The 61,922-nt window shown below is 39.4% G+C and overlaps 2 protein-coding genes across 3 annotated transcripts; one reads left to right on the top strand and one right to left on the bottom strand.

Moving 5' to 3' along the window:
• The first annotated feature begins 31,846 nt into the window (after nucleotides 1-31,846).
• LOC119739458 lies at nucleotides 31,847-37,420 on the top strand. 2 transcript variants are annotated; one of them, XM_038214432.1, is made up of 3 exons: nucleotides 31,847-32,028; nucleotides 32,902-32,992; nucleotides 33,759-37,420. In XM_038214432.1, the coding sequence occupies exons 2-3, from the start codon at nucleotides 32,912-32,914 to the stop codon at nucleotides 35,628-35,630; spliced, it is 1,953 nt and encodes a 650-aa protein (XP_038070360.1). In that variant the 5' UTR covers nucleotides 31,847-32,028; nucleotides 32,902-32,911; the 3' UTR covers nucleotides 35,631-37,420. The 2 variants fall into 2 exon arrangements, with proteins under 2 accessions (XP_038070360.1, XP_038070352.1); XM_038214424.1 differs by having other exon boundaries at nucleotides 31,847-32,039.
• Nucleotides 35,672-38,987, bottom strand: LOC119739472. The gene is made up of 2 exons (XM_038214445.1): nucleotides 38,130-38,987; nucleotides 35,672-38,002 (listed from the first exon to the last, which is right to left on the bottom strand). Exons 1-2 carry the CDS (start codon nucleotides 38,964-38,966, stop codon nucleotides 37,670-37,672), a joined length of 1,170 nt encoding a protein of 389 aa, XP_038070373.1. The 5' UTR covers nucleotides 38,967-38,987; the 3' UTR covers nucleotides 35,672-37,669.
• Nucleotides 38,988-61,922: the final 22,935 nt, after the last annotated feature.

Below are 61,922 nucleotides of genomic sequence, written 5' to 3'. Positions count from 1 at the left end.
AAGAAACTTCTCCGTGGTCTCCAGGCTGCTTCCTCATCCAGCATCCAGGCTTTGGAGAGCTCCTTGATGATTGTGTTGGTCTTGATCTTACCCAACCCACCAATTCTAGACGGAAACCAATCAGGAAGGAAAATTTGAATGCATTTGCTCTAAATAAATTGTGTCCAGGTCTTGAAAAAGACCAACCGTGAACGCTGCAAAAAGCCAAAAACCTGGACAAATCTTGTTTGATGATCATAATGTTTCATAAGGATAAGCTTCCATCAAATCACACGAAACCTGCGACTGTAGCAATAACTTACAATCAGCACTGCTCCTCATATGAGAAGGCTTGTGCTCTTGGTGATACGGGAGACGAAGTGAACCAGGGCAGGCCTGCATCCAGGGCGACCAGTCAATGCAATAATCTGTGGCCTGTACAGGGAATACAACCATCCACAAATTGAAAGGAAGAGGGAATAGAACCTGGGACCTCTGGATTGCCGTTCCAGTGCTCTACCAACTGAGCTACCAAGCTCCATCGTGTTTAGTCTCTCATTTTGTCAATGTCTATGTTAAGAATAGGCATTGGTCAGAGTTGTAATGACTCGAGTCGACTCGAGTCACAATTTTATGCAGAATTTATGTTCACGTTACTTTGCTAATACAGTACGGTACAGCAGCCGCTTGTAGTGTACAAACATACAACGTGTCACAGACTCCCGCCTTGTGGTTCTGAAACGCACAAAATAATATTCCGGAACCGGACTTTTAACGCATTTTCCAATCTGTGGTTTCATCATTGGCTTTGAGCGATTTCTTATTAAGCTATAGGATTCCAACGCCGTCTAAATGTGTACCCTCCTTTTAAAAATTAAATAGATACTTGCCCACTTTTAAATATTCAGAAACAGTTCTGTATAATGCAATTTGGTTTTGATGTTAATTGTCAGCAATCAGCAACACCTCATGTGCGAGCTTGTGCGGTTCAGTTTCTAAAGAATGAGTGTCATATTTGGTTGAATTCTGTATTCTATTGTACAACACTGTATTTATTCCTGGATGAATCCATACAACCATAGAGTGCTGGGGCGGTTGGGGGCGGTATAAGGAGTAACAGGCAGGGCACTTTGAGGGGCAGGGACTAATGGCTTCATTGGATTATGCTTAGTGCTTTTTTTTAATCATTTGGATAATGGCTAAGTGAACATGCTTCTATAGACGAGCTACATTCATTTATCATTGATTATCTGCTGATCCTAAATTGAAGGTTATGCGACTCTGCAAATATCACGAGAAGGAAGATTGTGTTGACTGACCAATGGCTATGCAGGCAGCTGTGATAAAGAACGCCAGGATGTGGGCTCTACGTGGCTCATCCCCCGGCCTAGAACCAACAGCACAGAACTCCATCTTGGGCACAATCTTGTCCTTGTACCAGCCTGCAGAAAAAGAAAAAAAACAGTCAATTGTTATTTAATGATCGTTAACTTGGTTATCGTTAGGATCGGAGTAAACCTGAAGTTAACACAACCTAGATATATCTCACGGTATACCAAACGTTAAATCTGACACCGTGGCATCAAGGACATTTCCACCTTTCTATGAATATGCCTTTGAATGAGCATGACGACTATTTATAAAAGATATAGACATATATCATACTCGGCAATAGGGATAGTCAGTGGAAAGAACTTGGGACAGGTGTGTACAAAGTTACGCGCAAGACTCAGACTTGTTTTAAGCGAATTACTGAGAAGACGACCATAATTATTGGTAATGAGGATACTTTTATTATGGAGTAGATTAACCATCTTGGTGAGGAGGATATTTTTTTAGAAGGGAATTATGGAGGAGACTAACCATCTTGGCTCAGAGGATATTTTTAGAAGGGAATCATGGAGGAAATTGATCATCTTGGCTGAGGATATGTTTAAGAAGGGCACTATGGAGGAGACTAACCATCTTGGCTCGGAGGTTTAAAAAAAAAAGGAATTCTGGAGAAGACTTAACCATCGTGGCTAGGAGGATATTTTTAGAAGGGAATCATGGAGGAGATTAACCATCTTGGCTAGGAGAATATTTTTTTAAGAAGGGAATTATGGAGGAGACGAAGCATCATGGTTAGGAAGATATTTGTTTTAGAAGGGATTTATTGAGATGACTAACCATCCCGGCTAAAGGACATTTTTAGAAGGAATTTATGGAAGAGGCTAACAATCTAGGCTAGAAGGACATTTTTAAGAAGGGAATTATGGAGGAGACGAACCATCATGGTTAGGAAGATATTTGTTTTAGAAAGGATTTATGGCAAGGAGGATATTTTAAGAAGGGAATTATGGAGAAAGCTACAACCATCTTGGCTAGGGGGATACTTTTTGAAAGGAATTAATGAGGATATTAACCATCTTGGCTAGGAGGATATATTGGTTTTTTTTTCCCATTTTTGTGAAATTGTTTTATAGAAGAATATTTCATCACGAAGTATTAAATATCATGACAAAGGACGAATTAGTTATAATGCAGGCTAGGGGGCTTACTTTGTTAATGAGAAAAAAGGATTTTAAAAATGTGGAGGTTAATCGAAACATTTTCCAGATCCCCCCCCCCCCAAAAAAAACTTGACATCGCACCCCCCCCCCCCCCCAGCCAAAGCTAGATCCACCCCTGTTTAGGATTTCACGCTAGTTTCTGCTATAGTGAGTAGGTTTGCGTAATTGTGAAGTAAGTGCCATTAGATTAGCCACTCATTATTTTCATGGGAATTGCCAACACTACAGCAGACATTTTTGCATGACACTTAGAAATTACAGCTTTTGCAAAAGTGTAAACAATCAGTTACCGGGGATTACTTCTGTGCTTACAGGGATAGCGCAGGATTTCTGTGCTAGTGTGCTAGATCATCAGCACAGAATTGTGTGCTTAAACCATGAAATTGAGTCTATTGAGTTAGTAGTGGCTTTGTGTACTTACATGACAATGAGCTGAGCCTCCTGGGAATGTTGGAGAAGCAATTCACGGATCCGCATCTGTCTGTTGGTCTAAAAGAAAAAGAAAGATTTCAGGCGAAAAAATGGAGTGATTTATTGATGTTTACTAAAGTCGAGTTCCATGCACTTGGCAAATCAAATGAACTGAGAGTTGTACGAAAAATGGATTGAAAGTGATCAATCTCATTATTGAAAATCAGCCTCCAGAATGTCAAAGGTTGGACACAATTAACAAATGTTGCAAGACTGGACTTAAAATCACACAAACCAGGGACTAAGTGTAAAGTGGATACTGGGAAAGCTTTAAGTGTATTGCCTCCATGCATGGACGAAAGAGGGCGCTTTATAGTAAAAACAAGCAGAAGCCGGAATGAGGGACACTTCACCTGTTCACTCATGCTGGTTATCGTGTATTTGGTACCAGCATTTATAAGCCACGATGGCGCCCAAATGGCCCTCGTTGATAGTTTTCTCTGTGGAGGGGGGGGGGGGGGGGGGGGGGGGGGTGCTTGAGCGCAAGGAGGAGATTCTACCTTCTCGTTGAGCGTAGTGACTTACTCCTTGCTGATCTTACAAGGAAACTTCTCTGTGGTCTCCCCTGCTTCCTCATCCAGCATCCACGGTTTAATTGGACAGCTCCTTGAACCGTCTCAGGCTCTACTCCTTGGGCTTCTTGTTCAGGTCCGGGATGACCTCCACATCCGAGCAGTTGATGCGGAACTTACTGAGCATGTTGGCCATGTTCATCTTCTCCCTGTCCATTTGCTCCTTCTTGTCCGTGGTGGCAAAGACGCGCAGCTTGCATTTCCCCAGTTGGAGTTCAAGGAGATGAGGTGAGGATGAGTAGGTCAAGCCTGGGGGGGGGGGGGGGGTCACAAACAAAAATTACTTGAAACATATATTAAAATAATAAGGCCAACCAAGAACAAAAAGTGTGGTGTTTTCTATTACATATAAAAAACAACTCTGTGGTAGGGTAGGTAAAAATCTGTTTTGGGGGATTAGACATTTCTATAGCCTACAAATATAGAGTGGGATGATAGTCATTGAAATTTACTTTTTTTCTCTATTTTGCATGCATTAGTTAACGTGAATCATTCTGCACTACTGACCAACTTGCACAAAAAATAAATATAAAGTTAATAGTTTTCACTGTGGGGGGGGGGGGGGGTGCTTGAGCGCAAGGAGGAGATTCTACCTTCTCTTTGAGCGTGGTGACTTCTTCCTTGCTGATCTTCCAAGGAAACTTCTCCGTGGTCTCCAGGCTGCTTCCTCATCCAGCATCCAGGGTTTGGAGAGCTCCTTGATGATTGTGGTGGTCTTGATCTTACCCAACCCACCAATCGAGACGGAAACCAATCAGGAAAGAAAATTTGAATGCATTTGCTCTAAATAAATCGTGTCCAGGTCTTGGAAAAGACCAACATTAGTGCTGAAAAAAAGCGAGAAACCTGGACAAATCTGGTTTAATGATCTTGTTACACATTTTGCCACTTTGACTTAATTTTTTAAAGACCTGCTTGCATTTTACTCGAACTGTTCATCAAAATTCATTCCGCAAAGTCTTCTTCAAGTACTCAACTGTGAGTACACATTTCGGTACTCAAAATACGGTACTCGAACGACAATGCCTATTGTCCTCCAACGCCAGTTTGTGCACTAAGTCTATGGGAAAGGTTTAGATCAGGGAACAAAGGAAAACACAAAGCCAATTAATCCTCGGAAGCATAGCAGAAAACGACTGTGTGCGCGTTATGGTAAGTGTGTACAGTGTTCGTATATTTTAAATGCAATTTTTGTTTTTCTTTTAATGCAAACAAATATTATACGCATTATACAGTATGTCCAAAAGAAATGTCCGTCTGACTATTTTTGAAATAACTACAAAACCATGAAGTCCAATTGGCAAAAGTTTGATTGTGCAGATACTCCCTATCTTGGCCTCAACCCCGATGAGTTTCATTTAATTTCAGTCACGCATCACTGCACACTTGTCAATTGATCACAACAACATTTTGGGACACTGTGACCAAGTTCCTTGCCTTAATCAATTTCAGTGCTGTGTTAAGTAAGCTGTGTAAAATCCTGCATGTTGTGAAAAGGGCTGCAATTGGGATTGGAATCATTTGCCTGGCTATCAGTCATCATGGCAAGACCTCGGTTTAATGCTCAAGGGCAAATGATTCCAATCCCAAACCACATCAGACTTTTTTTTCCACAGACACTTTTTGGGGGCATAATGTATGACAATTAATAATGATATAGGATGAGATTTGAAGGTTTGCATGGTGGAAAGATACTAAGACAAGATAAGTTTGGCGGTGGCACCATGTGAATAAAACTCTTTTCTGAGTATGTGTGGTTCTGAAAAGAACCGGAGGGACTCAGCGTTTCGAACAGTATGCTCTGCCCGTCGTCAGGAGAATGAAGGATTCCAACGATGATGCGATGTTATAAGGATGGGTGCGGTGAGGCGTGAGAAGGATGCAAACTGGTGAAGCTCGAAACCGGTGAAGCTGAGACAGGATGCAAGTTGACTGAAGGATGCTGGATGATCACTGGAGCGTGTCAGTACACAGTGAGGGGGCAAAGGGGAAGGAGCTCAGGGGTATAGTTGGCTTCTCTGATACGTCGGGGGTACCAGCGGTCGATGCTACTGAGTATTTCTGCTTGGCTTCAGTTGATCGGGTGATCTTCGGTGTGGGAGTGTTTGACGATGGAAGATTTCTTGAAGTCTCCCTTCCTGCCATGGGCTTTGCGTTCATTGAGTCTGGTGGGGAGGTCCCTGCCAGTCTCGCCGATATACACTTTGCCACATTGACATGGAATCTTGTACACTCCTGGTCTGCATTCTGGGTCACACCGATCCTTGTGTGAAGTCAGCAGGTTCTGCATCTTCAGAGGGGCTGTGTGGAAGACTCGAATTCCATGCTTATGGAGGATCCACTGGATGTGATGAGAAGTGGTGCCTAAGTAGGGGAGGGTGATGGAACTAGGGGCCCTAACTAGTTGGCTTTGGGTATAGGAGACCCTACGGCCGGGAATGGTTCTTGGGTCTTGTGTCTGCATGCAATTTTGACATGAAGGCAGTTGGAGGATTTTGCAGCATCATCGCAAAAATGCCCAGGGAGTTAGGGTTAAGAATGACTTTAAACACTTTTGTATTCGTTGTGTAGTTTGCTATTCATAATCACCCTTGGAGGACGACTGCATTAAGGACTGCATCAGAATTATAAAATCACAGATGTCAGATGTAACAGGGACAGGAAAAAAGTGGACCCCAAATTTATTGAATGACCCAAAGTACACAGGCATAAGTTACAACCCAAATCAACCAGTAATCGATCACTGGTCTTCTATCAATTTTTTCCAGATTGGCCACAATTTGTGCTTGAATTTCCCCGCAGGTGGCTGTGCAACACAGTCCTGCTTCTATCAAAATCAACCAAATTCTGTCAGATTCTGTAAGATGGAACTCACGTTGATCTCCTTCAGATCTTTGTTCTTGAGATGATCCAGGGGATCCAGGAAGGTCTGTCTGACGTTCAGATCGAAGGCGCCCTTGACTTCAGAAAGTTGCCTCAGTGATTCTCCCATCTCGACCATCGCCGTAGCTGTATCCAAAAAATAACCAAAACAATTTTTTTTTTTTTTTTTTTTAATGATACCTATAAAAAACAACATTTTATTGTTCTGTTGTTTCCACCAAAACTAAACAGCTGTGCTAAGTATACCCTGGGAGCTGAGATTGTCTGTGAAATGCATGGTCTATGAAATGCATTATTAGACAGAGTAAAAAAAAGAAAACGGTTTCCCGTCTGCTTTTTTTCCCCTCCACCATGAGGTGAGGTATATGTGTAAATGAGGCCCCCTCATTTATAGATCACAAACTCCCCCCCCCCCCCCCATTCTCTTTTTGTTCATTAAACAAATTTAACCAACAGGTCTCCTTCACACTTAAAGTTACATCTTTGCTCTACCCTGGTAACCCCTACTTGAAAGTGGACTGACCCCTGAGCCCAGAGGGTGCAGTGGTTTGGGGTGGTGTGGCCTAACATGCCTTAGAGCTATTTTTCCCACCAACTAAGCCGCTGTTTCTTCTGTTCCCTCTCCATTTCAGGTAGGAAAAGGTACTTTTATTTACATCTTTTCCTTAGTTTTCACATACAAACAGAAGTGGAAATTGTATAAATTAATATAGATGTTAGTTTGTTTGACTTTGATTTCAGGAAGTATTGTTTTATTGTAGTTAAACTTGGAGAAAGTTAGTGACTTTCATAGATATTTCCACTATGTGAAACAATGGTTGCACTGGTCCAAAATTGGCCTTATTCTGGATCCGAGTGGACTTTTTATTCTTTATCTTTCGTTTCACTGAAGTCAACTGTGATCAAGTAGCTAGAGTTAATGAAAGTTCATACTTCATAGATTTGATTGACATTGTAGTTTGATTTGACTTTTCCAACCTGTATAGTATATTTTAGGGAGAAAAGTCACCTTTATATTTTAGTTTTCTGAGACAGTGCCTTTTCACTGTACAGTGAAGGGTAAACTCAGACAGCATGGTCCGAGCCCTGGGTGGACATTCCTTTAGCCATATGGTAGGGTAATTAACTCCATGCCCTGGGGGATGGTCAGTAGAAGCTGAGGACTAGGCTAGCCTTTGTTTATGTCTCCCAACATAACAAACCCCTTTTATTTCTTATCAGAGGCAAGTGCCAGGCTATGAGAGGTTCTAGAGTCCAGACTTCTTGTTTCATAGGAAAGACTATTGTTTATATTAGTCTCCTGAGCTAGGCTGAAACTGTCTTGTTAGATTGTTATATTTTTCTTAATTTTGGTTTAAGTGTAGATAAAGTGGCTGGAGAGAGTGCCACATTTGCCCCCCCCCCCTCCTTCTTGTCAATATAATAGTTTGTTTTGGTTATTTGGCCAAGTTCTGACTTGATAACAGACTGTCCAGTTCTGAGTCGAAAAGAGCTAATAAATATTATCTTGTTTATAGGCCTATTTGATGTAGAGTAATGGCTTAAGCAAATGCCTTGGATTTATCCTGCTAAGTGTTTCTTTATGAATGTAAAGCTCATTTCTCACTTTTATTGAGACTGGATATTTGGTAATAGTTGTGTTTCCAATCCACACTGAGTTTTTAGTTTTTGCTTTATGTAGTCGGCTCGATCAGGATAAGTTTCAATTGTTAGGAATTTACTTCTTTTAGTTCTTCCATGACACCTAAGTTAATCCTATAGTTTTGCTTTATCATGATTATATTAACCATGTAGTTAATGTAAACTCTTTTGATTTAGATATGTTTGGTTTAATAAATTAGTGCTATTTTTCCCACCAACTAAGCCGCTGTTTCTTCTGTTCCCTCTCCATTTCAGTCGGTTATAAAGAACAAGAGTCACCATCCTTTACATATGTTTTCATCGGCTTTGGTTTGTCTGTGAACAGGATAACTCAGGATAAATGCGGAGGCACTAGGCTCACGTGAATCGCGCACTCCGGACTCCTTCAACCAAAACATTTGCGAGCCTCGTCTTTAAGAACGCGTGCACGTAGTCGTGGCGCGACCTCAAAAATGGCTTCTAATTTTGTTCGCCGGATTACGCTATATGAGAATGTAATTTCCAGTAACCCTGGTTAACCCTTCTGTTAGTGAGCATTAGCCATGTCTGAATGACATGACTACGACTAACACTAGCCCACATGGGAAGTGGCTTCATCTGCTTCCATAGGTGCAACTAATGTATTAGCCGTAGCCACTTCATTCTGACGTGGCTTTATGCTTTTCCATTTTCCCTAATTTGTGCTTGAATTTCCCCGAACATGGCTGTGCAACACAGTCCTGATTCTATCAGAATCAACCAGATAATGGGTGATGTTAGATTTTGTAAGATGGAACTCACGTTGATCTCCTTCAGATCTTTGTTCTTGAGATGATCCAGGGGATCCAGGAAGTTCTGTCTGACGTTCAGATCAAAGGCGTCCTTGACTTCAGAAAGTTGCCTCAGCAATTCGCTCGACCATCGCCGTACCTGTATCCAAAAAAACAAAAGGCAAGATTTTATTGTTCTGATGTTTCCACCAAAATGAGAACAGCTGGGCTATGTTTACCACGGGAGCTGGGATGGTCTATGAAATGCATTATTCAGCAGAAATATTTGGGAGAATTGTGCCTAAAGTTGATGATACAAGCATGGCATTTGGCACACAGTCAGAGTATGTCTTATTAAAGGGCCAGCACAGATTTGCCCTTTGAAAAAATCTAGTTAACAAGCAATATTCAAAATTTTCAAAATGGCTGCCATTGGTCATTTTACTACCTATAGTGGAATCTGGCGACCAGAATTAGCAGGTTTTTACTGCGGTGGTGTCTCGCTCACACGCATACTGAACGCGTTCTTAAAGACGAGGGGCACGCGCATTTTGGTATTCTTATTGGTTGAAGGAGCCTAGAGCACGCACCCTACCTGAGTGCGACTCGCGCAAACATTGCGCCAGCGCAGAAAATGGCTGCCATCGGATTTGTCTATATTTGTTCAAAGGACAAATCTGCGATGGCCCTATGGCCAAATATCTTTCTCATGACATACTCTGACTGTGTGCCAAATGCCATGCTTGTATCATCAAAGGCACAATCCCATCGCCTATCTGCTGTACTAGTATATGTAGCTACAATATTGTTGGAAACAAATAAACAGACAACTGACACATTTGCCAAATAAAGGGCGATTAAAAAAACCCGAAACCCAAACGGCTGGACCAACTTTTGAATGAAGTTTTTCCTGTAGCACTTTCAAAATCTAGGATATGAAAGCCCAGTTAGTAAACTTTCTTTTAGTACAAAAATCATTCAAATCACTCATGTACTTTTTAAGTTACGAAATTTTGAACACAACCACCGTTTTAAAGTTCTGTCCACACATCACAAAAAAAGGAAGTGTTCTTGCAGCAAAATGAAAACAATTCTCACAGGGATGCAATTGTTTTCATTTTACTGAAAGAACACTAACCTTTTTGTGATCCGTGGACAGAACTTTTAAAACAGTGTTTGTGTTGAAAATTCCGTAACTTGAAAAGTACATGAGTGATGTGAATGATTCTTGTGCTAAAACAAAGCCCATTGATTGGGCTTTCATATCCTAGATTTGGAAAGTGCTACAGGCAAAACTTTATTCAAAAATTGGTCCTGCCATTTGGGTTTCGTCTTTTTTGACTCACCTGAATATTGCAAATGTATGCATTTATAAATAAAAAAAAATAAAAAAATAAAAAGTGGGTGCAAAAAAGGCAGCGGGCAGCTACGAGAAACTGGTTTATTTCTTTACTTGGCCTTGCATATCTGAAGTGCTGGGCACTACATAAATTACACAATACTCATGGTACTATGTTGGTGGATTGGAACGCTGATTAGAGCACCTTTTTGAGAGCTTTTTGATCAGTCTACCACAGAAGGAAAGAGAATACATCTTGAAGTTTGCTCACTAAACGTCGAATCTTCTCCTAATTCTCTGCCGTTCTTCAGCATGACTTCTCCCAGGAATCCTACGGGTTGTTGAGGCTTGGTTCCTCCCTTGTTCTGACCACGGACTTTGCTCATGGCTCTGGAGACTGTTCAGGAAAGACAATACGATTGATTAGGGTCAGCACACAAATAGAAGATCTATCTCTATTTGGTTTGTTTGAAGTGAATACTTAGACCCGATTCAAACCGGTGTTCTATAGTCACCCCAAACGTAATTATTCCAAAGGTTACAATTAAAGGTAATATACGACATTTGCAAACATCAACAAACAAAACTAGCAAATTATTATGAAATACTTTACTTGACTGTAGGTGAATGACAGTCTCAGACATCCTGTGAAATCATGGCACCTGGTGTGCTGTCATTTTTAAGAAAAGTGGAATTTTTGTATTGATTTCAAAAGATGGTCGGCCGACCATTGTAGGAAGAAACTGATTTTTCCAAATAGTGCCCCAATTTACCAAATTTTTATTTAGACCACATTTTTTGCAAGCGGTTACACATCCGTGAATGGATGCAAGCCAGCTAGTCTGGTTCCCTGAGCTCAGGGAACATCACAAGATCCGGCCCAAGACCTTGACACAGTGCATCCTCATAAATCAGGCACACATTTTTGCCATATAGCCTCAATCCTGCAAAAGCCTACATTTTGCAAAAAAGGATTTTGGAGGATTTGGGAAGGTTAGCGTCAATGATGTTCCAATTTTGATTCTTACCTGGATTGGGCTGAAGGTATTCTATTGTCTTGTTCACCAAATCATCCACTGTGTGACCTGCCACGTCAATTTTCTAATGAAAAAAAAAAATACATTACCCAAAGACAATGAGAAGAATTCAATAAGCATAAATAATCTCAAGCAATATTTGCTAATACTAAATGTGTTAAAAAAAATTTCGCTATGGCAGGAGAGATTCATACCCTGGACTCCGTTGCGTGTACACAACAGAGTCCAACCTGGGCTAGGACTAGGGCTAAGTTACACTTACAGCAGACAGGGCTCTGGAGTACGAAAGCCCATTAGCGCCACTGCAAGTATATATGTTACAGATTGTGTAATTCGTTATTACGGATTATTAATTCGTTATTACGGATTACTAATTCGTTATAACGGATTATTTAATTCGTTATTACGGATTATTAATTCGTTATTACGGATTATTAATTCGTTATTACGGATTATTAATTCGTTATAACGGATTATTAATTCGTTATTACGGATTATTAATTCGTTATTACGAATTAGGTCTGATGTTCTCACACGTGGAGAGCACGTGACCAGGGGCCTGTGTATATAGGGCCGCTAGGCGGCGCTATCTTTGCATACAACGTTTGCACTCCTGTGCCATACTTGCCGAGTATGACTCAGAACGTATGAGTAATTCGTAATAACGAATTAAATAATCCGTAATAACGAATTAATAATCCGTTATAACGAATTAGTAATCCGTAATAACGAATTAATAATCCGTAATAACGAATTAAATAATCCGTTATAACGAATTAGTAATCCGTAATAACGAATTAAATAATCCGTAATAACGAATTAATAATCCGTTATAACGAATTAGTAATCCGTAATAACGAATTAATAATCCGTAATAACGAATTAAATAATCCGCAACATATATACTTGCAGTGGCGCTAATGGGCTTTCGTAAAAATCGCTACATCAGCGGGGAAAAAAATCAGTGTGTGTGGAAGCATTGAGCGTCTGGCCGTACTACAGAGCCTGCGATAGTACTGTACGGCCGGCCAGACGCAGTCGGGCTAGACTTTGACTTGAGTTTGCATGGACAGTCCCTAATTTTCGGGCTAGGTTCAACTAAGAATTGTTCCTTAAGTACACGCCCAGCAAATAGCAACTCACTATGGCTTTCTTTATGTAATACAAGTGCCTTTCTGTCTGTATCCTACGGTTTTTAATAGAGATTGATGACGTGCATGCCATGAGCAGCCAGTGATGCAAGACACAGAGTCAGAGGAATGCAGCATATGATGCAATTGTTGGCAGTACAGATAGCAGGTTGATCTCCAATGGGCAGCAGACATGGAAAGAATGTTGCAACCTGACGCCACTTCAGCGGTACAAAGTCTATGGTGAGTCAAGAAAATTGAAGTATTTCCCAACATTGAAATTGGGAATGTTTCTTAGTCCTAGATTCATGTCTTATCATCATTTTTGCAATGACTGTCCTTCATTGAGATGATATATGAAGAAAACAGCAACGTCAGGTTGCAAAATTCTTTCGGCAGGTGTATGATTGTCCGAAAATTTGGGACTCTCATCAATACTGTGTTTTGCATGTTTCAGAGCACTCCATGCCAGGTCCCAGTAGTGTGGGTTTATTATAGGACTGCAGGGTATGTTGGCGACACAGATTTTATATTTCGTTTCCAAACAAAATGATCAAATGAGTGGGTGCGTTCCGGGCTTTCAAGAAGCTTTTGAAGAAAAAAACTAGATACGCTTTTTTGACTGGGAGCTAGTCCAACCAAAAAGCTGACGTCTATTATTGCTCTTATTAGCAACTTGAGCATCATGCTTGTTGAAGTTGTTGGGGCTGTTTATGAAGCTCGATGGAGGTATTTTTTACTAAAACCATGGAATATATGTTACTTTCTCTGTTGAAAACCTAGTCTGAATATTAAAGCAAAGATGTCAGTGAGTTTTTTTTTGTCAAAACGAAGATTCACACTGCAAGATTAAAAGTCAGTATTAAAAATGTTTTCAGAATTAATTTTTTTTAATGATGTATTTGATCATCAGGATTCATTTGACGACTGAGCCCCTAGAGCAGGAGATCACTGACAGAACAGCAGCAGCGCTACAAGGGGTCTCAGCTGTCCGATACAGCAGAGAGGAAGACAAGCTGAGACAAAAACAAAGACAATGACACAGGATGAGTGCCTACAGTTGTGTAACAAGATGCTTAGTGCAAGTATAGGAACAGTAGTTGACTCAGCTGGGATCCGTGGAGGACATGCCGTGACTGTTTCATCATGGCAACTCATTTTCAGACAAGATTGTTGCAGGTGCTGATGCGTTACATTATGTTCAGCGAGGATGCTGCCGAGCTGTGGGGGTTGGTACGCTCCGCGCAGCTGCTGTGGTATCCAGACTGTTTCCTGCAGAAATTTGATTAGCAGGTTGGTGGAGAGAGACAGGATAAGATCATCGAGAGGGTCACCCAGCTATCACAGGTGCTGAACCTGTTAGGATACTGGATTGCAGATGCTGAACCAGTAAGGATACTGGATTGCAGATGCTGAACCAGTTAGGATACTGGATTGCAGATCCTGAACCTGTTAGGATACTGGATTGCAGGTGCTGAACCTGTTAGGATACTGGATTGCAGATGCTGAACCAGTTAGGATACTGCATGGATTGCAGATGCTGAACCAGTTAGGATACTGGATTGCAGATGCTGAACCAGTTAGGATACTGGATTGCAGATGCTGAACCTGTTAGGATACTGGATTGCAGATCCTGGACTGGATTGGACTGGTCCTGCCTTCAATAAACATCCATTTGGTTTAGATTGTTTTGCATGTTTAGTAACTCAGAGTAATGTGGTTTGGTTATTCACTCAAATATTGTGCTCCATGTAATTCCTTTTACCAAGTTTTCAGTTACTTGCTTGCAGGCAATAAACAGTCATTGAATGATGCAAGGTTGGGTATGGGTGCATCGTACCCATCGATTGAACACAGCCTCAATATCTCTCACTTGGATATAATTTTAAATTAAAGTCTGAGAACAGTTGAGAAGAGTCGTTTTCATGCCCTTTGTTGGTCCATGCGATCCTGGGTCAATGTTAGCTGTTATTTCAGTATATGTCAGTAATCCTATTTCCTTGGTAGGCGTCGACATACATGAAATTTATATTTTTTTATAACCACAGTCTGAGCAATTACTGAGACTCCGACCCCCAAGAAAAGTTCTTTATTGCTGTATATTCTAACAATACAAAATTATGCACTTTTGCATGAGAACAACAATTTTGGCCCATATTTGGTTATGTAATATACTTAGATTGTCATTATATGTAGCCCTAGAATATGTCAGTTCTTGTAGGGAAAACTGGTTCCCGATATCCCTGTCAGAAATGATAATGTAGGCAAACAGTCTCGTGTACTCAGTAGGGAAGGGGACCTGTTTGCATGGAAAAGCTACCAAATTAAATGCTACTTGTTCTGAGGGTTGTAAATGTCCCAAAACAGAACAAAAGAGTTGTTTTCTTCTGTTAAAATAAGAAATAGATAGAAAATTGGTAATTGGAAAACAATATAATTTGTTGATTTTGGACAATTAGTCATCTTAAATGCCAAAACCCAGTTACTAGTCCTTATCATTGTTTTTTTTTTAACTGTACGCATGCAGTACTGACATGCGTGAAATATTTTGGTTAAATGGAATGTACAACATTCCTTTGCTGCAATTTTCAAAAATAAATGGATTTGGAGGATTATTATGTTATAGCAAATATTGTTCAAATGACTTGTTTCACGTTTTGGGCTTGTATATGCTGGAAAACCAAGAAAACCAATCATGTTCATGTAGTCTGGTTCCCCGAACCACTTAAGATGAAGCAGAGCAATTTGTAGACTTTGGGGAATTGTAAGGTCAGAGAATAAGTCTAGAAGGCTTGTACCCTTTCACCATTGTGTAATTCAATTGCAACGATAACGCGAAATAACTAAATATGAAAAATTAGGAACTGTTTTTATAGCCATTTTTTTTTCCACTGCTGGTTGGCTAACCAGTGTTGGAAAAATACAATTTTTCTTGAAAATGTCAGCACACCAGGAGCCATGATTTTACAGGATGCTAAGCTGTTGTGTCATTCCCTAACAATCAAGTGAAGTGCTTCGTGAAAATTTGACCATGTCGTTTTTTTATGCTTGCAAATGTTATATCTACCCTTAACATATGTTTCATTTTTGCAATAAAATGCTCTTCAACTATTTCAATAATAACACAGTCAGTGACAACTATGTGTTAAGTTTCATATACGTGTAAAGTTTTAAACGCTGTTGAAAGAATTAAAATGAAAATCATTTTCAGAAAAAAAATTCCAAACTTGTCTCTTCTATAGTTTTCAATTTCTTGATCCCATCATGGATGGAGGATTAAATAATATTTTTAAAAATAAAAAAGAGAGAGAAGAATATAACTTACAATTTTAGTGTTTATATTTTTGAAGTATTTGATTCTGAAAACAAAACTTCATTTTTTTTAAAGATAAGTTCACCAAATTTATTTTTGGGGAAAAAAAGAAGAAGAAAATTAAGTAATAATATAATCATGGTGGGATTCGAACCCGAGTCGCCAGATTGGGAGTCTTACGCCGTTCCAGCAGACCATTAACGCGCTCAAATGCACTTCTAGTTCTTTTTAATTATAACTGTAAGATAGGCGGCTTTCCACGTACACGCCCATGCACGCTTAGACGTAAAACACAGTCTGACGATGTAAATCATTCGTTTGATTTTGGGTGTAGCTGTTCAAGTTGATCTAAATTTATGTGGAAAAGGATAAAGGGTGTCAACTGAACTGAAATCCAGAAATTCCATGGAATAAAACTCGACAATCCTTGGTTTCAGTACGAAACACACGTGTTCAACGGATGCAGAGAAGCCCATTTCTTTTGTTAATTTCCTTTGTTGAATCTTGCGTTAACAATAAAATGTTTCCATTGAGGGAAAAGGATTAAACGCCGCGATCTTTTTTCACGCTTGAGTGCATCTGAATGGGGAATATTGAAGCGGAAAATCACGAATTACAGCACTTCGGCAGCATTTTATCCCACATAATGATACTTTTTGGAGAGGAAATTGCATACTAAATACAACTGTAGTTTCAAAATTCAAAAATTCGCCGTATTTAAAAAGTCGAGGTAATTTTTTTGGAAAAATTTCACTGAAACTTTCCTCATCCGAACGTAGGCGGCGCTATATATATTTCATTTTCGCACGTGCACCGTATCCAGAGTTGGCTAGCGCATTATCGTGTGTGTATGGCATTGCAAGGGATGGGGGCGGGGCTGGCTGCCTATTATGTATACATGTACGGTTTATAACCCTTTTTTAAAAACATTTTTCCACTTACGACTTTTAGTAAAAATATTTCGCTTGTTCCCCCCTCCCCCCATCTCACACGACAAAACAAATAGACCGCTTGCATATGCGTTCGATAATCGACGCGCGAAGGCGCGCGACGCCATGTTGTGGGACAAGCGTATATCTATCCACGCACATTTTGTCCCACAACATGGCGTCGCGCACCTTTGCGCGTCAATTATCGATCGCGTCTGCAAGCGGTCTATTCCCGCCCCCCTCTTGCTTCATGGGTATACCGGGGCCCTTTTATTAATATCCTTATACGCGTCTCTTTTGTTCCATTAAAGTTGACTTTTATTCTGATTGCATTTTTTTTCACAGACCTTAATTGTCTATTGTTTTAGTTGTAGACCTATTCAACTTTTATTCGTGAGATAAATTGAAATTGTGATGCTAGGATAAGATTGGGTAAACGGGTGATACACAGATCGGGCGGCGGCTATCGCGCTAACAATGCGCGCACTGAGAATGAAATATATATATAGCGCCGCCTACGTTAGGATGAGGAAATTTTTAGTGAAAGTTTTCCAAAACAATTACCTCGACTTTTTAAATACGGCGAATTTTTGAATTTGGAAACTACAGTTGTATTCAGTATGCAATTTCCTCTTCAAAAAGTATCATTGTGTGGGATAAAATGCTGCCTAAGTGCTGTAAATCGTGATTTTCCGCTTCAATATTCCCCATTCAGATGCACTCAAGCGTGAAAAAAGATCGCGGCGTTTAATCCTTTTCCCTCAATGGAAACATTTTATTGTTAACGCAAGATTCAACAAAGGAATTTAACAAAAGAAATAGGCTTCTCTGCATCCGTTGAACACGTGTGTTTCGTACTGAAAGCAAGGATTGTACGAGTTTTATTTCATTGAATTTCAGGATTTTAGTTCAGTTGACACCCTTTACCCTTTTCCAATTAAATTTAGATCAATAAGAACAGCTACACCCAAAATCAAACGAATGTTTTACATCGTCAAACTGTGTTTTACGTCTAAGCGTGCATGGGCGTCAACGTGAAAAGCCACGATAAGCCTATCTTACAATTGTAATTAAGCAGAACTAGTATAACATTTGAGTGCGTTAATGGTCTTGTGGACCGGCGTAGGACTCTCAATCAGGCGACTCAGGTTCGAGTCCCGGCCCACCATAATCATTTTATTCTTTTTTTCTTACCTTCCCAACTTTTTATAGCCAAACTGAACTTATCTTTTAAATAAACTGAAGTTTTGTTTTCAGAATCCCAAACAAACTACCAAGAAAACAAACAAAACAATAACAAACAGGTATTTTTTTTCACTTTTATTTATTGTGATGATTTAATATCCCTTCATTCAAAGAACTATGCACAGCATTTCAACAATATTTTAAGTACACATTTACTTTTAAAATTCACCTACACAATATTTACACTGCAAGATAAAATTTATCGCGGGACTTAAAGGGAATGTACAACTTCAACATTTGCTTTTGCTGCAATTTTCAGAAATAAATGAATTTGGATGATTAGTATGTTATAGCAAATATCGTTAAAATGACTTTTTCACATTTGGGCTTGTAGATGCTGGAAAAGTCAAGAAAACCAATCATGTATTTGCAGTCTGGTGACCCCACTTATAAGATAAAACGGAGCAATTAATAGACTTTGGGGAATTGTAAGGTCAGAGAATCAGCCTAGCAGACTTGTACGTGTGTAATCAATTGCAAAGAAAATGCGGAATAACTAATTATAAAAAAATTGGGAGCAATTTTTGAAAAATAGCCAGTTTTCTCCAATGCTGGTTGGCCGACCAGCGTTGGAAAAGTACCATTTTTCTTAAAACTGTCAGCACATCAGGAGCCACAATTTTACAGGATGCTTTAGACTGTCATTCCCCAACAATCCAGTAAGGTATTTCGCGATAATTTGATCATTTCGTTTTGTGATGTTTGCAAATGTTGTATCTTCCCTTTAAAGAAAGGCAGTAAACATTTAATGTTTTTACAGATGAAATAAAGAAATGAAGTCAGAATATCACACAATATTGGAAAAGAATGTTGCAACCTGACACCACTTCAGCGGTTGTGTGCAAAGTCTATGGAGCGTCAAAACAAATTTCTCTTAAGTATTTCTCAGTCCCAGATTCATGTCTTATCATCATTTTTGAAATGAATGACCTTATTGAGATGATATGAAGAAAAAGCAGCATCAGGTTGCAACATTCTTTCCCAATATTGTACATGAAAAAAATATAGTATTGACAATGTGATAGATAGACGGAGAGGCTCTGCTGGCAGAAATTGTGTGCTTAGCAGCGCTATGAAATTGGGCTCAGTTCAAATCACTCATCTTCAATTTGTTTCATGCCTTCTGGACCTTACACCCTAATTACCTGACAAACGTGCTCTGAAAACTTGAACATGTATATTTATATCAATATAATTAAACCATTAATTAGTATAATTACATTACGTACAGATGACTACCCCCCTCCTTGAATAACCATTCCTGGCCCATTCTCATGCCGTTGGGTTGTCTCTAAACAGGCCCCAGAAATTCCAAGAAAAAAACATCGAGTTGTCTTTATTAGCAACAAATTTGTGACGTGAATTAGCTTCATAATTATGATGAGCATTTCAATGCTGCCTGACTTTGACTGACTGACCGAGTCACTGACCGAATCACTGACTGCGCGATGAGTCACTGACCAAGTCACTGAGTTGATGACAGCCACTGAGTCGCTCAATGAGTCACTGACTGAATCACTGAGTCGCTGATCGAGTCACTGAGCCGCTCACTGAGTCACTGACTGAGTCACTGACCGAATCTGACTGTATCATGGAGTTGCTGATCGAGTCACTGAGTTGTTGACTGAGTCACTGACTGAGTCACTGACTGAATCTGACTGAATCATGGAGTCGCTGATCGAGTCACTGAGTTGTTGACTGAGTCACTGACCAAGTCACTGACTGAGTCACAGAGTCCAGCTTAACTAGGCAAGCCTACTTTGTTTATGCCATGAGAAACTAGCCTATCTCTCCAGAACTGTTGTATTTTCCTGCATAACCATCTTGCCAAAGCTAAATAGAGAAATATTTCAAGGCAAATTTCCCATGCGTCAAGAATAATTAAATCACTCTTAATCAACAGTATCGTTCCATTATTTTATTTTTGGAAAATCCCTTTCCAAGCAGGGGTTTTTGGAATGTACAAATTTAAACAATCTCAAGACTAGGATAGGGACCACCTCAGGAAACTGGTACCCTGTTGTCCTTGGCCCACTTGTTCATGACACGGATGATGTATTCCACCTGCGGGTTACCGGTGTTGCGCAAGATTTGGAGGATGTCTTGCAGTGTTTCTCTGTAGAGGAAAAAAATGACAAATATCTGGTGGCTTGAACTTCACTGGGTTTTGTGCACATAAATATGAAAGCTTAATTAACAAGATGGACTTTGCGTCGGGGTGATGTAAATCAATGTTAGGTTTTGCCCTTCACCGATGTATAAACACTGTATACTCAGTGTGTTACCTCCCGAGTGAAAGTTGGAAAAATAATCACTTGGGTGGGATTCGAACCCACGACTCGACCATGGAGCTTACGGGGTTGGTTGGCTGGCCAGGCAACCAATTCTGTAAGCTTGATGGTCCAGTGGTTAAGACGTCTGCACTAACAAGCAGGAGGTAATGGGTTCGAGTCCCAACAGAGTGATTTTTTCCAAATTTCACTCGGGAGGTAACGCACTGAGTATACAGTGTTTATACGTCAGTGAAGGGCAAAACCTAATAGTGAAAATGAAAGCTAATTTTTAGAATATGGGGACAAAGGAAAAATCCATAAAGATCAATGAAGTTGAACTAGAGGGCTAAGAAGTTGAAAAGTATTCATGAAGATTTGTAATAAAAAGCCGTATCCTCTCTGAGTGATCCCCGTTTGATATTTGCCAGGTCTGCATCGTGACTTTGGGCGTGATCCCTGGCTGCATGGCATATGCGGGTTGAGGGCTTCTGACTAGCGCCCCTTTGACAGAGACATTGACAATTAGGGAACCGCCAACATTGGGCTGGATAGCTCAGTTGGTAGAGCACCGGAGTGATATACTAATTGAGATGTAATTGGTCAGTGCGCACTGTTTGATCGATGTATGTGGTCACCTGACCAAAGGTTGAGATCTGATTGGTCAGTGTGCACTGCTGATTGACAGAGATGACACCCACCTTGGTTCATGGCCAGCTATGATCTGCTGGAATACGCCCACGCACGCCCCTCGCTTGCCTTCCCAGTATTCAGGATTGGGGTCCAATCTTTCCAGGACATCGAAAGCCTTGGTCGCATAGTAGAACTGGCCATCTATCGACAGAAAAGTTGAGAATCGAGAAAAGGCTGTGACAATTATATTTTGAGGTTGAGCAAAAATTTATCAGAATTTCGAATGAAAAGCTTGAATTTTTCGATCATTTTGCCACCGTGTTGACAAAGTGATGAATTTGTCCAAAATCAATATTTTAAGCAGTTTGGGATTTTTGGCTATTGTAATATTTTATGATGCCCTCTACATGCTTACCAAAGTTTGTGACACAAAAGTGCATCCTTCATTATATTCAAGCTAATGACACCACTAAATGTGCAACGAATCATTTTTTCTTTCTTTTTTGACCGGAATTTGTATTCTCATTGATTTTACACATTGGAAACAATGTGGCAACCCGACACCGCTTTTGTCTTCACACATCATCTCAATAAAGATCAGTCATTGCAAAAATGTTTCACAAACATGAATCTGGGACTGAGAAACACTTCCAATTTCTTCAGAAAAAACTTGGAAAGTTTTCTTGACTCTCCATAGACTTTGTACACAACTGCTGAAGTAGCGTCTGGATACTGCATTCTTTTCTACACTTGCGTTATATTTAGATTTATGTCTCCTCTACGATTTGCGTTTGGACGAATCGGCTGCAGGTTGAGATTGAGTGACTGGATACTAATTTGGGGCTAATGCCAAAATCTTGACCAAACATACAACAGACTAAAATAGGGGATGATGTTTTACCTTGTAGCCGTCGTTGGCAATGAGCTACAGCAGGCTGAACGATTCGCCAGACGTCTCCATCTTAAGGTACAACTCCCAGGCTAGTCTGGCCTTACGATTCACGATGTCTGAACAACGAAAACAACACAAAGAAAGGTTATAAATACATAGGATACTGCTGTAAGAAAACACATTGGGGACCACAAAAGATGGTTCGGTTCAGTGGATGCTCGTTTCAGCAATTTTCGGCCAGCAATGCTCAGTGTAACTGTGTACAATATTTGGGAGCCAAGAGGGATGTTCAATGTAGCAAATTTCTGTCGTACAATCTGCTTGAAATGTGATTGAGCAAATCCAACATGGCAAATGTACGACTAAGATGTGAAGTTTACACGTTTAAACGAAAAAACTTCTCAATCCGTTTACAAATTTCTCAAAACATGTAAACAAAACCAGAATTATAGAAAAGGGAGTTCTGTTCACGCGATCTTCCTTGGAGATAACCACACATAGCACAAATAATTAACACAGATTTAAAACCTACTTAATTTACAAAACCTTAGAAGCACCGTAGTACTTGATTACATTTGGGGAACACGTAGTTACATTTTTACTTTATCAACGACTGCCTGCTATTTACTATGTCAACCATTGTTGATTTATCATGTCAATCACGCCGGTCTGCAGATCAGACATAATGGGTAGGCAAAAGCCACTGTCAATGGCTAAACGTTTAAAACGGTTCTGAAAATATTTGCTTAACGTTTACAAAATGAAACGCAAAGTCACGTCCTTAATATACGATCAGGGCGATGATTGCATGCTGGTTATGTCATTGTTAGAGACCCTTCAGTCTACCTCACACATGGGCAACATGTGCATCTCCCTAATGCCACTCTGGATTTTCCAGCAGTACATGAAATGCATGCACGCGACGTGTCGTGACTTTAGTTGGACATTTGGTTGTGCAGTCACAATTGTGAGTGGTCAATACATTATGAGTTGAGGCTTAACAGGTGGATTCATTCCCATCATTAGCAACTTGGAAGTTGGAAGAGGAAACGTCATTCACAATTGACGGTAATACTCACAGCATCTTGCCAACCAGAGACACGTGTAGTCATTCTTGATCTTCTCACTCTGAATGAGCACAAAAATCTGCAAAACAAGAGAAACGAAACCCTCTCCAATTAAATCATGGTAAAACCAAGTGCCCCACCAAAACAGTGGTCTAGGAGGCACAGAGAGATCCCCATCCGGGTTTTAGACTTGTTTTTTTTTCATGCCTATTCGCCCTGAACAAGGCTAAAAGCCACTCCAGATATACAGGGCTACAAGTCGGCGCAAAGCAGCTAAATCAACCACACCATCTCTGCCCTCATAGGCACCCACTTATAAGCCATCAGTGTGGGGGTTTGGTCAGTATCAAATGAGGGCAATAATGCTCATTGTGATTTTTGGCAAGGTATGCACCCCTCTAGTCAGAAAATATGTGACAGCATTGCAGCGGTGGCAGCTTTTTGGGTGCTATCCCTTTTTTCTTTTTTTAAATGGTGGCTAAAACATGCTTGTTACCACATATAATTGATCCGGTTCAAGCATATTGATGGCAATTTTGAAAACACAAATCAAAAGTGATAACACTGCCACCACTCACACTGCAAAGCTATCACACATTCTCCAACTCTAGATGTGCCTTTCAAAAAATCGCTATGAGCATTGCTCTTTTCGATCGTCTGCCGGTGGCCCAATTGGACCAAAGCTGATAGCCTATTACTCCTGGGTGGGGAGAAGCAATGAGTAACAAAGTGCCTTGCCCAAGGGCACACGCACCATGACCCCAGGCTGGACTCGAACCCACAACCTGCAGCTTTACCCGCAGACCATGAATCCAACGCCCTTAACCACGAGGCTACAGCACTCCACACTCCTCTTGAATCAGGACAGATCATAGGTTGGAGGGAAATAAGCACCAGGCAAGGAATTCCAAAGAGATGCAGCACGTGGGAAAATAAGCTATTGGAATATCTTTTTGTTCTACATCTAGGTATACGGCAACAGTATATGGATGAGAACAGACAGAAAGTCGGGCTTCTCTCTCAAACAGGGCCGACCATCGGTGGAAATCGATACGAAATTCCACTTGTCTTGAAAATGACAGCACACCAGGTGCCGTGATTTCACAGGATGCTTGAGACTATTATTCCCTAACAGTCAGGTATTTCATAATAACTTGGCAGTTTTGGTTTTTGATGTTTGCAAATGAAAGGCACCATGACTAGATCAGGCACCATGACTAGTCACTGCGCCATGACTGGCCAACTATTGAGGGCGCAACAACAAAAATTGGGTCCGGGAGTCCAACCTACCTCCTCTGCTTCCTTGTAGTTGCCTGCTGTGGCTTTGGCCTGCGCATAGTTGTAGTTGAACCTATCGTCGTTGTAGAAGTAACTCTAGAAACGTAAACATACAAAAATGTCATCTTAGTTTTTCTGATAATTTTCCCACCTGCACTACTTCCCCCCAACGGACAAATACAGCTAAACCATGCCACAGATACAAGTATGAGCAAGTTGGGGCGAGACTAGTGGTCGATTCCTGACGTAATTTGATGCCTGAGCACTAATATCAACATGCAAACGCCTCTAGTCAGACGATGGTCAAAATTGGTCCTGAATATTAGAGGGCGATTGGCAATAAATATTGTCAGGTTTTTGGAGAAAAGTTCAAAAACGAATAGTGAAAAAAAGTAAGACTGCTGCAAACTGCTTACTGACTGGGTGGACCTGAAATATATAAATCTAAAAATTAATGTGGCCTGACGTTGCGAACTTAGCAAGTTCTTCTTCAGAGGCTAAAACAGAAATGACAGAGGCACATACATTAACAAAGGGGTGCACACAAACATGCAGGGATGAAAGAAGAAACACAAAAGGAGGATTAGGTGGGAAAGGTGTGGAAAGATGCAGGGTGGATGAGAGAACAAAGAAACAAAGGGAGATGGCAAACCACAAGGGGTCTGGTATGAACAGGGGAGGGACCAGAAAGGGGGAGGATCAAAGGTCACAGGGAGTGGGAACGGACAAAAGAGTGTGGGAGTGAAGGGGGATTATGCGGGGGGGGGGGGGGGGGAACAGTATGGAGGTGGAAAGGGATGAAAGATGGGGGAAGATGGGTAAACACAAACAATGAGGACCAGGTGGATTATCTGTAACAGAAGACAATGGAGGAAGAAAAAGATTAATCATTTCCAAGTTGGATGTTGAGACCATGTGGTTGAATAGTTCGAAGACGATTCATCCACACTTTCTCTCTGCTGAGGCGAACTGAGTCCTTGCGATGGCCAAGAGATTCAATGCCCTGCAAAATCATATCAGAAATGGAGTGGTTAGGCAGGTTGAAGTGATGACCAACAGGGGTGTCTAGTTTCTTGGTGTTGACCGGTGGGCATAGAAACGCTTCTTGAGCATATTCTTAGTCTCACCTACATACTGCACTCCACAGACCCTGCAAGAAATGAGATATATGACATTAGGGGTGTTACAAGTGATGTTACCAATGGTTCTGTGGGTAGTGACAGAAGAGTGGCCAGAAAAGGAGTCACACTCCTGGATATGAATCTGGCAGACAACACATCTGGAACTGCACTTAAAAGTACCATGCTGGGTGGGAGGGGATGCATCTAACGAAGGGACTTCAGCTCGAACAATCAAGTCCCGTAGATTTCGAGGACGCCTGTAAGCCAATGTGGGGCCGTTGGGGATGGCGCGGGCTAGGCGATCTGAAGTATGGAGGATATGATGATTGTCATTAGTGATTTTGCGAAGGGGAGGGAGATTGGGGTGAAACGTGGTGACCAAGGGAATCATGGGTTTGGCCATGGCATCAGGGGCCTTTCCCGTGAGAGCTAGATTTCTGGGGATAGCTTTAGCTCTGGCAATGGCACGATGAACTTGGCGAGAGCTGTGACCCCTGGCCACCAAGTTGTTCCTCAGTATCTGTGTATGGCGTGAGAAATCGGAATCATTAGAACAAATTCTTCTGAGTCTGAGTGCCTGGCTAAACGCTATGCCAGTTTTGCAGTGCCTGGGGTGACAGCTGGAGGAGTGGAGGTACTGGTGGGTGTCTAGTATCTGTGGGTTTGGAATACAGGTCAGTGGTTAGTGAGTTGCCTTGTTTGCGGACGGTGACATCCAGAAAGTGGGTTTGGTGAGCCGAGAACTCCGATGTGAATTTGATGGTTCTGTGGAAGGAATTGATGTGGTTAGTGAAGGTCAAGAGACTGTCCTCATTGCTTGAGACCCCTTGTGGTTTGCCATCTCCCTTTGTTTCTTTGTTCTCTCATCCACCCTCCCCTGCATCTTTCCACACCTTTCCCACCTAATCCTCCTTTTGTGTTTCTTCTTTCATCCCTGCATGTTTGTGTGCACCCCCTTGTTAATGTATGTGCCTCTGTCATTTCTGTTTTAGCCTCTGAAGAAGAACTTGCTAAGTTCGCAACGTCAGGCCACATTAATTTTTAGATTTAAAAACGAATAGTGTCTAACATTAAATGCATTAGATAAAATGACCTGAGAGCAAATATGCAGTCCTATGCCCCCTGTCTGTCTGGCCTCAACTCCATTTTCAAAGCTGTTAATGAAATAAAATGAATCAATAAACATTACTGCAACTTTCCTAAAAAAATACAGCGGTGCTGTTGAAACCCCTCGGCCTGAGTTTGTTGATATAAGGTGCAAAATTACAAGTACATGTAGTACAATAGTTAATACTGGTCAATGGAATGACCTAGACCTTGACCAATGACATTGACCTTTGACCTTTGACCCCCAAATCAATCCAAACTTGATTTTCCTGAAGGGCAACCCCTGAAGTTACAAACCCGAATCATATTTCTAACTCAAATTATCATCGAGAAACAATCTACCTTCAACTCACCACTGATATACTCACCCACAAATAAGAAAATAATGTTCTAACATACTTCTAGTTGGGTAAAGTAGAGATATATTCATTTATTAATTAAGAATTTGCTAACTTTAAATAACCTTTTTAGTGTTAACCTGGAATTTTCCAAGATTTACGCAAGTGCGCTGTGTTAGGGAACACTAAGCTGATTTTTGGCCCAATTTCCGGACGCCACCGTTTATAAATTTTGCTCAAAATTGTATGATAGTGAAATTGTTTACAGTACTAGTAGTTAAATGGCAAACACTATTGAAAAAGTAGGCCCTACCAGTAACAACTGAATGAATTTGAAGTTTATCAACAAAGAAGTTTGGCAACCGTGCATGAGGAAAGTCAGGAGAAACGTCGCAGTGCGCCACGTTAGGGAACACCACTATATGTGTGCATTGATACTGGGTTCTTAATTGGGGTAGGTGCGGTGAACTAAAAACAATAGGCCCTGGCCCTGCTGACTATATGACTATACAATCATGGAGCTATAAAAAGAGGTCTTACCCAACAATGTATGCAAATTCAAAAATACTCGGGAAAGACTCCCATACCTCAGACGTCACTGACCAACAAAGACTAGGAAATGTCCTTTGACATGTTTTCTCAGTAGGCATGCCATGGTAGCAAGCAACTTTCCCCTGCTAAATCCAACATTTTTTTGACATATTATCCCTTTTTATGGTGATATAGGTCACTGTAGGGAAAAATTAGTGATGTCCAGATAAATGGGAATCTTTCCAGTACGCCGAAAAGAAGTTGAATTTTGAGAAATAAATAGTCCAGACTTACCTGACGTGCAGGCCTATATAGCCTACCGCTGCATTATCTGCTGCATAATGTTGATCGATAACCAAACAACAGGTGGCGCTCGATCTTTACAATTAACGGTGTCAGGTACAATCTCATTCAAGTGATCTTGAGCGATACGTGTTGCCATGGTGATACGTCATCACTGTGCTCTGCATCCTGTATGTGCTCCACACTTGACATCCTTGGTAGAACCTTCAAACTCTGTCAACTTCAAGAAACAAAGCAAAACAAGTTATTTTAACATCTTTACCTTCTAATTCATAAGGTTTAGTTCAAATATTGTTTTCATCTGCTATTTTTGGAAAGGGCATTGTTTGAAGAATTTGGTTGACAATAATTACTGTGAAATTTGAGAACAATTTCCCAAAAAACTGACAAATTTACAAAAGATAAAAATGGGGCCTGTAGGGCCTGACCATACTTCCTGAACTTAGTTTAAAACCCTTACACTTACAGTTCTGAAAGAATGACTATACAATCATGGAGCTACAAAAAGAAAGTCTCACAATGTATGCAATTAAAGCATTAATAACCCCCTAGGCCCTTTTTGCTTAAAACCATCCTCAATCCTCCAAAATTTTGCAACTCCGCCCAAATTTTTCAAAATTGTCAGACAGTCCTGCCTCAAACTGCATTCATCGTCAATCCTCCAAAATCCTCCTCATCCCAAAATTTTGCACTCATGTTTAAATGAAGGATAACCAATGCCAAATCCTTCAAAATCATCAGACAGTCCTGCCACAAAATGCATTTATTCTCAATCCTCAAAAATCCTCATTTGATTCAATCACCATTCATCCTCAATCCTCCAGAATCCTCATGTGATTCAATCACCATTCAATCCTCAGTCCTCCAGAATCCTCATGAGCTTCAATCACCATTTATCCTCAATCCTCCAGAATCCTCATGTGCTTCAATCACCATTCATCCTCAATCCTCTAGAATCCTCATGTGCTTCAATCACCATTCATCCTCAATCCTCCAGAATCCTCATGCGCTTCAATCACCATTCATCCTCAATCCTCTAGAATCCTCATGTGCTTCAATGACCATTCATCCTCAATCCTCCAGAATCCTCATGTGCTTCAATCATCATTCATCCTCAATTCCAGAATCCTTCTATGCTTCAATCACCATTCATCCTCAATCCTCTAGAATCCTCATGTGCTTCAATCACCGTCCATTCATCCTCAATCCTCCAAAATCCTCATGTGCTTCAATCACCATTCATCCTGAATCCTCCAGAATCCTCATGTGATTCAATCACCATTCATCCTCAATCCTCCAGAATCCTCATTTGATTCAATCACCATTCATCCTCAATCCTCTAGAATCCTCATGTGCTTCGATCACCATTCATCCTCAATATCCTCCAGAATCCTCATTTGATTCAATCACCATTCATCCTCAATCCTCTAGAATCCTCCAAAACCACCAGAAGGATTGTGGAGGAGCGAGGTGGGTTAGGGTTAAAAAATACTCCGGAAAGATTCCATACCTGGAGTTCTGGACATTAAGTGAAATGTCCTTGGTATTTTTTCAGACAGTAGGATGCTGGCAGTGGCAGTAAGCATGTAGGATGGAACGCCGTATTATCGCGGTACTTATCATGTGATCTTGTTTGGAATGGAGATTGCCCGCTAACCTTCCCAAATTGTCCTGTCTCTTAGGTTGTATAACTCTTCCTTTTCAAATGCCTGTGAAAATAGACATGCTCGGAATGTGCGAATGGAGGTGGACTCCCTATTATCGCGGTATGTGGGAATTGTGGTTTTTATAATAATCTCAACTTTTTTTTTTCATAGTGAATGTTTTACCAAAACATCCCCTGAATAAAGTCTGATATTTTCCCTGTAACGTTCAAGTTGATTAAACTTTGAAAGACTATATATCCCTGCAGGATGATTTCTTAAAACCCTGCCCTTCCCCGAAAGGAGAAGAAAATTACTGTGACAAATCTATCTACTGATTGGTGATTGGGGGCGCCATTGAGTTTACACGGTGTGCTGTTTTATTTTTTTATGTGCTGTCCTTATTTTGATCCCACGACTCCACGATCGATTTTCGGAGGTAGATCGACTGCGGCAATCGATTTTCGGAGGTAGGTCGACTGCGGCTCCACACCTCCACGCAGCCGTACGGAGGCGCGGATGTAGAGTAAAGTGGCCCTGCATTCTATAGTTGTACCCCTGAATCTTTTGGGAACCAGACTAAAAATAAATAGGGACTAAGATGTTTATTTTTTATCAGCCAATCAGCATCGAGCTTTCATCGCAGCGAGCTTTCACATTTGCCTTCTTGGTTTTTGAGTCTGTTTTCTGGTTGTCATTGTCGTCTTTTACCCCTGAATTTCCCTCATAAATCAAAGCCCTGCCCTCTTTCCACAAAATTAAACCTGCTCATATTCAAGAAGGTGTCATTGCCAATTGTTCAGATGTGCCAAGAAATATCAGAATGTCAATTTTGAGTGTCATTTAGTCAACTGTTTTGGTGAGTCTTTCCCTTCCTATATAGGAACGGGGTCCTAAAAGTAAGGATTACCGCGATGGTAACTAAAGTAAGGACTCCGACTATAGTTTTTTGGTAACAAATTTCCCTGCTAAATCCAATATTTTTGGACGTTTTAAACAGGAATGGTGGCATAAATCACTGAAGGGAAAATTGAGTAATGTCCAGATATGGGAATCTTTCCAGTACGCCGAAAGGAAGTTGAATTTTGACAAGTAAAATAGTCCAGACTTACCTGATGTACAGGCCTAGCCTACCGCTACATTATCCCATACGCGGTCATACTAAACAGCGTCAACACAGCGTCAACACACTCCAAAGCGTCAACACAGCGTCAACACAGCGTCAACACATCCAAAATGCATTAAAATTGACAAAAGCAGTATGTAACCCATACAGTATGGACAGAAACAAGATTTGTGCTTAAAATCAATAGGTTAAACGTCTGAAAATCGCGATTTTTAGTTCAAGAAAATTGGCTCTCCGTGCCGCTCCGAAATCGGCTGCCGAACACCCGCCATGTTGCCTCAGTGGCAGCGTGGACCATACCATTATTCTAAAGGGTGATAGCGTTGTACAATAAACCAACAGAGAGGGACGCGGCCGGGGTCGCCAGTGTTAAAAATATCTGCAAAGACCAAAACATAAACACAACTCACAAAATAATGATCTACCACTCCTCCGATCCTTAGTCCTCACACAGATCTGGTATCCCTCTGTCTAGTCTGCAGCAAGGCGCCCTCTGTTGTTTATGACAAGATAATGTCATTACCTACACACCCCTACTTGAAATGGTGTAGTCCAAGCTTTGTGCGAAGTCAAGATGGCGGACAACGGCCGTGCAAGTTAAGGTCATTTTTTTCGCGTGAAAATACGATATTTTTAACAACGAAATGGAAACTCAATCCAATGGAAATTCTCTTTTATTGTATGTTTCACAATTATATGCCCTTTTTGTCAATTCAGAATGTGTTTTGGATGTGTTGACGGTGTGTTGACGCTTCTGTCATGTGTTGACGCTGTGTTGACGCTGTGTTGACGCTGTTTAGTGCGACCCTCCATACGTGCCATAATGTTGATGTCGGATAACCAAACGACAGGTGGCGCTCTTCACAATTAACGGTGTCAAATACAATCTCGTTTACGTAGTGTTGAGCGGTACGCACTGACAGGTACTTAATACAGGAAAGAAAGTTACAAAATAAAGTTATCCCTGGGGACGAAGTTTCGAAAAAGTTTCTAAATCCGAATTTTCCCATCATGCATTGAGAAATCCAAATTCCTTTCTCGATAGGATTTGGGAAGTGGGGAATCGTTTATTCGTTGTCCGTTTTGCTTTCGAGTCGGGAAGTGGGAATCGTTATTCGTTATCTACGAAAGCCCATTAGCGCCACTGCAAGTATATATGTTGCGGATTATTTAATTCGTTATTACGGATTACTAATTCGTTATTACGGATTACTAATTCGTTATAACGGATTATTTAATTCGTTATTACGGATTATTAATTCGTTATTACGGATTATTAATTCGTTATAACGGATTATTAATTCGTTATTACGGATTATTAATTCGTTATAACGGATTATTAATTCGTTATAACGGATTATTAATTCGTTATTACGGATTATTTAATTCGTTATTACGGATTATTAATTCGTTATAACGGATTACTAATTCGTTATAACGGATTATTTAATTCGTTATTACGGATTATTAATTCGTTATTACGGATTATTAATTCGTTATAACGGATTATTTAATTCGTTATTACGGATTATTAATTCGTTATTACGGATTACTAATTCGTTATAACGGATTATTTAATTCGTTATTACGGATTATTAATTCGTTATTACGGATTATTAATTCGTTATAACGGATTATTAATTCGTTATTACGGATTATTTAATTCGTTATTACGGATTACTAATTCGTTATAACGGATTATTTAATTCGTTATTACGGATTATTCTCACACGTGATCGAGCACGTGATCAGGGGCCTATTATAGCGCCACTAGGTGGCGCTATCTTTGCATACAACGTTTGCTTTTAAGTTTTAACCGGCACCGTGCTGAACCCCCTCCCGTTTTTCAAGACAAACCGCTACGTGACCGTTGAAGAAGGTATTGTTAAGGTAAATTTCTGATTGGCTTTCCACCCTTCGTCACCCTGTTTGCACATTTTTGCTCTTTTGATGGCGATTACATGTGAAGACACAACTGGAATTTTTCGTCATTTATTAGAATGTTAGGGCCTATATCCTCGAGTCATCATAATTGGCGCTATAATAGGCCCCTGATGCAAGTGCGTCAAAACATATCCTCGTCGGTTTAGGTGGACTGACGATATATGAAGCCATAAAGAGGAACTGCTGCACACCCCGGCCCACTAATTCCCTGGGCATAACAATTAGGCAGTGTATATTTTGCCGGAGACGGCAAACCTTTAGTAAACGTTAGTTTGCCGGATATGCACTGAACATGCGCAGTTGATGTTTTTTTGTACTCTAACTTTTTCCGGTTATAAGTTTTAGTCTGGTTCCATGCCAAAATTATCGTTGTTACCTCGTATTCACAAGATGGGATTCAGACCGTTTTATAATTTCGGACTTTATTTCCCTTTTAAAAAAAATCCTCCAGAGCCACAAATCTGACAAAGAAAATGTAATACTCTGCAAAAAATGTTTGAGACATGTTAAAATAATAAAAGAAGAATATTCTTATTTATCCTCCCGCTTACTAGAGCCGTTGCTTAACCACTACACCAAACGTGCTACACGACTACTGGTGGGAATTTTAATACATCTTATAATTCAGCCCTATTTTAAAGAGTACAGCGCCCTCTGTTGATATGGATTGCCGCGGGCAAACCTTTAGTAATCGTTAGTTTGCCGTCATTACCTCAGGCAAAATATCCACATCTAACAATTATCATATCAAAGATGGTCACTGAATTTGTAATGATTGTTTATGCTTTATAATTTTCTAATCTGACAGAAGAAACAAAATGGCAACTCCCAACCTTTATGAATTCTTGGAGTCACGAGGAGTGGGACCTGATATCATAGACAGAATGAAGACAGAAAAGGTGAGAATTCTCATTATGATTTCAAAAACAATGTTTGTATTTTTCAAAGTTGGTTTTGCTTTTTTTATCTGTTTTATTTACATGATGTCTGCAAAGGGTAACTGCTAAAATTGAGTCAGTTTTGGTTGTTTCATTGCCTGCAGAACCTACAAAGTGAAAAGTTGTTGACTTTGGTTGAATAAGTTCATCAGGTCATGTGTGAGTTCATTGTTTAGTGCAACGGTGTAGAAATATTTCTCACTATTGATTAATACATCATGTGACCCCGTGATCCCTGATAATCTGTTGGCCAAGTGTGTTATCAGCAGGCCCAGATCCAGGGGGGGGGGTGTTAAAAAAAAACAGCTCTCCCCCATAGAAATTCCTGGGGAAAAAATCGAAAACCCCCCCCCCCCCCCCCTCTCCGACACCTAAAATTCTTTTGCTAGTAATAATGTCTGCCTTGCACGAAATACGTCCTGAGCCAGCTTGGTTAGGGGGTATATGTACATTATTCTGTGATGAACAGCGCCCCCATTGAAAGTATGCTACGAGCCCCCCCCCCCCCCCCCCCCTTTTTTTTTATTTACGGAGTGCCAAGTGCCCGGAGAAAAAAACACGTGTCTACATTTCAGAATTTTTTGCCGATAAAAAAACCACCCTGCGAAAATTCCTGGATCTGCCCCTGGTCAGTTTGTCAGACATATCTTTCCAAAGTTTTAGTGACACTATTGAAATTCTTGAACACATATCAACTAATTTTACTTTTGTGACCATTATGTTTTAGATTGATGCAGCTGTTGTTGTTATGATGGAAGACACTGCATTGGCAGACTTCATCCCGTTACTAGGAGACCGAATCGCAGTGCGGAGTTTCTGTACTAAACCCCCACAAGCGCCCACTGATAAGCACCCAAGGAAACAAGCACTGTTGCAGAAACTGCGGAAAAAGTTGAGACTTAGAAGAAATGAAGGAGAATCTGGCAGTGATGAAAATGAAGAGAGTTCATCAGGAGCTAGCTCTAGCCACAGCTGCAAGTCATCTCTGCTGAAAGGCAACAGAAATGCCACAAGTGACAAGAGAAAGATAGACATTGGCTGGCTGGACTTTGACTGTACATCACAAACCTACAAACAAGTTCGGAAACAGAAAGGTGGGGGTACAAGACAGCTATCTGTGCTGAAAACGACCGGGCGGGCTGAGTTATTGGATCTTGCTCAAGGTTTGTTTTTTAAAGATGGAGTGTCATCTAAAGGTGACCAGTCCAATTATGAATTTGATATTTGCGACTTTCGGCAGAAATCAATGTGTGATGAATTCACAGTCGGCCAGCTGTATGAAGAATCCAAAATGCCAATTTTGAGGTTTTACCTAAGGACAAAAGAAAAGATCGAACCCCTTGAAAGTGCAAATGAAAACTCCAACCATAACAAAAAAAAGGCAATTATCATTGAGTCGTCTGACTCAGGCGAAGAGCAAGCCATGCCCTTGCCTTTTGAGAATGTAGGTAATGAAGTTGAAATTGGACAGGAATGTTCAAGCCCAACTTCTCAATTTGACAATGAAGCTCCTCGCTCACCCAGTCCTCCCCCAGACACTCCTACAATCACATTTGGACCAACACATACCCCAGATACTCAGAATCAGCTAGATGATACTATCCCCTTGCCACAAACAGAGGTTCTTCTGATCAGAAGGGGAGCAGTTGTGCGAGACATGATCAACTCATTTTCGAATCCTGGTATTATGGATGCAAACATTTCTGTGCATATGATACTTCCTAGTGGGCAGATGGAGGCGGGCCTGGGTAGTGGGGTTTACAAGGATGCAGTCACTCAATTCTGGCAGGAATTTTACGAAGAGATGACCACCGGGGACACTTACAAAGTACCTGTGATTAGGCATGACTTTGGGGAGAGAGAGTGGGAAGCTGTTGCAAGAATACTTGTTAAGGGATGGGTTGATCTTAGGTATTTTCCCATTTCACTGTCCCCAGTATTCATGGAAACAGCACTGTTTGGATCTAGTCATGCTGACACAAAATCAGCATTCCTGCAGTACATTCCTGAGAGTGAGAGAAACATCTTGGAAGCTGCACTGCAGGAATTCCCCTCTGACAATGAGGAACTTGTTGAAATATTGGGGGAATATGACTGCAAGAAATTGCCATCAGAAACCAACCTTTCCCACATCATTTCTGAAATGGGGCACAAAGAGATCATTCAGAAGCCAAGATTCATAGCTGATTGCATGCAGCCAGTGCTGAAATCACTTCATGGTAGCCTGACCAAATCTGAATTTCTCAATCTCTATGAGGAAATGCAGCCTTCACCCAAGAAGGTTATTGCTATGTTGCAGTTTCCTCCAGAATGTACAGCAAATGAACAAACTGTTGGAACATATCTCAAGAGATATGTGAGATCCCTTAACGAGCACATGCTGAAGAGATTTTTGCGGTTTTGTACAGGGTCCGATGTCCTTTCAGTGAATGTCATCAACGTGATATTTACTCAGCTGACCGGTTTTGAAAGAAGGCCAATTGGTCATACATGCGGAAATGTGTTGGAGGTGCCCTCAACATACAAAAGTTTTGTTGATTTGCGACATGAATTTAATGAAATCTTACAAAGTGGAGTGTGGGTGATGGATGTTATCTAGATTGCCAAGCTTACCTATCAAGGACGTTACAAGAAAGATGGCATTTTTTTACTTGTTTATTTTTATACAGCATTTAAATAATATATATTTGTCATGTAGACTGTATGTTGATAAAGAGACTACTATTTTTCACACAGTGTTCAAGTTTGTGCATGCTTGTAATAGTTGCTTATTGTTCATGTTACATGTATAACCTAAAATGTATAAAGGGCTGATTTAATTTGCACCCATAGGAAGTTTCATATTTCCTTCTTTGTTTCTGTTGCACACACAAAAGCAATGATCTCAGATGAACAGCTCAGTTAAGGAGCAGTCTTATTTTGAATGCATGGGTGGGAAAAACCGAACACGTGTGAGCATGATTACAAATAAGTGATAAATGGATTGAATTTCATCTTGACAATCTGAAATTCTTACCATTACAAATCTGTGATTTAAAAAATGTCTTTCAATTGGACGATCTCAAAATTCCCACAAATGGAAATGTCTTCTTTTAAAGACTTTCTTTTTGCCATTAACCTGTATCTACCTACTGGTGCTTTGTTAACTACATGCATCACATACAATTAGGAAAGGGAGACCACCCTCTTTCTAGCCCCAAATAGTGATTTTCGTTTTTGGAAAATGTCTTAATGACTCTAATTGTATGCTAATCAACAGATAACCAGATAACTATTGGCATTCAAACTATTTAGGTCCATGTGAAAAGAGGAAAGTATGTAAGCCTATATGTGCTATTGATAATCTTTGTTTTTCCAAATTTGTGTGGTGTTAATTAAAAAAAGTGTTACTACATGTTTTTTATATATATATAAAAGCAAACATACTTATTTCCACTTAATTTGATTTTAAAATTTTACGGCATGATTAGCAAAGTTTGGATGACCAAATCTGTGTTTTTTTGTAAATCACACTTTTAATCATCACATTAGCTCAACCAAGGGTGTGCCTATTTATGTTTTTGTCATCGAACAAACTTGTTTGTAAAAAAATAGGCAATATTAAAGGTTTGCATTTCAATCTAAAATTACAATAAGCTCCATATCTTACATAGACAATGTTGGTTTTACAAGAGACCTTTCAGCCCAATTTATGACTTTGTAACGTAAATGGTGTGGTATAATTTAATGCCAAACTTTTTGAAGTACCATTCATTACAATCAGGTTGCATAAGTTTAAACCATCTTTTATAGGAGATTCACAAAAGGGCAGTGTAATTAAATTCTCCAAGACTTTTGTATACAAATCATGATTCATAATTGGTGCAGTAATGTGCAAATGATGTACAATGATGTGTTCAAATCTCGTTTATTTCTCCATCATAAACAAAATGCAGAAATATAATTAGATAATCTCCAAGATGTTTACTCAATTTTTAAGGATTAAAAGGAAAATTGCCAAAAAAAAACTTTCATAAAATTGAGCTTGAATTGGATTATTATAACTGTTGACAAATATTATGCATAAAAAATGAAACACTTAAATACAACAAGATTAAAATCATAGTTCTTATTAATAACAGCTGCCAATTTGTTGGACAACCTCATAGCTGGTACACTTTAAAAATGACCCTTGTTGATTTAGTACGAAATGAAACGGACTTTGAAAGTAAGATTGCTCACATTTTTAGTTTAATGGCCCATGTATTATGATTAAAAATTATTTTTTATCTGCATGTCAAATTACATGTATGTTGATCAAAATCCTGAGAATTGTGTTAAATTTTCCAGTTATACCTCCTAATGTTTCAAAGTGTTGCATGTTAACAATAAAGAGCGTTATCTTGAGTACATCTCGGTATCTCTCTGGGTTTTTTTAGTTTATTTATCTGTTCACCCTTGAAGTTGGACCCTATACCCTACTTTCCCACGAAGTTTGTGCTGTAGAAGAGGACAAACCGAAAGTGAAGAATTGAAATCACATGTCTCTTAATTAAATCATGTTTGCTGCAGGAAAACATAAGTTACAGATTTCAAGGCAACCAGGGATTAATTGTTATATAATTACTGGAAGACACAGTTTTGGGACACATAGGTGGCCTACAGGTCTATCTCATCTAGAATCATCCTTCTGAGACTATTGTACAAGTTTATTCCTTCTTCCACTGTACTTGGCACAGACATCAGTCGTTCTTCCATCATGATTGAACAAAGGTCGAACACATCTTTGTCGCATGGGTATCGGCCTTTAAAGATGCACTCACTGCTGCATACATCAATTTCATCTTGTTGCACCTCTACCAGGAAGTTCTCTGCTCCATAAAGCTGTGGCATGGTATGCATTACAAGAGGGCGACCAAATGGGCCATGGCGGTTTCTGGAGGGAGCGATGCGATGGGCGTTCCATTCCTTTACAACAGTGTCTAGTTCGCCCTGTGATGTGCGAAATTGAAATAACAAACAATTAGACTTAAAGATTGATTGAAACAACTTCATACAGCGGGATATCCTTTAATGTGCACGAATCATACTTTATTAGACCAGCTAATTAACAGCTTACCTGGATCATATTCAAAAAGCAAAACTGCAGCAGTGACTTATCCAGATGATCCCCACTGAAGTGGCCTTCTTCTTTTATTTGGGCGAAGAGGTCCATCCAAAACTGAGTGAAGTGTTTTCTAAGCATGCCCCACCAACACTCAATTCTTTGATTATTTTGACTGGTTCCTTGCATGAAACTCTTGTCTTTAGCAAATGCGTCATCCTGACTCCTTCGAAGAAACTGCTGCATCTGTCGGATGTGTGTGTTTTCTGTTCCATGATCAGCTCTAATGATTCTTGGGCATCCCATCTGAGAACGAACCGTGTTCATGTAATATCCCGCAATGACAGCAGGGTCACTACTTGTTGTATATGCGTCAAGCCACAAAACACGCCTAGAGAAACCATCAATACATCCATTAATGCAGATCCCGTAAGGTTTCAGTTTATCATACGAGTCAACATGCCACATATAATTTGGTCCTCGAACTTGATACAGCCGTCTTTGCAACTTTTTTCTTGCCCTTATTTCGACTCCATCTGGATCCAAAATTCCAAGCAACAGGCGGACCGTTTCTTTATCTGTGTTGATGCCATTTTGGATGCACTTTAGATGCATCCATCGGTAGCCGTGTAGGTTTCCAGACTGTTGCAGCTCTTGTTGCAGAAAGCAGGCAATATCTATCACGTCTGTGTGATATTTTCGACGAAACAGACCCAGGTTTCTCAATTTTCGACTCAGTGTTCGCTTACTTATTAATATATTGTGATTAAATAGGAGGATGTTCAGAATTTCCTCGTAAGTTAAACCAAGATGGAAGTAGCATCGAATGAAACGCTCGCACTCCTGCGCCATACTTGCCGAGTAATGACTCAGAACGTATGAGTAATCCGTAATAACGAATTAAATAATCCGTAATAACGAATTAAATAATCCGTAATAACGAATTAATAATCCGTAATAACGAATTAATAATCCGTAATAACGAATTAATAATCCGTAATAACGAATTAATAATCCGTAATAACGAATTAAGTAATCCGTTATAACGAATTAGTAATCCGTAATAACGAATTAAATAATCCGTAATAACGAATTAATAATCCGTAATAACGAATTAAATAATCCGTTATAACGAATTAATAATCCGTAATAACGAATTAATAATCCGTAATAACGAATTAAGTAATCCGTTATAACGAATTAGTAATCCGTAATAACGAATTAAATAATCCGTAATAACGAATTAATAATCCGTAATAACGAATTAGTAATCCGTAATAACGAATTAATAATCCGTAATAACGAATTAAGTAATCCGTTATAACGAATTAGTAATCCGTAATAACGAATTAAATAATCCGTAATAACGAATTAATAATCCGTAATAACGAATTAAATAATCCGTTATAACGAATTAATAATCCGTAATAACGAATTAATAATCCGTAATAACGAATTAAGTAATCCGTTATAACGAATTAGTAATCCGTAATAACGAATTAAATAATCCGTAATAACGAATTAATAATCCGTAATAACGAATTAGTAATCCGTAATAACGAATTAATAATCCGTAATAACGAATTAAATAATCCGCATTATATATACTTGCAGTGGCGCTAATGGGCTTTCGTAGATTTTGCTACAGATTTTGATCGAGATTATCTTTTCGTCCAGGACACAAATTTCCATCCACAAAATGTAGGTGTGTTTAACGCAAAAAATAACGGGCAATTTTGAGTCAACCTTCACACTCGGTTTCCACAAGATGACTGAAGAAATATCTGTTGCATTAACTTAGAATGTATTCCGGGATCCCTTTGCAAGTTTTCCAACAACTTTGAGGCAATTTAGATTTTTTGTTTTTTCCTCAATAAAAAAATACAAGAGGTTAGGCCAAAAAAAAAAGTCTCCGGTTTCTGGTATGGAGCTTGCCCAAAAAGTGGTGCGGCGGCGCGGCTTTTTTTTTTTTTACCTGATTTTTTGGGTTCAAATGTCGGCTGATAACTGCAAATGGTGCCCGAGAGAGGCCACATAAAGCTTATTCTCGACCATAACCCAATCTAAAAACACGTTAAAATTGTGCAGCAGCAGGATTCAAGTCAAACCAGTGAGTTTGGCGGTTTTGAGACATCATGTTTCATAAAACAAAAAAAATTCATTTTGCCGACGCGCATGGCTACGGCGACGCGCGCATACCAGAAACCGGAGACTTTTTTTTGGGCCTTAGCCTCATATTTTTAATTCAATTTGGCAAACAACAAAAACTTTTCTCCAAAACAATTATGCAAACATTCCTTGGAAAGTAGGAGAAGCTTCGATCAACATTCATCGACCCATTTTGTTTTTTAAATATCAACCACATATAACCTTATATGGTAAGGAATTATTTTGTTTCCCCTTCTTTTCTTGCGCAGTTTTATCAAACGAAAAGCAACGATTTCTGATTTCGCAATCTACCTGAAACGAAAGCTGGACATTGTTCGTTGTGTAATTTCCTGAACGACATAGACACATTGGTTGCGCAATGCATTCCAAACGACGCGGATACGTCTTGAGACCATGATTATGTGCACCAAGTATAAAGCATGTTATCTTCTAGAAATAAAATCAAAAATATTTTGAGTGTTATTTTTAATAAGAATGTCTTTTATTTCAAGTCACTACCACTATAGCTATAGTACGCGTGTATGTATACATGCAATTTGGAACAGTGCCCTCAATAGTCAGGTAGCGTCTAAGCCCAACCCCCTCCACCCCAGCTTTTCAAACTTTCCAAGTTGGTGGCTCCGCAAATATGAACAAGAGATTGCCTCTGCTGGTCAAGAGGCCTAACTGTAGCCTTTCCACAAGGTCATCCTGACAAGCGCCGGCAGTTAACCGAGGGACGAAACAGCGAGGCGTTTTGAACGGCGACTTGACACACGTCGAGTGAGCTACAAGCGAGGTTTTCCAAATCCTAGCTTCATTCCAATACCGGATCCAGCTCTATTGCCAAGCCGCATGCCCAAAACCGGTTTACGGAACGAAGCCGGAGTTTGAGAAACGCCGGTATGTCTCATGACCTCGATGACTTTCGGTCGTTTTGTAAACATAGGCTTCGTGCCCGGCTTCGGAACAAGGCCATGTAAGGCCCCTAATCAGACAAGTGGCTTTGTCATTTACTTGCATGGTATGGTCCCACTGGTATGGGGGAGGGGAGGGGGAAGGGGGGAATGTGGTCGTTCAACTATCCCACCCCAACCCCATCGTCGCTACGTCATTGCTTCAGAGATTATTATAAATCGAGGTGGTTCGCAATACAGAATGGCAAACTCTGGTGTGATTTGTCCGGATATCACCAGGGCTAGTTCAGGGTGAATCGTGCGCTTTATGCGGAGGCCACAAACTAGCAAATGTAGGAAGTCTGGTCGTTCCATACAAGCCTTTCTCGTTTAAATCACTTAACATGCTTTATTGGAACTGTGTCATTATTTTAGGTAGTGAGCGTTTGCTTTTTAGGTCCATCATCACCGGTCATACATTCTAACATTTCTGGAAATGATTATTCGAACTGGGAGATATTCAAGTGTAAAAACCTTTTCCACATTTAGAAGGCCACGATTATACACGGGCCGTATATGATGCGTAAAGTTCATGGAAGTTTATTTAACTGTATTTTATTTCCTCAAAGTCCCAATCAATGAGCAAAGCCTACCTCAGGGGCATAACTACGGGGACACGGGGCATATACCCCCACCCCCTGTGGAAGCCGGCCCCAGCCCTCCCCCGCCCCATTTTGAAAACCTGAATTAAAACATTCACTGTAAGCTGTAATAATACGTTTATTTTGCATTTAGTGCAGCCTTTGAAAAAAAAACACGCACCTCAGGTGCCCTACCCCAAGTTAAACCCAAGTTTCTCCGCTGGCTTGAGTACGATTTAATTCCTCATAATCCCGAATATATCCACACAATTTAATAGACTGAAGCGCCAACTGTACATTGAATGAATCACGGCCGGTGTATACGTCACTTGTCTATCCACCAATCACAGTTTGTCGGTGACAAGTTGGTGACGACAAGTCGGTGACCACAAGTGAGTGGTCTGTGACTGACAGATTGTGTGTGTCAATCATAAATTCCATATTTGGATGTGTCACCGACATCCATACAATATCCACCAATAAGAAGCGGCCATTTCAATCTCGGTGACTAGTTTTTATGGTGACTATATAGCCTCAACGACATTAACATTGCTTTCATATCATTAATATGAAGCGAGTCGGTGATGTGTGATTGACAGCGCACAGGAGCCATGCAATCACAATCCAGGTCCGAGTTTTTAGTCACTGCTCAGGAAATCGATGGCACTATTTAAGAAAATGTGGGGCCGTCCACCCTTCACATCAACCACAGGTCACCTTCGGACGACAACCAGAGAGAGAACTGACTGCAAGAACAAGATTTTGCTCGGTGAGTGTTTGAAACAATCATTTTTCCTCTGAAGAAATTTGTTGATTTTGCACAATGTGTTTGAATCAATGCGGGATTCAGATTTTGTTGAATGTTGCTGATTCAATGATTCTCCAAACAGCGAGCGCGGTGGTAGGCTTGATATTTTCCCGTCTTTGTGTGCTTGTGAAAATGTGGTAGCTTGAGGACTGAAAAAAAAACCCAAGATTTTTATGAACAAATTGTTCTTTTTTATTTCACTATGACTCTAATACACGTCTGCTAACAGCAAAACCAGCACGCTAATTCCGATCCAGAAGTTGTGCCTTTTCCCAACGACCACTTTGGAGTTGATAAAGTATTGCGATAATTTACAAATGTGTTTGAAATTAACTTGTTCAGACGGACTTTGTTTGTGCATAACATTCACTAAGCCCGTCTGAAAGAGTTAATTTCAAACACTTTTGTAAATTATCGAGCTATTTTATTTCAGCTCTTATAATGTAAACAGTTGGTGCGGATGCAGACCACGGTTTTGCGAGTTCAAATTTCAAGGCAATAAAAAATGAGGAATTCCTGTCTGGCAATATTTCCGCTACTACTTCCATTGTGCACTCTCAAAAACAAATTGTCCAAATACTTACTGGTTTCTTTACTTCTTGAACAAAAATCATTTGGATTCTTGTCGATATGGATAATACACTACGAAGTCACATTTATGGACTTTTTTAAATTTAGGTTCGACTGTTAGGTTGGACTGTTTTCTGACCGCAGTTTTTCGCAAGTATAAAACATCAAGTTCCCTGCTGTGATTCAGAACAGTAAAGATGTATTGATCATTCAAAATAATATTTCAGAGGAACTACAAAAAACAAGGCTCGCAAAACCTGGACTCTTTATAACCTGGCCAATATTTTTGGCACGATCAAGCACACTCTTACTTTTTGCCTCCCTTTTTCCTATTGACTTTATCGTTTAAATTTTCAAACATGAAATCCTAGTGCAATGTACTCACATTATTTCCGGATATCACTCAAACTCAATCAGAATGAAAAGTTATGCGGAATTTGGTCACGGAAGAACGTATACAGGTATCCGGACATCTCAAAATGCCGGTCTTATTTGTGTTATTATTTGTGGGTATTCTCAGTGCCTTTGAACTTTGTTGTTCAACTGGCATTTTGCTATAGTTCACAGTGCGCCATTCCGGTCTCATCAAGTTACTTTTAAGCATTGCAGGATAAAAGTGTCACTGGTCAGAATAGACTAGAGGGCGCAAATACAAACGCACTGGATCATGATGATGCACACAGTTTTATACAAGTTCAATAGCTGGATGCATTTTGTAGAATTCATGGATAGATTTAATTTTTGGAGAACGCATTTGAGATAAATAGTCAACCCAAATTACATTTTCACTGTACAGACATTTTTTTGGCCGTATTGTACTTGTGGAATTAAGCTATGCCTCCCCACCAGACTCCAAGTTATCTCCTAGAGGATTTTTAATGACTCATATTTTTGTTGATTTGTTTTCAGCCAGCAATCCGCTCAAGTGTTGAAGAGTGCTTCTGCGAGAGAATTCAAGAACTGTGCTTAGGTGAGTGTCTGTTGACATTTTCTTCATTCAAGCGTCAGAATAGAGCAGTGATTTGGTAGGAGACTGTTCCTTTTTTTCTATGCATTTAATCTTTTTGGTCCAAATTAGAAACCAGAAAACGTCATTCAATTACCTCTACGAAAAAAATAATCCTGGCCATGATGGTTAGTCTTCTCAATTATCCCTTCTAAAAAAAAATCCTCCAAGCCATAGTCTCCTCAATTATCCCTTCTAAAAATATCCTCCTAGCCATGATGGTTAGTCGCCTCAATGATCTCATCTAAAAAATATCTTCCAAGCCGTGATGCTTTGTCTGTTCAATAATCTCGTCTAAAAGAATTCCTCCAAGCCATGATGATTACTATCCTAAATTATTATCAACTCTAAAAAAAATAGCTTCCAAGCCGTGATGGTTTGTGCGTTCAATAATTTCTTCTAAAAAAAAATTCTCCTAGCCATGATGTTTGGTCTCCTCAATTTTCCCTTCTAAAATATCCTCCTAGCCGTGGTGATTAGTCTCCTCAATTATCCCTTCTAAAATACATCATCCAAGCCATGATGGTTTTCATTTCAATAATCTCTTCAAAAAAAATCCTCCTTGCAGTGATGATTAGTCTCCAAAATAATTATCCCTTTAGAAAAGATCCTCCTATCCATGATGGTTAGTCTCCTTAATAATTATCACATCTAAAACATATCCTCCTTGCCAGGATGATAGTCTCCTCAATTATCCCTTCTAAAAAAATATCCTTCTAGCCATGATGGTTTTCATTTCAATAATCCCTTCTAAAAAATATCCTCTTAACCGTGATAAGTCACCTCAATTATCCCTGTAAAAAAAACCTCCTAGCCGTGGTGATTAGCCTCCTCAATTATCCCTTTTCAAAAAAAATATCCTCCTAGCAATGATGGTTAATCTCCTCAATGATCACATCTAAAAAATATCCTCCAAGTCCAGATGATTAGTTTCCTCAATTATCTCTTCTAAAACATATCCTCCAAGCCATGATGGTTTTTATTTTAATAATCCCCTCTAAAAAAATCCTCCTAGCCATGATGGTTTGTCTCCTCAATTATCCATTCTAAAACAATATCCTCCTGGCCATGATGGTTAGTCTCCTTAATTATCCCTTTAAAAAATATCCTCCAAGCCATGTTGGTTTTCATTCAATAATCCCTTCTAAAAAAATCCTCCTAGCCGTGATGATAAGTCTCCTCATTTAACCTTTCTAAAAATATCCTCCTAGCCATGATGGTTAGTCTTCTCAATTATCCCCTTAAAAAAATATCCTCCAAGTCATGATGATTAGTGTCTTCAATTATCACATCTAAAAGATAACAGCCAAGCCATGATGGTTTGTCTGTTCATATAATCAATAATAATAATGTTCAATAATCCCTTCTAAAAAGATACCTCCTTGTCATGAGTGTGAGTCTCTGCAATTATCCCTTCTAGAAATTATCCTCCAAGCAATTATGGTTAGTCTCCTCAATTATCACATCTAAAAATTAACTTCTAAGCCGTGATGGTTTTTATTTCAATAATCTCGTCTGAAAAATATCCTCCAAGCCGTGATGGTTTTTATTTCAATAATCACTTCTAAATGAAAATATCCTCCAAGCCGTGATGGTTTTTATTTCAATAAGCCCATCTAAATAAAAATATGCTCCTAGCCATGATGAGTAGTCTCCTCAATTATCCCTTCTCAAAAAAATCTTCCAAGCCGTGATGGATTGTGTGTTCAAAAATCTCTTCTAAAAATATTCTCCTAGCCATGATGGTTAGTCTCCTCAATTATCCCTTCTAAAAATATCGTACAAGCCATGATGATAAGTCTCCTCGATTATCCCCTCAAAAAATATCCTCCGAGCCATGATGGTTTTCATTCAATAATCCCTCTATAAAATATCCTCCTAACCGTGATGAATAGTCTCCTTAATTATCCCTTCTGAAAAAATATCCTCCAAGCAATGATAGTTAGTCTCCTCCATTATCCCTTCAAAAATATCTTCCTAGCCGTGATGATCAGTCTTCTCAATTATCCCTTCCTTCTAAAACACATCATCCAATCCATGATGGTTTCCATTTCAATAATCCCTTCTACAAATATCCTCCCAGCCGTGATTATTAGCCTCCTCAATTATCCCTTTAAAAAATATCCTCGTAGCCATGATGGTTAGTCTCCTCATTTAGCCCTTCTAAAAAATATCCTCCTAGCCATGAGGGTTAGTCTCCTCAATGATCACATCTAAAAAAAAATATCTTTCAAGCCTTGATGGTTTGTCTGTACAATAATCTCGTCTAAAAAATATCCTCTAACCATGATGGTTTTCATTTCAATAATACCTTCTAAAAATATCCTCCTAGCCGTGATGATAAGTCTCCTAAATTATCCCTTCTCAAAACAATATCTTCCAAGTCGAGATCGATTGTGTGTTCAATAATCTCTTCTACAAAAATATCCTCCAAGCAATGATTGTTTTTATTTTAATAATCCCCTCTAAAAATCCTCCTGGCTATGATGGTTTGTCTCCTCAATTATCCCTTCAAAAAATATCCTCCTAACCGTGATGGTTTTCATTCAATAATCCCTTCAAAAAAAATCTTATAGAACTGCGCCTGGAACACACCTTTTTGAACCGTAGCCTTTTTGTTCGTTGTCTTTGAATCAACATGCGATTCAGTTTCAAATTCTCCCTATTATATCTAACTTCGTTCGATGACGTCACAATGCTGAATTGTCGCAAAGACGTTTATGGTAATTCAAAGAATATTTATGGCTGCAGACCAGCAAATAAACTGCCATGGACCTCAGTGATAAATACCCCCACTTGTAAAGATCAGGACAAATACTCACAACTCTCCAAGGTGTTTGAGACACCCATTAAATTACAGCTTATTTCATCATCCTTCATTGTCTGTTCAATGTTTGCGGTATAATCCGATGACCTTTTTGGAACAAAAATCCCACCCAAAGATGATGACCCTGTAGTCCTGTAGCCCATCGCCCAAGGCACAATCTGCCACTTCACAAAACAATGAACACTCAGGTTTATTAGGACAAAAGATATTGCTCAAACAGGGGCAGATCCTGGAATTTTTGCAGGGGGAGGGTCAGGCTCCTAGAAAAAAATATGTCAAATTGTTGTGACAGGCGAACGGGTAATTATTATTACTATAATTGTGATATATTTGTGTGCATGTTTCACAGCGGGGGCTGGGGGGGGGGGGGGGGGGTCGGCCCCCCTCCCCACCCTCTGGATCCGCGCCTGTCAAACCATTTTATCAAATTTTGACCTGATATGATTGTAATTTGATGTATGATGACGTCATGACGACGTCACTAAAATATCCACATCTTCACACTAAGGTTCATGTTCATATCAGGTTTCGTCTTTCTGCAACTTCTTTTTGCATTTTAAATTCACCTAAATTTGACCTACCAGTAACCCCGGAAGGAAAGGTCAGACGACTTTACCTTCGAATATCAAAAATGTTTATCAATCTATAGTCAATCAGATTTCAAAGTGTGAACATGATTGTTCATTTTGTTTATGATGTTTTGCAGTGAAATTGCTTGTAATTAAATACCTGATGACGTCATTACGACGTCAGAGTATAAAAAGGTATACCTCTGATTCAGTGTTGATGTTTGTTAAAGGTATGAAGTCTGTACTGTTCAGAAGAAAAGTCGCAAATAATAATTGTCAGAAAAAAAAAACAAGAAAGAAAGAAAGAGAGAAATTTCTTAACATTTCCAAACAATGATCGGGTAGTACCCGATCACCCAAATATATCAGGGTTTTGTTGTTCGGAATGAGGAATTCCTGTCTGACATTATTTCCGCCTCTACTTTCATTTCGCACGCTTCAAACTAAATTATTGTTCACATACTGACTGGTTTAATTTTCGAAAAAGTTAAAATCTTGTCACTTTAATGGATAGCACACTGTACATTCATGGAATATTGTATTGTCAAAACAAACGCTATCAGCTAGGACTTTTTCTAGTCATATCTGATTGCAGTTTTTAGAAGAGTTTTAAACATCAGGTTCCCTGTTGATTTCAGAATAGTTTCAACTGATTGTGATTAATGCTTAAACAAATTCACGCACTTTTTAATACTTAAAAAAAGTGTCTTTCTTTGGTTTAAAGAAGACATATTGCGAAAGCTTCAACCTTTATAAATAACCTCACCCATAAAATCAGTATGATCAACCACTCCTTATTTTTTCCTCATTTTGACATTTAAATTGTATCACTTTGATTTTAAAACATGAAATCCTGGTGCGATGCTCTCACATTGTTTCCCGGTAATCACTGAAACTAATTCAGGATCAGCAGTTATGGGGTAGTTGGTCACGGAAGAACGTTTATCAGGAAATCCGGACATCAAAAACATTCCTGTCTTATTGTGTGTTATTGCTCAAGCAGTACCCTTTCAACTTTGTCATTTCGCTAGAGTTCACAGGGCGTTTTGATCATCAAGTTTCATTCAATCATAGCAGGATGAACGAGTCATGAATATAGAGGGCGCAAATACAAACGGACCGGATCGTGATATGATGCACACAGTTTTATACAAGTTCAAATTGCTTTATTTAACTGGGTGAATTTGTAGAAATCATCTATAGAGTTGATGTTTGTACAAATTACTCAGGCTTTCTGTTCGCCTGAAGAGAATGAAGCAAAAGCTCTCGATGAATTCACTCATGTATTTGCATGTAGGGTTCCACTCAGCATGCCGCTGAGATTCTGTTGGATATTTGGACAAACAGCCATATTGATTTTTGGCTTATTTTTCGAAAGTTTTTTGTGATTGGTACAGATTTTCACTAATCAGATATATTTTGTGAGACACGTTTCAGTTGGCACACAGATGGTTGTGTTATCATTTATGTGGATACTCAGTACCCTTTGAACTTTGTTGTTAAACTGTGTCATTTCGCTAGAGTTCACAGTGCGCCATTCCGGTTTGATCATCAAACATTCAATCACTGCAGGATGAACGTGTCACTGAATAAAGAGGGCGCAAACACAAACGGACCGGATCCTGATGATGCTCACAGTTTTATTCAAGTTCAAATTGCTTTATCTAGTTGGATTCATTTGTAGCAATCATGTACAGCGTTGATGTCTGTGCACATTATTCGTCCCTTCTGTTCCCTGTCAAGGGCGGATCCAGAACACAATTTTTTGGGGGTAGCCCCCCCCCCCCCAAAAAAAAATTGGTCCCCGGAAAGTGGGTCCAAAAAATTACGGCGTGGGGTTCAGGGCCCGCTTAATCATGGGCCCCGAATTTTTATGCTCTGTGGCGATTTTAGGAAATTTCTGACCACTTTAACCATTTTTTGTTTCGAAAAGATGGTAGTGTACCCAGTGCCTGCCTTTATTGCGACGTCACTTAAAAACAAAATTGTTGGTGTTTTTTTTTGGAGGGGGGGGGGGGCATGGCCCCCTCCCCCCCGGATCCGCCTTGTCCGCTGTTCGTCTTAAAATATGAAGCACAAGCTCTGTTTGCATGCAGGGTTCCACTCAGCATGCCACTTAGATTCCGTTGAATATTTTCTTGAAATGGCGATAGTAGTATTTGCTGAATACTTTGAAAGTGTTTGGTCAGCTGGTACACAAATAATAATTAAAAAAATATGGGACATAATTCGGTTAACAAACAAATGGGGGCTGATGCTAGTAGTCAAACCGGTGCGCTGATTTCCAATCCGGAACATAATTATTTTTGTAACGATCGTACCTTGACTGCGGTGCCCACCTGATTTCCGCCGCTACTTCCTTGGTATGAGATCGATTGTCCTTGATAATGCAGAAAATGTATGTTCACTGTGATGCCTACAATTTCAAATGCAAGCAATTTAAAAAGAAAACATAGGATTATTTGCTTTTGAATTTTTTTTCGTGAGAAGCAACAAAATGGCTTAAAAACTTAAGAAGGTCGCAACTAAACTGTTGAAGTTTCAGCTCAGTGGATACTATCATTGAGAAAAAGCAGAGAAAACGTATGCACTATTTTATTGAATCTCGTTACTTGATTCCGTGCTTTACGTATAACACCTTAACTATTTTTTTTTAATTTTAAAAACACCTGCAAAGTTTTCAACCGATTTATCAGGCGAAATACTTTCACCGGGTATTTGATACCAGTCTTATCTTCACTCTCAGCATTGCAAGGTTTCTGTCATTAAATGTACTTTTCCGGGCATTTGCACATGATCCTACGTGGCCTTAAATTCTTTTTGCATACAGATTTCTCTCACAAAATCTGGGCATTTGTTTTGGTAGTTATTGCGTTTGATTCGAAAATATTAAATCCTTCAAAGAAGACATGAATATTGTTGCTCGTGCGTGGGTCTGTTCAGGGCCGTTACATGCAGGACGCATTCCGCTTAAAAAATATATAATCAATCCAGATCACATTTCGCCCGACAGAGATTTTGATCTGGGGGTGTTTTACTTGTGAAATTCAGCTATGCCTCCCCCAACAGCCCCCAAGATATCTCCCAGCGGATTTTCAATGACTCATTTTCGTTGGTATTATTTCCAGCTCGCAATCTGCTGAGTGTTGAGGATTTCCTTCGTGATAGAATTCAAGAACGTTACATCGAGGTGAGTGTCTGTTGACATTTTCCTCACTCAATCATTACAACTGAGCAGTGATTCGGTGGGAGACTATATTGTTTCTACATATTTATACACCTTTTGGTCAAAATTTATAGCAGAAAACATTGCTCGAGTGATAGGGCCTATACAGGGTGAGTCAAAAAAGCGAACCCTAATGTCGGGACCATAATAGTGAAGTTCTGCATGTAGCCCTTTCAAAAGCTAGGATATGAAAGCCCAATTCATAGGCTTTTGTTTAGTACAATAATCATTCAAATCACTCATGTACGCTTAGTACATGAGGTTAAGGAATTTTAAACACAACCACCGTTTTAAAGTTCTGTCCACGGATCACGAGAAAGTAAGTGTTCTTTCAGCAAAACGAAAACAAATCACATATGCGTGAATTGTTTTCGTTTTGCTGAAAGAACGCACACCTTTTTGTGATCCGGTTGTGTTTAAAATTGCGTAACTTGAAAAGTACATGAGTGAGTTGAATGATTCTTGTGCTAAAAAGAAAGCTTATAAATTGGGCTTTTATATCCTTGATTTTCAAAGTACTACATGCAGAACTTCAATAAAACAATAGTCCCGACATTTGGGTTTCGATTTTATTTTTACTCACCCTGTAGTAGTGAGGAATTCCCTCCCCTAACATGCACCGTAGAACTGTGCCTAACATTTTGGCCTGCAGTCTTTGCAAATTCCTCGTTAAATTCACCAGGGTGCCCCAAACTAATGGCAGACACACGCTCGAATTTCCTTTCACATTTTTATGGAAATATTACTTTGTCAAAAAAAAGGAACTAAGATGGAAACAAATGTTTAGTTATTGTGTAATCAGATTCTTTGGCATTTATCTTCTTTTTGTATCCTTGTTCATCGTGTTCGCATTTTTTAAAATCAAAATTGTGTTCGCAACCATCGTCTTCATTCTTTCGTGATCGTTGATCACATTGTAATTCGTTTGTTTGTGATTGTTTATCACGTTAGGGAATCATCATAGCATAGGTTTTCCCGTCCAATTTTGCAAGTTGTTTTTGCAATCAGACAGACTGTTCATTACATTTCAAAAAGTGGCAGTTAACGCATTCGATTTTATTTGAATATTTACACCCAGCAAAGAGTGTAGGCAACTTTTTCGTGCAAAGAAAATCCATTTCTTTTGTTGGTTTTCGATTTTGCACTGAGAACAGGCGAATCTGTAAGAGGAAGTTTTCATTTTCAACGAATGTGCAATGGAATAAATCGCCAATGGCCCCCCAAAAAAATATGATTTTTAATTTTTGCAACAATTAACAAACTGGTCACTTAATTGTCCTTACATAAAAACCTGTATTTTGACATAGTATTTTATCGGCGAGTGTTCTAAATGTGTTTCCTTCTATCACTTTGACACTTTACATTGATACAGTTCTGTTCTGTTTTTTCATATTCCCTTCCCAGGCATTCCAATCTTTGAAATAGCTGTACATTCCTTAATCCAAACTTGTCAAAAGCCATGTCATTTTATACTCTGTTGTATCACTATAATACAATACCTTGCTCATGCAACTTCCAAATATCATTGAACTGTCTTACTTTTGAATGCAAATGTTTTATTATTAAATTATAGTAAAGTGTGAAATTGGGCGGGAAACCCTATAATATTTCATATTGAATGAAAGATTTCATTGCTGCTTTAAACTACAAAGTGAACTGGAGTTAAAAGTAATTTTGCCTGGCCAAATGCAACAAAAGCTTAGAATGCCAACAAACTTTTGACCGAGTTCCTATATTGTCTCAAAAGTAGATACATGCCTTTAAAATGATTGGAAACGTTTCAATAATAACGTTTAAACAAATTGAACGCTAATTTCAAGAATCAGTCAATTCGAGAGAAGTTGAACAATGCGACATTAAAACAGGTTAGTTTTTCTTGACGAATTCGGCCAGGAAAACCTATTATTTTAATTACTTGACCGTAATAACTTGGTGAGAAATTTTTCCTGTTTTGGGGTGGCAATGTATCCAAATGAGAAAAAAAATCTCACTCATTTATCTTAATTGATAATAAAATAGTATTCCTGACTAAAGTGTAAACTTAACCAGTCTTCGTTTGTATGTTTTTTTCAGCCTACACTGAATTCCTTGTGATCTCTTCTTGGACCTGATCTTCAAGAACGAACCATCGAGGTGGGTGTGGTGAGGTTTAATTAATGATTCTATCAGGACCTGGGAAGGGGCAAGATGTGCTCCGCCTCCCCCCCCCCCCTCCAAAAAAAATACTACAGCTCCGGAACGCTTCGCCCTATCGGAATGCATTTTGGTGACCTTTCTTAAATTTTATTGGCAGGCGAAATAAAAACAAAATCGATTCGATGGGTTGCCATGACAACCGGTTTTATAAACTAGGCTTTTCATAAATGTTAGCCCCTTGACCCCTCATACGCCACTGTTATATAACAAAGAAAACATTCTTCGAACAATGATTCCTCCAATCTCATGTTTTTGGGGTTTCTTCCCTTCAAATCTGACGGCGGATTGTCATGAATTTTAGACTAGTTCTCCTGTTTATCAAACCTCAATATTTTTTACTACTCTTCCATTTTTAAAAACTATTTTATTGAAAAAAATTCTCACCTGATTTGGTTTAGTTTCATGCTTTGTTTACGTACAGAATGAATATCTGCGTGGCAACCGTTCTTTCAATCGCCCTCCTTCTGGGTAACTCCGTCAACCTCCGAGCTTCCGTTACTGGGCCGGTTGCCTCGGACGGTGATGGTCCTGCGTCTCAGGCGTGTCCGATGTGCTGCCAGGGGCCGGCTGCAATTCCCGGAATACCAGGTCTGCCTGGGTCCCTAGGTCAGCCAGGGTCAAAGGGCGAGCCAGGTCAAAAGGGTGATATTGGACAGAGTGGACCTATGGGTGAGCGTGGAGCAGCTGGGCCTCAAGGGGACGATGGCATAGGCCAGCCCGGAAAAATTGGTCCAAGAGGAGTCCCAGGTGTTGTAGGGCCAACGGGGGAAACTGGTGTCAAAGGTCAAAAGGGTGAGGCAGGGGAGGCACCAGACGACTCCAACCAGCGGGTAGCATTCACCGTGGTGAGGACGAGCGCCTCGGATACCTCTACGAGTAACGACTACCGTTTGCCCTTCCAGGCGACCGAGACGCTTCTGCCGGGTACCAGCTTCGATCTCGAGACCGCCACGTTCACCTGTGGTGTGCCGGGCACCTACGTGTTCATGTTTTCTGTGTGCAAATATCCTTCCAGCAGCAACCTGTCCGTTTATCTCCGGAAGAACGGCGACGTGGTTGTCGCTGGCTTTAGCAATGATTCAAGTCGCCATGAGCAGGTGTCTGGGAGCGCGGTGGTGGTTCTGCAGCGTGGAGATACGATGTATCTCACGATGTACGGTAGGGCGTATAGTCATTCCGATCACAGGACCTCATTCAGTGGCTTCCTCCTTTACCCCGAATAAACACAATCCAACACATAAAGATACACGAGCATTGTGTTGCTGATCTTTTAAATCGCTTTTCATTTTGCCGAAACAATAACCAATGAATTAAAACAAATAATGTTCAATGACAATGTCACAAAATATTATTATTAATGTTTTCGCATTGCGCATGCGCCGATCTGTATACAACAATGGATTTGCCATTTCTTTTTTGATTTTTTGCAAAACAAAATATTTAGCTTCATGCATGAGTATTGAGATATAGTGAAAAGTATGCGTTAAGTTTGTTGACAATTTTCATTGTGTTGATTTTAGACCAATAGGGAAGTATTTTGATGGAATTCTTTTTTCAAAGGAAGCTGGGTCATTATTTTTTTTTTGAAACAAAAGATTTGCAATATAAAAGCAGTGCCACCATGTATCCAGAAATGTTAACAACTAAAAAACAAATTGTGTTTATGGTGTTTTCTCGACCAACCTGAATTTTTTAGGCCAAGTTTCTGACCGCCATTTTTTTTTTATTGCCACACTTGGTCAACATATAAAATAACGTGTTTTTTTCCCGAAAATAAATGCGACTTATTTGTAGTATTGGGTATTTAAAACAGATTAATTAAACACAATAACTGTATCCTAAAGCAACCAAAGTATAAAAGACATACAGAAAAACAAACAAAATATTTTGCTACTACCTACCTGGATAATTTTAGGGCGTTTACTGTAACATGTTATTTTCTTCGCCTTATGTTCCCTGTATGCCAAGCACAGATGATGTCAATTAAATCAATCCCATGCATGTATCAATTTTTATTTCATGTCACGAAAAAAGTCTCAAGTGATTGAATCTGATTTTCTTATAGACTTTAAGCTTGGCATTTGGATTAACAATTGTTTGAAAAATTCTAATGCTTTTCACAACAATTAGAATACACTGGTTTTTATGAAATGATTGCATTATTTTAAACGTTACAATATGTGAGAATTATGTAAAAGTAACAATTGACTTGCTATGAAAACAGTATGCATAAAACCTCATTCTGAGGATTACCAAAAGCACCACCGTTGTTGATAAATACTCTCTTTTTTCGCTTGGCTTCGTTGTGAAAAAAAAACATGATTTTAATTACTTTCAGTTGAAACAGAAACGTGCCCATAGTAATGGAAAAAGAGGAGTTGGCTGTTGTTTTTAAAACCCGCAAAAGTGCGACAAGTGTTTCTTGATTAACGGACTCCAAATTATTTGATGACTTTCATTGTTCTTAATCAGCATTAGTTGATTGCATTCAAGAAACTCACTTTGAAAACATCAGTGAAAGTGTGAGCCCGTTAGATGGTAAAGAAACAATCTCAACGAAATCAATCAAAACAAAGTACAAATTCCATTCAAGTGAGGAGGGTCTTTCAACTGGTTGGAATTGTCCTTTGTCACTTTATCATTTCAAGTGAAATTCGTTGTATCGACTTTTATTTGGATGCCATATTTGGTCAAATGATGCAATTAAGTACGCCCCTGCTGACAGCATATCCTTGGATAATGTCTCCAGCCAGCACATGTACATGTCAGCTGAACAAGTACGCTTCCTGGGAATAGGTAGACTCCTGCAAGAAATCAAAGAAAAGGTTATAATGGACCCTTCCTGCATGTCAATCAAAAAGTGCGCATTGCCCAATCAGATCGCCACTTTTGATCAGGTGACCACAGTAGCTCAGTCAGACTGGGTCACAAGCACTGTTAGATCTATTGCTCACCCCGCCCCCATTTTTTGCACCAGCAGTTAACACACCCCCCCCCCCCCCCAGTATTCTGTAAAGAGTGCCTTTTTACACAAGTAACTTTTAGTTTTTACACAAGTGTCCTTAGTTTTGTTAAAAAAGTTTCTTGTTTCGCCAGCTGCTTTTCATTACGAATTTCTCCCATTTAAAATTCTCTCAAAATCCCACATCCTTTTCGAAGAGAAGATTAATGGGAACATGTCTCCTATGGGGATAAGTATCAGTCTAATCACTCAACGCCTCCTAAAACTTGCCAATTGTGATATGTCCACAGTCAACCTAGGTCACCAACAGGTGGTCTGGGAGCATGGTAATGCCCAACTGACCATGCACTGACTCTGGGTCAGCTAAGTTCAAGCTATACACAGTAATAAGCACTCCTCTGAGAGTTTCCACACCAACTGGAGGGCAAAATATTATAATAAGTGGCCCACACTGTACACATTGTAGTATGCACAGATACAGATAGGATTTGTGCATACACAAATCGTTGGTAGTATTTGATGCAGGTTTCCCTTCATTGTATACATACATACAGTACTGAATCTAGATTCAGAATATGCACTCAAACAATTTGCTGAGAAAGTTTTAACTTCAGGGTTTTTTAACACAATGGAATGAATGCTCAAAGTAAAAAAAAAATAGGCCTATTTTATACAAGTTCAATCATTTACCATTTAATACTGCAGAGTCATCATCAAAATTAAACACTTAGAAATTGGCCCAATCGTAGGCAGGTCGGGAGGGGAGGGGGTATCCTCCAAGGGGTAAACGTATGCCCCCTTGTTTTCTTTGCAAAATTTCTGTGTCCCAAAATTTTACAATCTTCAATGATCCATTTTGATGACAGATACAGCATTCTTCGAATTAGACATCAAGGTATATTTGACTCAATAAAAAAAACAACGAATAATGATGTACAACTGATTAAAGTGCTAAAACAAGAACATTTATAAACAAATATTTTGTTCCCATTCAACTGAATGTTTAATGAAGTTTTTTATTTGCAAAGAATAAACTGTTGGCGCACTTTACATAAAATCAAAGATGTGGCACATTTAATTATGCAAGTACTACTTACACAAAGCAGTTTTGCTAACATGTACAACCGTACTGAAGAAGTGCTGTAAGGCAATACTACAATTCAAAACTTGCACAATAACTTAAGCTTAGGTATTTAAAATAGGGACCCAGGTCACTGATGATGGTTTTAAAAATGTAGCTTCACGTGTTGTTCAGGTTATTTTCAAAAAAAGCAAACTCTTAGGCCTACAACAGTTTGTGGAGGTCTAAAACAGTAGAGTAAAATAAAATAAAGCAACCCAAAACATGGAGAACCACAACACGTATGCAAATAAAATGGACAATGATGAAGTGGAAACCAACTGTACAAAGATGCTCTCCTATTTTTTTTTCTTTATGTGAAATTTCGAAGAGTATGTTGTTTTAAATTTAATCGAACAAATTAACTTGTTTACATTCGTAATTTCTAAAACCACATAAGTCTAGTTGTGCATTAATTGGAGCTGGAGTTCATGTGCATTGAGCCATGTTAATATCCAAATTGAATTCTATGTTTTTACAAAAAAACAACTCAGCAAATTGTTCAAAATTGAATGTTGCAGCATGGAAAAGGATTATTAGTTGCACATAAAGAGTAAAGGAAGAGACACAAGAGCATAATTGAAAAAAATTATTGTAACATAATACATGTACACACAAGACACGCATGAAATCTCTTAAATCACTTAGGCTATATGACGCTATGGGAAAAGACAATCACCAGATTCTCTGTATATAATGAAAATTAATTGTAAAGATACTCTAAAACAAAGTACATCAGTTCAAGAAAAATAAATTGATTCATAAAACTTCCAAGAAGAAGCAATATAAACCACTGACTTAAGAGTCTTGCATTTGTAAAATACTTCGCTAGAATGAGTACAATCAACGGTACGATTCATAAGGGCCTTTTTGTAGAACAAGAAGTCTATATAAACAATTTACACTTGCACTACCCCAAGCAACAAAATCATAATTATTGCATTATAAATATCCTGCGAAATTTCAAACGGAAAATCTCTCTGGATAAGTACATTGTACATGTATAAGGCACATGTTAATTCCATGACAGCTAGCCCTGAAACTCAGAAAGTAATACTATCTGTAGACTGTTGATTAATCGGTGTTATACCAAAAAATTGGTTGGAACTGACCTATATGATTTTTCTTTAAAGATGCATTCCGATCTCTGTCCTTTTCAAAAGATCAGGCTCTATGACGTAAAATTCCAAATGTTAATTACAATGAAACTATTCGTTGTTCAGAATTTTAAATTAAAGAGTTTGGTATAAATGAGCAACAGCAGAGTTGTAATCGTCCACTGTAGTTGTTTGCTTTTTCTGTTCGATGCTCAGCCACTTCTTCGCTTTCCACATTTCCAGATATTTGTGTTCTTCAATATTAGACAGCCCTGAATACTCTTTGCAGAAATAACTTTGCTTGTTCAGGGAATGAAACCTTGTGAGTACTTAAATGATGTTTTCTTTTTGAATTAGCGTAAAATAATTTTTTTACATTAAGATTGTAAGCCTTACAATCTTAATGTTGAAAACAATATTTTATTTTACGCAAATTTAAAACAGTCTTAGACTGTTTTGATTTACGTGTACTTGTCTTTGTTTTTTTAATGAGACTTATCATACGTGTTTTCTTACAGACATGTTTGTCACAAAGTGTTTGTTGCTGATTCATTTTTCCTGAGTAGTTTGTTAGGTCCGGCATGTAATCGTTTGCTTTCAATAATGCATCAAGGATGAATTTGTTTTCTGCAACCGAATATCTTACAATATCTGGAAATGTCTTGGAATTGATTTTTGCTTGCTCATTGACAAGGACATGGTACATTTTTGTTGACTGTCCCTTAGTGTTGCCTTAAAAAAACTGTATACCAGGTAACAACCATTAAATTAATCATTACCGTTACGGAGTCAACTTAGTTTACTGTCTCTTGATTCATTACAAATATTGGTCTGAGTAATCTTTACCTGGCAATGAAATGTTATCAAGGCTTACTGCAGCTCCGTCTTGCAGGAAAATAAGCCTTTTGAAGGGATCCACTGTTTGAATATTGCCATTCCTCAAATCATCCTGCCATCAACTGTTTCAACCAGATCGTCTCGCTGGCACTCTCTAAAAAACTGCAAGTGTTTCCTCTTAGTCTTACACTGTCTTCTTTTGGTGGAGGCTTGCCTGCAGCTTTCTGTAATGATGATAATTGACATCAGGATAACATTCACTCAAAAGCAAAATATTCAAACGTAAAGCTGTATGTTCACCGAAAGCAAAATATTCAAACGTAGGGGTGTATGATTTTTTTGGATTTATTGGGGAATATTGGTGTACATGTATTCATGCACTGAGATGTTTGGTTAACCTTGTTCTGCCAGAAAGGTCTAGATGCAAACATAAAATGTCATATTATTGTTAACCTTGCTTCAAAATGGCATTTTGTGATATTCATGTACATGATCATAATTGACCAATACGGGACAACCTTCCAATATTTTTCTATGAGGTTTATTGGGGTTTCATGATCATAGCCTATATGTTGTTCTGATAAAGAAAATACAAGTAAGAATTCTGTATCACAACAAATTTCACAGGAAATATTTATCCATTATTCAAAATGTTGCTTAGGCCTACTAGTAAATAAATAAAATGATGCCATTTCACTGATCCTATCAAATTGGGGTTTTTCTTTTGGTACGTATGGTACATATAAGATCGTTCATCGTGAACTCTGCGTCAGATGTTAATTGTTGGCATTCATAAATTTCAAGTATCCTTTTGTTGATTAGATATTTATTTTCCAATCAAGTTGATTGAGTATATGAGAAGGGGTGAAATATCCACTCATCTACAGTTTGTTGATATGCCTACAACTAATTAATGTATGGGATGTTATTTTTCAACATGTTACTTACGTCTCTGTTGCTCTTCATAGTGAAGTATTGGATGTCTAATCGAATCCTCATCCACCCAGATATCATCTCCAGGATATATCCTGTAAAACTCACTAGATGACCCATATCATTATCATCTCTGACTACATGTACCTTAGCAGCACACCATCTTTCTAACTCATCAATCACCTGAACCCGACTTCCAATAGAGAATTTTCCTGCCTGTTTTGTCTTCAAGGTTTTCTAGTCGATTTTTATAATCCTACACATAAAAGCTGGTGGTTTGCAGTAGTGACCACTACCATCAGTGGATGAAACAAATCAGTCAATTACTCGTTACCCACGTGGCATATGGTGTACCTGTAGAGGTCAATAGGCCATATATACTTGGGCTGACCACCACAAGGGGGTATTAAATTTATGTCCATTGGGGGGAGCTGTCACTTAGGAATGGATGTTTTCTTTCCGAGTTAGAAAGGTCTAACTCGGATTCGTTTAAATGGGAGAAATTCGTAATGCAAGAATTTTTGGTATTTCGTGTGAATGTCAGCAATTGTGCCGCCATGAAAAGCGCCACCCATTGACCTACCGCCGTTTGCGAGTTAACCACGCCCCTTAGACAACTCTATAAGCCATTTCGCGGATACCGCCATCTTTAAATTATTTTTTTTGAAGGGGGGGGGGGAGGCATTACAATGAAAATACGTCTCATCATGCAACTGTAGCTGAGAATGATGGCATGACTTTTCATTGTAATGCCCCTCCCCCCCCCATTTCAAAGATGGCGGTATCCGCGAAACGGCTCATGGAATTTTGTACGTTGACTTTTGTTTGTCTCAGATTTTGGCGTTCTGCGTCCATTTGTATATCATGTTTAGACAATATTTTACAAGCTGCGTTGACGCAATTCCACCGTGACAGGTTAATTGTCCGATAGTGGCCATTATCGCCGGTTTGTACTTACATGACAATGAGCTGAGCCTCCTGGGAATGTTGGCGAAGCAATTCACGGATCCGCATCTGTCTGTTGGTCTGAAAGAAAAAAAAAGATTTCAGGCGAAAAAATGTCGTGATTTATTGATGTTTACTAAAGTCGAGTTCCATGCACTTGGCAAATCAAATGAACTGAGAGTTGTACGAAAAATGGATTGAAAGTGATCAATCTCATTATTGAAAATCAGCCTCCAGAATGTCAAAGGTTGGACCCAATTAACAGATGTTGCAAGACTGGACTTACAATCACAAAAACCAGGGACTAAGCGTAGAGTGGACACTGGGAAAGGTTTAAGTGTATTGTCTCCATACATGGACAAAAGAGGGCGCTTTATAGTCAAACAAGCAGAAGCCGGAATGAGGGACACTTCACTGGTTCACTCATGCTGGTTATCGTGTATTTGGTACCAGCATTTATAAGCCACGATGGCGCCCAAACGGCCCTCGTTTATAGTTTTCTGTGGAGGGGGGGGGGGGGGGGGTGCTTGAGCGCAAGGAGGAGATTCTACCTTCTCGTTGAGCGTAGTGACTTCCTCCTTGCTGATCTTCCAAGGAAACTTCTCTGTGGTCTCCCCTGCTTCCTCATCCAGCATCCAGGGTTTGGACAGCTCCTTGAACCGTCTCAGGCTCTACTTCTTGGGCTTCTTGTTCTGGTCCGGGATGACCTCCACGTCCGAGCAGTTGATGCAGAACTTGCTGAGCATGTTGGCCATGTTCATCTTCTCCCTGTCCATTTGCTCCTTCTTGCCCATGGTGGCAAAGACGCGCAGCTTGCATTTCCCCAGTTGGATTTCATGGAGATGAGGTGAGGGATGAGTAGGTCAAGCCTGGGCGGGGGGGGGGGGGGGGGGGGGGGTTCACAAACAAAAATTATACAGAGCATTTTTTCCCTTTGACATAAAGCATGTGTTTCCTTAGACATGCAGCCATTCAGAATAACCTGAGAGATCTCTGAAAAGGCTCCATGAAATGAATTGGACACTGA

Source organism: Patiria miniata, unplaced genomic scaffold (genome assembly GCF_015706575.1).
Source record: "Patiria miniata isolate m_02_andy unplaced genomic scaffold, ASM1570657v1 HiC_scaffold_10, whole genome shotgun sequence".
NCBI classification, from domain to species: Eukaryota; Metazoa; Echinodermata; class Asteroidea; order Valvatida; family Asterinidae; genus Patiria; species Patiria miniata.
This window is presented reverse-complemented; position numbering and strand designations above follow the sequence as displayed.

What these genes read in the sequence shown, in the direction of transcription:
- LOC119739458 (XM_038214432.1), top strand. Translation starts at nt 32,912, where the DNA reads ATGGCAACTCCCAACCTTTATGAATTCTTGGAGTCACGAGGAGTGGGA. An exon ending in ACAGAATGAAGACAGAAAAG is followed by an intron (nt 32,993 to 33,758) that starts GTGAGAATTCTC and finishes ATTATGTTTTAG; the next exon opens with ATTGATGCAGCTGTTGTTGT.
- LOC119739472 (XM_038214445.1), bottom strand. Translation starts at nt 38,966, where the DNA reads ATGGCGCAGGAGTGCGAGCGTTTCATTCGATGCTACTTCCATCTTGGT. An exon ending in GCTTTTTGAATATGATCCAG is followed by an intron (nt 38,003 to 38,129) that starts GTAAGCTGTTAA and finishes CGCACATCACAG; the next exon opens with GGCGAACTAGACACTGTTGT.